This window comes from Rattus norvegicus, chromosome 3 (genome assembly GCF_021556685.1).
Source record: "Rattus norvegicus strain SHRSP/BbbUtx chromosome 3, alternate assembly SHRSP_T2T, whole genome shotgun sequence".
Classification (NCBI taxonomy): domain Eukaryota; kingdom Metazoa; phylum Chordata; class Mammalia; order Rodentia; family Muridae; genus Rattus; species Rattus norvegicus.
Genome location: NC_141536.1, coordinates 124,852,745 through 124,924,833, shown reverse-complemented (window position 1 = coordinate 124,924,833; position 72,089 = coordinate 124,852,745). Strand labels below are relative to the sequence as shown.

General features: G+C 37.6%; 1 long non-coding RNA gene across 2 annotated transcripts; it reads left to right on the top strand.

The window, feature by feature from the left end:
- The first annotated feature begins 15,957 nt into the window (after nt 1-15,957).
- LOC147995713 (uncharacterized) lies at nt 15,958-65,676 on the top strand. Of its 2 annotated transcripts, XR_015683834.1 has the most exons (4): nt 15,968-16,038; nt 51,586-51,645; nt 62,616-62,760; nt 63,546-65,676. It is a non-coding gene; the product is annotated as an uncharacterized LOC147995713 (long non-coding RNA). The 2 variants fall into 2 exon arrangements; XR_015683835.1 differs by lacking the exon at nt 51,586-51,645 and having other exon boundaries at nt 15,958-16,038.
- The last annotated feature ends 6,413 nt before the right edge of the window (nt 65,677-72,089 follow it).

The window sequence follows — 72,089 nt, the reverse complement described above, 5'->3', positions numbered from 1 at the left end:
GCTTTTTACGTTTTACATTTTCTTTGACAGTTGTGTCAATGTTTTCTATGGTATCTTCTGCTCCTGAGATTCTCTCTTCTATCTCTTATATTCTGTTGGTGATGCTTGCATCTATGACTCCCGATCTCTTTCCTAGGCTTTCTATCTCCAGGGTTGTTTCCCTTTGTGATTTCTTTATTGTTTCTATTTCCATTTTAGCTCCAGTAGGATTTTGTTCAATTCCTTCATCTGTGTGGTTGCATTTTCCTGTAATTCTTTAAGGGATTTTTGTGTTTCCTTTTAAAGGCTTCTGCCTGTTTACCTGTGTTGTCCTATATTTCTTTAAGGAAGTTATTTGTGTCCTTCTTAAAGTCCTCTAACATCATCATGACTTGTAATTTTAATTCAAAATCAATGCTTTTCCAGTGTGTTGGGGTAACCAAGGCTTGCTGTGGTGGGGGAACTGGATTCTGATGATTCCAAGTGGCCTTGGTTTCTGTTGCTTAGGTTCTTGACCTTGCTTCTTGCCATCCACTTATCTCTGGTGTTAGCTGATCTTGCTGTCTTTGACAGTGTCTTGACCCTCCTGTAACCTGTATGTCAGCATTCCTGGAGCCTGGCTTTCTACCAGCATGATCTGGGAACAGAGAGCTGTGTCACTTGTTCAGCTCCAGGTGCAGGTGGAAACTGGAAAGATCCTAACTTAGACTGCTCCTTGGTTCCTGTGTCCAGAGGGTTACAGGCAGGTTACTCCTGGGTCAGGAATGTGAGCAGAAACGGTGGTCCCACCTGTGTTCTCAGGATTGTCCCCACTTCTGAGAATCCAGCTCTTGCCCCACTGAGTCTGGGTACAGAGAGCTGTAGCACAGGGTCAGCTCCAGGTACAGGTAGAAACCTGAAGGATCCTATCCCAGAGTGCTCCTGGGTTCCTGTGTCCCGAGGGTTCCAGGCAGGTCTCTCAGAGCAGAACTGGTGGTCTTACCTGTGCTCTTAGGTGTGTCAGCACTCCTCTTCATCGACTTTCTAATTAAACAATTTTGTTTTAGAATTTCATACACAAGTACTGCATTTATAGTACTTCTACCCTTCTCTCTCCCCCTTTTGGCTTCTCCATTTTTCCCAAAGTCCATGACTTTTTCTCCTTTTATCTTTATTTATAATTGAAACACACACACACACACACACACACACACACACACACATACGCGTGCGCGCGCGTGCGCGGTATTGAATCCATTCAATATTATTGTATGTGAATATGTTTTGACCAGCTGGGGTTGTATTTTTACCAGGAGCTCTTTCCTGAAGAAAGCAGATCTTACTCTTTCAGAAGCCACTGACTGCTTGTAGTTCCTCATCCAGGGGTGGGAACACATAGATGCATGGAAAAATTTCCTGAACAGAACACCAATGGCTTATGCTCTAAGATCAAGAATCAACAAGTGGGACCTCATAAAATTGCAAAGCTTCTATAACACAAAGGACACTGTCAATGGGACAAAACGACAACAACAGAATGGGAAAAGATTTTTACCAATCCTACATCAGATAGAGGGCTAATTTTGAATATATACAAAGACCACAAGAAGTTAGATTCCTGAGAACCAAATAATCCTATTAAAAAATGGGGTACAGAGCTAAACAAGAATTCTCAACTGAAGAATATCAAATGGCTGCAAAGCACCTTAAGAAATGTTCAAAATACTTAGTCAACAGGGAAATGCAAATAAAAACAACACTGAAATTCCACCTCATACCAGTCAGAATGGCTAAGATAAAAAACTCAGGTGACAGCAGATACTGGTGAGGATGTGGCGAAAGAGGAACACTCCTCCACTGTTGGTGGGATTTCAAGCTGGTACAAAGACTCTGGAAATCAGTCTGGAGGTTCCTCAGAAAATTAGACATAGAACTACTTGAAGACCCAGCTATACCACTCCTGGGCATATACCCAAAATATGCTCCAATATATATAACAAAGACACATGCTCCACTATGTTCATAGCAGCTTTATTTATAATAGCCAGAAGCTGGAAAGAACCCAGATGTCCTTCAACAGAGGAATAAATACAGAAAATGTGGTACATTTACATAATCAAGTACTACTCAGCTATTAAAAACAATGACTACATGAAATTCTTAGGCAAATGGATGGAACTAAAAAATATCATCCTGAGTGAAGTAACCCAGTCACATGGTATGTACTCACTGATAAGTAGATATTAGCCCCAAAGCTTAGAATATCCAAGATAAAATTCACAGACCATATGAATGGTTTACTTGTTTATTCAAAAAGAAGACCAAAATGTGAATGCTTTAGTCTTTCTTAGAAGAGAGAACAAAATACAGGAGGAAATACAGGGACAAAGAGTAGAGCAGGGACTGAAGTAAAGATCATCCAGAGACTGCCCCACCTGGGGATCCATCCCATATGCAGCCACTAAACCCAGTCACTATTCTTGATCCCAAGAAGTGCTTGCTGACAGGGAATAGATATGGATGTCTCCTGAGAGGCTCTTCTGGAGCCTTACTGATCCAGATGAGGATACACGCACTAAACCATCGGACTGAGCATGAGGACCCCCGTGGAGGAGTTAGAGAAAGGGCTGAATGAGCTGAAAAGATGTTCAGTTCCATAGGAAGAACAACAATATCAATCAACCAGATACCCCAGAGCTTCTGGGCACTAAACACCAACCAAAGAGTACATATGGAGGGACCCAAGGCGCCAGTCACATATGTAGCAGAGGTTGGCATTGTCTGGAATCAGTAGAAGGAGCTCTTAGTCCTGTGATGTCTTGTTTCCCCAAAGTAGGGGAATGCCAGGGTGTTGAGTTTTGATTGGATGGGTGGGAATGGGAGCATCTTCATAGAAGCTGGGTGAGAGAGGATGGGAGAGGGGAAAAGGGGATAACATGTGAAATGTAAATACATAAAATATCTAATAAAATAAATAAATATAAAGCAGAATTGTTTTTTGTTTACCTAGCATGCCAATTTCTGACAATTAAATCACCAGCATCCAGGAGCGCCTCCTCACGTGTCTGGCCTTCTCATGCAAAGGTCACTGTTGTATACATTCTATTTTATCACACCTGAACTAGCCCATCTTTGGGTTGACATAAACAGCCCTGTGTAAATGTCTTTGGCCTTATACATGTTGAACATTTGTCTTGGACATGTTAGTAGAGAGGAGGCTAGGATAATAAAAGGCTTGAAGTCAGTTTTGGTTTATATTTGAAGAGTTTTCTAAAGTGTCTATTGAAATATCCACATTCACTAGGGAAACAGAACTTGCAATGGCATGGTAATCTTACCAAGTTTTTATTTTTATTTATTTGTTTATTCAATTTTTTTACACCAACAATGTTTGTTTATGACTGGAGAAATGAATAGCCTTCGAGAGCACTGGAGAGGTGATGTAGCCATCAAGAGCACTTACTGCTCTTCCAGAGGACCTGATTTCAGTTCCAAGTTCCCACATAACAGTTCATGATTATCAGCAACTCTAGTACCAGGATATCTGATACACTCTTCTGGCCTCTCTTGACATAGCACACACTTTGTACAAGGTATAAATGCAGGCAAACACCCATACACATAAAGAAAAATCTATGTATAATATATCTATTGCTTCTTTAAATGCTTAGAGACAGGATTTTGCTGTGTATCTCAGGCCAGCCTTTAACTTGTAATCCTCTTGGCTCTACTTCTCCAGTGGGGGGATTATGAAAATATACCTGACTCCCCTTTTCTGTCCCTTCCTGCCTTCTCCGTCCCTCACCCCCATTTCTGTGTTTGTAGAAAAGGCATTAGGAGCTCTCAGCACAATGCCCTCACTTTATCTATTCTTAGATGTCTAAAATGTTTTCTTTTGAAGGCACCCTAGCCAGCAATATAGGGCCTTCACTCATTTCAGCCCAGGAAGCTTCCTTCAGAAAGGGGGATAACTTTCAGGTGTTTTCCCTTGAAAGACAAGGTGTCTGAGGCTAGTGGTACACTAATGTTATACCACCATTTGGGAAACCAAGATGGAAAAATGATTTTGATGCTAGCCTAAGATGCATAGACAAGTCAAGGCCAGCTTAAGTATACAGAAGAGATCCTATCTCAGAAAAGGAAAAGACACAAGGTCCTTTTCTGAGGAAAAGAAAACTGTGTGTTCACATCTGTTTCTTCCTATTTCAGCTTTATTGTGCCATTCCAAAAATTGGTTATCCTGTTCTGCTTTTAAGAATTTGGAACAATGAAATGTAATTACCACACTTACAGAAACCCCATCTCCTCAATTAACTCCTCTATGACTGCTTTCTTTTTCTTATCCAATTGTAGGCCTTGGAAGAATAGGCTCGGTCTTCTTCCATTCTAAAACATATCTCTAGATTTTTAAGACAGACAATTAAAAAAAAGAGTTATCCAGTATTAACAAATCCTGGTAGGGCTAAGGCTATGGCTTACTCAGTCAAGTACCTGTTGTAAAAGTTTAAAGACTTAGGATCAGAGTCTCAGTGTCCAAATGAACAAACACAAGACAGCAACAACAACAACAACAGCAACAACAACAGCAACAACAAAGCTAGAAGCGATAGGACTCACCTGTATTGAGGGCATGGAGGCAGAAGGTTCTCCAGAGCTCATTGGCCTGTTATCTGGAGAAACTCCCTCAAATAATAAGGTAGACAGTGAAGAAGCTAACATGTTAACCTCTGTTCTCTACATTCTGATACACATATATGTATATGTGCGCGCACACACACACATACACTCACACACACATACACACACTTACAAATGCATACATGCACATATACTTGGACATGCACAAACACACACAGAGCCACGCACAGTGTTTTCTAGCATTAATAATGGTTACTCAGTAATGGTAGCACTCTTCCTATGATATTTTGTTGATTCAAATATTCAGGATTTAGTAACATGCAATCCACTTAAGTTCATTATACTTCAGTAAGAAAAAGACTGGCTCTTCTTTTCTTTTTCAGGAAAAGAGTAGATAAATTAATTCTAAAAGTGGAAAAGGTCTGTTTTTGAAGTGTGGTATTATAACTCCCTATAATATCATAATGTGTTAGTTATCACTCTTTAGGATGTCTTGGTGGCTTGATTTGACTAACAGAATATAAAAAAGAGATAGTGTACCAAACTTTTTCCAGAATCTATTTGCTGTATTTGAGCTCTGTCAACATGTACTACCACAGAGAATCTGGAGAACAGAGAACAAATAAAGGCGGAACACTGTTATAAACCACGGTGGTCTTAAGCAACAGACGACATCACAGTAAGGTCAGCAGAGCAGAGCTCAACCACAGCTGGCCACATATAGAAGAGTCTGCACATTCAGGTGCAGGTAATGGCTGAGGTGACTCTGTGACTCCTGAGAAACACTGGAAGGAAGTTGCTGAAGACACCATTCAGAATATTTGTACTGCTCTATAGTTTATTAGTATAGACTGAAGAGGCTACACAGAGCTATGGGAAGACTAGACCAACAGAAGTATTGCTCAAGTCTTTCTTTTTTCTTCAACTTTAATCTCTCCAAGAAAAATTCAGCTGGTTATAGTAACAGTTAATAGGTAGAAAAAGATAACAAATATTAATATTTTCTGTGATTTGATATTAACTTAGATTCATATTTGGTTCTAAGTTTCAGAACTTGCAAGTTGTTTTGGTGGGAATTATTTCTGCTTTCTTGTGTTCTGCTCAGGGAAATGGAGATGATGACAGCATTAACTTAGCAAGGCCAAGAGTCTAACCTCAGGCGAGGACTCAAGTTGCATTTTCCTGGTTCCATGATAAATCAGTTCTGTGACCTCGGCCAAGTACTTCAGCCTTTCAGAATCTTGTTTCCTGGGTTATAAATTGTCCATAATAATAATCTCTATGTCAGAACAGAGATCTGAGATGAAGTGAGATGAAGGATATGAAGTCCAAGGCTTGGTCTGATAAATGCTGTCCTTCATTTCACTTCCCATGACCATATATTTAAGGTAGAGTCTGGGTCAACCCCTTGACCTGTATCTCAACTCGAAACTGATAAACACAGGTCTAATTACACAGCCCCTTACTGTTGCTTTGGTCTAAGCAACACACTGATTCTACTCATAGAACGCCTGCCTGAGCTGCTTTTTGCCTTGTTGTTCTTGTTTCTCATTCAGGATTTAGTCTGTAAAGGAGTTGTGGGTAAAAATACACAATAAATCTGAACTCGCGTTTTGAACTCCCCCAAAAGAAAAAAATCTTTATGCGTGGATATGTAAAGTAAAGAAAGTTTCGAGGACATTTGGTACTGACTAATCTCTGACACTTTCTGGGTGATGGTTAGCACAAGAGTAGCCAGGCACAACAATGGGGTATTAAAGTTCTATACTGGAGAAAAGTAAACATATAGGATAGAATCCATTTCAGTTCATTGTTGGGATTTTTGGTCGAAATCAAAGTCAGAACAATGCAGTATAAAGACCACAAAGAATACCATGTTAAAACTGATCATTATTAATGTAACAGCCTTTTGACAGGAAACACTTATTAGAAGATGATGTAAAACCTTGACATACTTACATGTTTACTTACACAGAAGCAATACTATAATATACATGTTGTTGCCCTACGCTATGGGATCCATCACCTATAACACTAACTAGCATCCTCTGAGAACCTTTTATAGACAAGAATTGGCACTCGTTTCTTTTGAAGTCCTTACCACAACAGTGTTTGGTAGAAGACAAAGCTTTCCTGTTTTGTAGATGAGAAAACAGATAGACACAGATGTGGGAGCATGGCCAGGATCACAAAGACAGCAGTAGCTTTGAGACAGAGATGGGAGAAATCTGATGCAGTGCTAAGTTTTTGAAATCTCACTCCCCACTTCTTCTCTTTCTTTATCTCTCACTCCTCCCTCCCTCCCTCCCTCCCTCTCTCTCTCTCTCTCTCTCTCTCTCTCTCTCTCTCTCTCTCACACACACACACACACACACACACTGCACTGATATTTCATTTCAATTCCTGATTATTCCAATTTATTTAAGATTTAGTTTGAGGTTAGGGGATTAAGTTATAAGCATCTACTTTGTGAATACCTTGTAAGAGACTCAATTAATGGGAAAGATGCCTTAAATACATCACTATGTTCATTCCTTAAAATACTCTTAAGAAATTGATTAGAAGTTTACTTCATAACTACAAAAGAAAAATCTTAAGGGGTTGATTCATTTTCACAAAGCTCACATAGTCAGTGATGGCTGAACTGAAATTGGGACGCAATAGTGACTCAAATTGTTTGTTCTTTGAACTAAATCCCTTTGCCCACAAACACAGTTGTATAGTTATTTTCAGTGTTCTGACTGGTGTGTTATACCTGAGCTCATTAAACACGTAGAGAATGGCTTTCCCTGACTTCACATTTTCTCAGAAGCCATTTTTACCTTTTGCTTCCCTGCTTCTCTGTAAATTCCCCTTAAGTACTTTCTTGTTGAGTTTCAATTTGATTTGTTAAGATTCCTCTTCTCTTGCTAGAGGGAGAGTCAGTGATTTACATAGAAGGTTTAAGTGCATACTTTTGTTTTTTCAAGTTTCTGGATGCCTCCAAAAAAATTACTTCTGAAGATCTGAAGCCCAGAGAGGCAGGAACCATAAATACTTAAAATGGGAGTATATTGTTTTAGTTAAAATTTATGGAGTGATTCAGGACTCCAATTCAATTTTCATAAATTGACATCAGGAGGTCTGGATGGGAAGCTTGTCTTAAAATTACCCTTCTGTGGAAGACAAGTCTTTTCAAGATGTCCTTGTTTACTTGTTAGCAAGTTTGTGACTTCAGGCTCAACTAGAGCCAGGTCTCAAGCAGCCTTGTCCCTATTTTTATTACCATTTGATATCCCTGTAAGCAATTGTTGTGGAGTTTCATGTGTCACCACCTCTGATCTATGAACTACTCAGGACTGGAGAAGAAATTATCCGAGCTAAAGCTTTGTTCTCCCTCAGAAAGTTTTCTTCAACTGGCCTCATTCTCAATAAAATGTAGATGAACCTCAAACCAAGTTTTAGAATGCAAGTAGTTTCTCTTTATATTTACAGTGCCCATTTACCAGTCACTAGGTCAATCGGACAGTTAATACTATCTTCTCTATTTCATGTTTTTGGAGGATTTATCTCAACTATAAATAATTGAGAGTTCAATTAAAGTATCGCTGACGATTTTAGGAAAAAAGTCATATGTCTTTTCAAACAATTGCCCAGTGGCAGCATAGATTTCTCATAGGTGTGTCCTCTCAAAGACAGGGACTGTATACGTGGAGTTTGTTCTAACATGACAGCTCGAAACAGAGCAAGCTCGTAGGAAGCATTCAATGGATGTCTATTAAAAATTCCTCAAAAGCAATATGCAACCAGAGATAGAAATACCTTTGTCCAGAGACCACCCCTGTTATGTAGGATCTGTTATTGAGAGTGATGCTGAATGGCAGACTTCTTTCCTGAGAGGACATTCATAAGGTCTGCTGACAGTTTTCTTTGTTATAGTCATGGGAGAAGAAGTATACCAGTATCTAAGAAGTTGAAACCATGCTTCCGGTTAAGTGTTCTTTATCATAGTAGAAAACTCCACCACAGGGAATTACAATGGCTCCAATTGCTGATGAAACTGAGTTGATAAACCTTATTCAAAAATTCTGACAGTTCATCGGGGCTTAAAAGTTTTAAAACCTAGACATTCAGAAGGAAAGGAGGGTGTGCGCCAAATATTATCTATGTTCCTGTCTTAATAAGAGTTCTCGGAGAAGCAGTTGTAACCTGGGATACTGAGAATCCCAGAGAAAATGCAGTTTTTAATGTTGTTTGCTTATTTCTGTCTCACTCCCTTAGCTCGAGCTGCACTCCCACACACCCGGGCATAAATGCTCTTTAAGTATTCCATCCATAGAAAGAAGACAGCATTGAGGGCTTGGTAGGTCAAAGAAAGATTACTTCCAAAGTAGAAGTCAAGTGCTTTCATAATTCACTCAGAGATATGTCTAACAGGTCAGTAGATACCATAAGTCACCCTATTAAGTCTTAATACCCTATTAACCTTTTTATCTTTTACTTTAAATTAAAAATTTAAGAATTGTCTCCTAAGGTTTCTATGTCTTTCTTAAAATTGGATTATACAATTACTTGGTTTAATTTTTATGTATTTATCATGTTAGTATTTTTTTATGAAGATCAAAGTGAAACATGGTATGCTTTTATGTATCAATCAAATATTAGCCAGGGTAAATGCATCATATTGAACAACACTATTTAAATTCCTTTGATGGGAAAACAACTGGTAAGGCATTGAGACACTTGGTGCCATCTTCTAGCTGTCACATTTACTATGCAACTTCAAACACACTGTGGGATTCCTTGGCTTCTGTTCCTTCATCTGTGAAACAAGGATGCTGGATACTTGATCCACTCTCTTAGATTGTTATTTACTGAGTCATACAATTTCAAGTTGGTCCCGCTGAAAACAGTGAAAACAAAAATACTCATATTGATGTGTTGATATCTTTAAAGCATCGCTATAGGTATTCAACTTCGAAGTTCATCTTTCAGAAACATCTTGTTAGAAAGTAACTATGTGTCCATGCCACTGTTAGAGATTGAGGTAGGCTTTGACTTATGGCATCATAAAGTCTTGCTATTAAAATTCCTATTATTTAAGAACATGAACAATTGAAAGTATCAAAATCACCATGATCCAAGGTAAATATAGCTAAGAAATGGATAAAAACTTATATTTGCTCAGGACAGCACATTCTTGATACCTTCTCTTTCAGAAAGAGAATTTCAAAAAAGATTTCTTATAATTAGTAAGAAATCTGCCTACAGTTTTTTAAATGAAGCAGGTACATCGTCAATGGTTCTGCCATTGCAAGCAATAGAAACTAACCACTGTAACCATCACACACCAAGGTGAAGTCAAGGCATCTTTCCTGGATCCTATTCATGCCTTTCTACAGACTTCATATTTATTGAGGCAAGGAAGATATTTTGTAATAAATAGAATACAACAGAACAGAATAGAAATTGTTTCCCATATCATACTCTTCTCCCTTTATTTTTAATTGTAAATTTAAGAGTTGTCTCCTCTTTTGTTTTGTCTCCTCGTCTGTTTTCTCTTTTTGTTTTTCTTTTTCTTTTTTGGCTTGTAACCACTGAGTATATATCATTATAAGTATTTCAGTGTTTCTCTTTAGCTTTATCAAATAAATTCTCTAGGCAAAGCTTTCCTTACATGCCATGTGAATATACTTATGGAATACCAAGGAACAGAAGAATTTCTACCAACATCCAGCCCCAAACCAACACCCAGCATCAGACCAACATCCAGCACTTGACCAATATCCAGCACCAGATTGCCAAACACTTGATTGACAACTTTGGAAGTAGAACCTGCATCCTGCTCAAATCCTCTAGCTACCAGATTATTCCAAACATACAACAATGCCTATTATGTAGTTGGTAGACCTATTATGTAGTTTGTATCAATTAACATTTGTTAAATGGAACTGCAATAAATTGTATTGCTTTTTAAAAAATGGCTTGTTTTCTTGAGTCTCTGAATTCATCCTTTGACCTCATCCATTCTGTAGAGAAGATACAGAAGGGAGAACTAGACTGTGCAGCTTGTGTTGGACAAGAACCAGTTTCGTTCTGTTCTGAACATTTTCTGACATTTATTAAGGAGGGGAACATCTCAGCTCCTGTGTAGTTAGATGGTGCTTTCTTTTACTAGATAACAATCTTGACAGGCAATCCTGAAACCCACACTCATTGGAGAATTTTGGATTAAGGCTAGATAGAGTCCAATCTAGGACAGCACAGACTCAGCTCTAGGATTGATGATGATGAGGATGATGATGATGATGATGATGATATTGATGAGGAAGAAGAAGAAGAAGAAGAAGAAGAAGAAGAAGAAGAAGAAGAAGAAGAAGAAGAAGAAGAAGAAGAAGAAGAAGATGATGATTTAAACCTTCACTTAGAAGGCATATATAGTAAAATTTATTAGTTCAAGGATAGCCTGGGCTACATAAGCAGACATTATCTCACAAATTATATAAATAAATGAGTCACACAAACATCTTAGTCTCTGATAGAAAAAAACTTAGAAGGCTAAGGTAACTCTGAATGAGGGAAACTTCCTGAGAATTAATCAAAAATAACCTTTTTAAAGTAGAAATCAGGAGGCAAAAAGGGAGAGAGGAAAAGTGGAAAGGGAAGGACAAAGTGTGAAGGAGGAAGAGAGGGCAGAAGAAAAAGAAAGAAGGTCTTAAATCTGGTCATTGAATTTATTTTACTCACATTACCCAAGCGGAATGCTGATTGTTGGACCTCCCTGGTGATTACATCTGTGAAAAGCCTGCCCTCTTAGTATATTCTAACGTATCTGGGACAGCCAGTCCCATCACTACATAGTTTAGACTGCTTTTAATATGTTTTATTTAATTAAATTTATACTTTGGGTAGGAATTTATACTTTTTACAAAACGTACAGTTGTGTAAATAGAACTGTTTAATGTTCCTTCATAATAAATTATTTTAATGTTCTGTAGTAAAATATGTCCTATTCCCGGATTAAGTCCCAAGCAACCAAACCCATTCACAATTTACTTCATACAGTAAGCCAGTCTTGTATTCTCCACCTTAGTTACATTTATATAGTGTCAACAGCTATGATAAAATAAAATACCCCAAAATGGAATGTCTTAAAAGCTAGGAAGCACCTGCGGATCCCTACAGGGTCATTCTAGTCTCACATAATCTCATTGACATATTTGTGCTTGGCTAGAGATGTGACAGAATACTCCACTGATCTTGAATAAATTGGCTAGTATATTTGGTGATTAATTATACAGTGGTAAAGAATGGCTAAAGACTAAAAGAATTAAGTTGTCATAAATTTTGAAAAATATTTTCAATCCATAAGACAGCAAAGGGACTTGGCTTACTTCAAGGTTATATCTAACTTGTAAATGAGAGCATAGCAAAACCACTGAACTAGACCTCTCCGTGAGTATAAAGAAAGGTTGTTAGAGATCAAACTGCCAAGGCAGAAAGAAGAGCAAGACAGTGGTAAAGCAAGCAGATTTTATATGACAGTCAACAGGACAGGGTGATTGATCCAATATGGACTATTCAATGGATGATCTTGCTCAAGGTAATTGACATTCACAGGTAGATTAAAGGCATTTCCTGGAAACATAAATCCACCTTTAAGCCAATAACAATCCTTCCTTTACCTGGTCAAATTCCTTCCTTTCAGGACGTTATCATCACTATTGCTACTAAGGGGGAAGGGGCACTTTGAAACTAACCTAACTTTCACAGTAAACCAATGCAGAATTCTCTTATCTATTTCAAATTTATTTGATGATTAAAAAAAATAAGATTACCATCATGAGTATTCCTCTTAGATCTATACAACTGTACATTAAGGTCCCCCTGTGCTTCTAATTGGGAAAGGAAATCACTAAGTATCTTATACTTAAGAAGTACATGGCCTTGATCAAGGCAAATTTTGGAGAAAATTGGATATAGGGCTGGAGGGAAGGCTCATGTGCTAAGAACAGAACACTTTTTCTTCTTGTAGAGGACTTGGTCTCAATTCACAGCATTTACATGTCAGCTCTCAACAATATATAACTTCAGTTCAGGGAATCCAATATCCTCTTCAGACTTCCACAGGTACTGGGCACTTATGTGGTGTACAGACATACATTCAAAGCACTCATATACAAAAAGTAAATAAGTCTAAATGCTGTTTTAATATAAATAAAATTGGATTTACAGACTTAGGGAGGTGTTAAAAGTTCTTAACAGATTTTATCCAACTTTTTTTTTTTTTACAGATTTCTAGAGTTAGCTTTCAAAGATTTTTTTGATCATGGCAACATATTTGGCAGAGGTATCACCATTCAGGAGTGTTGATTCTGCGTACCAAGGCTTCCAGACACAGGATGTCTTATAAATACACACAAGTGAACTAAAACCTTTTTTAAAATGCTGTTGTGACCTGTCTTTAATATGGCTACCATCACAGAGAAGGGGACACATACAAAACCACAGTTCATAAGATCTTGATTTCCTCAAGTCTCCATTTTCTTATCTGTAAGATGAGAGGGTCAGACTGGATGAGGGTAAGGTCCCTTCTTGCTCTTCAGTTCTGTGATCCATTTTCCTAACAAGATTAAAAATTAAGAGTCATAAATAAAAATAAATATATCCAATTTCCTTTTCTTTCTACCCAAATAAAAATAAAATGTTAATAGATTACATCAAACTAATTACTTTTCATTTTTCCCTCTTATATTTTAATTAAACATCTACCTTTTAAATGTTCATTTTGTAGATGATACTAAGCCCGCATAACTACATATCTTCCCCCATATGAAATATAATCAGTCCAAGCTAAGATCCATAAATCATTTTCCTGAGGCTTCCTACTGCTGCATATTGGGTTGTAGGAATAAGGTAAGCCTCAACAACAATGTTTCAACCCCGGGAAGGACCCTTTATGGGAAAGTATGGCCCTGTCTTGTAAACAGTGACTTGAGGTGCCACCAAATTTACTTTTGTGCCAGCATATTCTCGTCTAGTGCTGAGTACCCCCTATCCTGTTTCTGGCAATTTCTCTAAATAAAATGTACTAAATTTTCTATTGATTTATGAATTTAGTATGAGGTATAATAAAACCAATACCTAATCCTCCACAGATTCAGTTTTATAGGACAGAAGTCAAACACATATGATCTTAAAGTATGAGGATACCCTCATCCCTCCTCTCTAGACCCATGAAGAATGTGCATCAGGCTACTGTGCAAAGACCACCTTACTTCTTCCTTTTTCTTTTTATTAATTATTTTATTTATATACCTCACAAATGTTGACCTTCACAGTCCTCCCTCACTAAGGTCAGACAAGGCAGTCCTCTGTACATATTTCTGGGGACTTTGGACCAGATCATGTATGCTTTTTGGTTGGTGGCTTAGTCTCTGGGAGCTCCCAGGGGTACAGGTTATTTGGTACTCTTGGTCTTCTTATGGGGTGGCCATTCCCTTCCATTTTTTACTTAAGTGGACCAGAGATGCAAAATAAATAGGAAAAAAAGCACCTCTGATTTTTAAATTAGATCTGGAATACCATTAAACCAAATCATACTTGGACATGCTTTCTAGAGGTTGGAAGTGTGTGACGGTAGATGATAGGGAGTAGAAAGCCAGGATACATACGTAAACAAAAGTTTTCCTCTGGAATGTACTTATTAAACCTTTAACATTTTTGTCCTCTCATGTTCCCCTGAGACCATCTGTGTGGAGGGAGGAGGTAATTATCAAGGAAGATATGAAAACTAGCCCTGCCTGAGCATGGCTTCTCAGGTTTGAGAGGGGTGCCAACAACAGAGATGCCATTCTTTGTGAAACATAAGATGTAGTTGGTGGAAGACACAAAGCCATAGAGAGAAGGAATTGTCAGCAGCTCTACAGGTGATGTCTGGAACACCAGGCAGAGCTAAGAAACAGCAACAACACAGCCTAGGAGGAGGAGCACTCGAAACTTCTGTATGGCCCAATGATTGAAGACCAGACCACATTATCCCCATGAAGCACAGACAGAGCCCTTAATCCAAGAGTCTGCTAGCCAAGACCCATATTCAAATGGCGCCTCAGAGACTTGGTATCTGCTTTGATACAGGGAGGTAATTTTGGCATCTGCAAGGCTATCTTGTCACAAACAGAATGAAGATAATACTGCCTACCATCTAGGTTTGTGATGGTCAAATCTGACTCACAAAATCAAGATAAATCTGTGATTTTAAGACTTTTGAACTTAGCTGTCAGAAGGTTGACACTTCAGAAACAGTTTCTCTGTTTGATGACTTGGGGAGTTCTAAAATTATCTAACCCAAAAGTCCACCGCAATAATTTTCTGCCAAGAGTGCAGCCGTTCAATGTCTCTGATTTCACTAAAATTTTCGTCTTCAGTTTCTACATTTTTGCTTCCAATGTGTTAGGTTTATTTCTTCGAAATCTTCATATTAGAGAAAGGTAAACCTGGAGGGAGGAAGAAAAGGAAAAGAAAACTACTAAAGAAAATAACACCAACTCTTCTTAGGCAAATTTCACTTTCTCAGGAAGGATTTATAAGTAAACTAATGCAAGCAGTAATGTTGTTTACTGGTCGGTGAGGAAGCTGTTTCCTATAAGGAAGTAACAAAAACCAGAGTGGGAACAGGAAACCAAAGAGAGGAAGCAGTTTACGAGCCCCTAGAAAAACACACACACATGGAAGTTAATGGAAAGATAGGAAGAAAGGAAGTCCAGTGTGACTCGGGATCCAAATCCTGACTTGCATCATCACCCTGGCACTTACGTCACTCTCTTATTTCTGTGTTCTTGTTGGGATCTTTAAAGATAAGATTCCGACACTTAATCTTGTCCACTGGACTCTGGGTTAATGAAACAACCCATGTGCATTTGAATCCTGCAAAGAATGAAATCAACAGCAACTCCGAGAAACACGCAAGGAAGAAAAACTCCAAGGACTTATTAGAGATTTTACAAGCCAAAGCTACCCCACCTCCCCCCCACACACACTTTTCTTCTTTTCCCTTTTGCACGATCAAGAGTCAATCCAGAGCAAGAAGCAGAATCCGGGGTTCACACATACATTTATTTAGTTAGCAAGACATTCCTATTTTTATAGCTTAACGTTCTTAACTTTCTTGTTAGCAAATGTTAACAAGGTTTAAAATGAATCAAGTGAGCTGTGGCATGTAAGAAATTTTGGCTTATCCTGGTCCTTTCTTTTTTTATACCTTTGTTCAATGAAAATGTCCTACTGACAGGCAGAGCGTCTGGGCAAGTTTATAGATAGTGTTCCCACCTCAGGGCCACAAGGTCATGGATTCATTCCTGATTCTATTTAAAAAACACTCCACAATGGTTAGTTTGTGTGTGCTTTTATGAGCGGGAGCTGTTTTATAAGATTCAGGATCTTAAAGACACTCTAAGGAATCTTGTGAGTACATGAGGCTATGAATTGGGGTGCTTGTTGTAATGTTGGGGAGCTTCAGGAGTCATGGGTAAGAACTGACTATAACAATTCTCAGACACCGTGTCTACATAAGAGCCAAAAGCAGTTTGTTTTCATGGTGGTCATCAAAAGTACTTGAAAGGCATTTCAACCTGTCCCGGCATCAGTTTGCCAGTGGTCATAAAACAAAACAAGGCAGAGGGAAGAAAAAGAAAGGAAAAAGAAAAGAGCAGACCTCACTTGATCCAGAAAGACGCTTTATAAGTATATTAGTCAATGCAGACCTTCCTTCTTGGGTAGCACATAAACATGGTTTCTGAGAATTTGTTCCTAGTATTTCTGAAGCCCCAGGAGAATTGGAAGAAAAAAGCCGTCAGCACTTTAGAAGTAGACACAGGCCACTCCTCCGCGAACAGCCGAATCAGAAGGCTTCAATGTAGTGTTTATCTATTTTTTTGAAAAATAGAAATCCCTATGTGCGCATGCATGTTGCATGCGTGTGTGTGTGTGTGTGTGTGTGTGTGTGTGTGTGTGTGTGTGTGTGTTTCAAGAACTTTCAGGCATTGGATTATTCTTTCTGAGTCTTTTCATCAAACCTTTTCACAGATAACAATTTAAATCAACACATTTGTCACCATGAACTTCAGAAGGAAGTGACAATTTAAAGCATAGATAGCACTTATCTTTTTTTTATATATAAATGATGTAGCCATAAGATTCTCTCTTAACTAAGGCTATTATACAGTCTATTGTATGAATGTCTTTCCTGAAAGTGTGCCATGGTTGTCCAGATCTCTCCTACTTCTGTGGAAGAAACCTTTCCCTCCGCATGAAAGTCTCTACAGTATGTGGTGTCCCACTCTCGCCTTTAATATGAATAGTAATCTCTCAGTATCATCAGGATATTGATTGGTTCCACAGCCATTCATAGATATCAAACTCTGTGCATGATCAAGTTTCTTTTATAAATTATTGTAGTGTCTATCTAGAACCAATGCACAGCATCTCATATACCTTAATCTCTTGATTAGATAACACATAACTTTATATAAATTTGTACAAATAGTTACCCTGCATTGTTTAGAAAGTAATAACAAGGAAAATCCACATGCATTTGGTAAAGATATATACTGCCACAGAATTTTTAACGTATTCATTTCATTGTATGTATGTATGTGTTTTGTGTGCATGTGTGTATGTGTACCACGTGAGTACTCGGTCCTCAAAAAGTCAGAAGAACGCATAAGATTCTCCTATAACTGGAATTGCAGATGGATGTGAACCACCACTGTATGGTTGCTGGAGACCTAATCTAGCCCATTGGAAAGAACAAGATTTTTAATTCCCAAGTTATCTCCCCAGTCCTGAGACACAGTACTGTTTTAAAAATATCATCTGTTGTACTTGGACTTGTTAAATCCAAGTGTACATAACACATGAACCTAAAAAAATCTAACTCTAAATTGAGTCCCTTCTCTCTCTCTCTCTCTCTCTCTCTCTCTCTCTCTCTCTCTCTCTCTCTCTGTGTGTGTGTGTGTGTGTGTGTGTGTGTGTGTGTGTCCACAAAGACGATAATCTAAGAACCTTTATTTCACTTTCCTTTTAACTTGTTCACCTAATCCACTTCTCTATGTCTCAGCACTATTACAAAGCCATTTCTAGCTTTGCAGCTCATCCCACTGAACACAAAAAGGTAATCGGTATTTCTGCTTTTAGAACTAAGTTTTCAAATATGCCTATAAAAAGACATGCCACATGTTCATTAAATGCTCTCAGGAGCCCATTATTCATGAATCCAATTTCTTGTCATGCATAACATGTTCCTCATGGAATGACATCAACAAAAATGACTCCTTAACTTCAGTGCCTGTTTGCAAGTCTCCAACATGACTCTAACTTTACAGGGCTATATGTCAAAGATAGGAATTAGTCAGTTTGGGCAAATCTCATTCAGAAAGATCAGAGAGACAAATGTGTCCTACAGGCCAGGAAAACAGTAAGATTCACTATTAGATTAATCTACACAGAATCAGCTGATAAATTCTCAGTGCCGTTATGTGTAACTAAGGGGGTAGCTAATGGTGACATTGCCTCTTACTTGCTGAGAGTCTCAGAGTTTATGAAGCATTCTTTTTAACCAATTTGATAGGAATCTCAGAGATAAGCAGCTATTGCAAAGCCTTTGCAGATAAGGATTCAGGTTACTTTGGTCAAGTGTGTTTCTTGAGTTTTCACAGCTGTAACATAGATTTTTTTTAAAAAAATCATAATTCTAATTAAATGTCTAAAAAATGTTGCTATCTAAAATGACTTCAATGATCTAATAGGATCATAGTGAAACATTAAGCATGAAGAGGTAGTTTGATATGTATCAGAAGTTCATAAGGGTTTTTTTTGAAACACAAACATCTGTCTCTGCCATTCTTCCCCTGAATTTGGAAGCATGGCTTAGTAGGAGTGTAGAGAGTATTTCCCATCCAATTCTAGTAAGAACATTTTTGAAGAAAAGCATTCACCTGGCATTTCTCGTCTGACCTAGAAACACTGTCAATGATGAATTTTACTATCTGCTGTGCTGATGAAGCAAGTGCTTGAATAAAAGTAACAATAAACAATTTCAACTTGTAGGTGATTGATATAAAAGGGGCATGATAGTTTGGGAGCAAGAGAGGTTTGGTTCACCATCGACATGGAAATGAAAACCTGATACAGGGATCTACAGTTCAGTAACTCGCACTTTACTTTTGAATATCATAGCCATATGGATTTGTATGCTCATTTCAGACCTGAGAGTAAAAAGTGAATGTTGTGATAGGCATGGCAATATCAAAGTTTTTTGTTGGCCCTTCCTTCAATAAGCAGAGTTTCTATTTACTCCTTAAATATAAGCTGGTTCTTATAATCCCTTATTTCATTGCATGAAAATGTGTTGGTTTGCCAACTGAGGATATAGCCATTCAAAAGGTTTTACACTTCTATTTCTTTACTTAGACCCTAACTAATTGCCATGTGGGCAAGCCTGGGCTAGATAGCTGAAAACTGACATGCCTCAAAAAAGGCAAGGAAGGCTATTTAACCTAAGGTTATCCATGAATAACAAGCAACTTTGATCAGAGGCAGGAAGCTAAGATCCAGAAGGTCAGAATACTTAGGAATTCTACACCAAAGAGATTCAGATAAAGAAAATAGAGGACACTTTCAGCCATTTTTGCAAAATAGATTAGACCTATTATCTTGGTCTGTTATGCAAATGTAACAAGTAAATATAGATCAAATCTTTAGAGCTAACGATGTGTTGTTTCTAAAATTTTAAGTGGTTTCCATAATATTTGGAAGGCTTCATTAATCAGCACACTCACTCCTCTTGGGAAAGAATATTGATAGTATTTACACATCAACGAGCTCTTCCATCATCACTCACAGGGACTCAAAGACATTCAAATGCAATTAAACTACAAAATAAAGGTCAACAGATCCCTTGCCATCCTTCTTTCCTGAACATTTTTTTTGGCAAAGCCACTTCTGAGACCATGCCAAAAGCTAAGTACATGATGTCTCTTCTCCTCAGACTGTGACTGGAAATTTCAATGGTAAAGATGACTCACACCATACAGACCTGGAAGGATTCCTTTACTGTTTTTCAATCCATTGTCTCAAAGCTGGATGACACAGACCATAAAACCCACCAGAAATATAAGTAATGGGCAATGTGCAAGGGCATTTCCAAGTCTTCAGGGAGAGTTCAATCAATGCTTCTCACATCTGGAGTTGTTTCTATCTCTTGGGACTCATAAAATTTCTATCTTGAGGACACACGGTAAGGTCTTCTTATTCTTTGAGAACAAGAGCCCGCTTGCTTCCTCCATGGCGATAAGTCACTTTATTGGATTCGGGTATCTAAAGGAAACAGCTCTGGGTTGTAGAGTCCTTTTAGGGAGTCAATGGTCCTATATAGAACCCTGATCCTGAGATGTGGGTTTAGCAGATAGTCTTGAAGCATTTTCTATGCAATCCGTTTTAACAATTAAAGACAGCACTTTCTGGTTTTCACTTTATTGTTGGGACAAGACGTATTTATATAGTTGAAAATGCTTGCAAGATTTACACAGCATGATCTATGACTAAAAGAATCAGTTGTGAATATATTATATCACTCCAAGGGAAAAGCAGTACAGACATTGAGATAAAATTCGTGCCAATATTAATGGGATCTGATAGTTGACAAGTCCAAGAAGGCATGATGGTCTCAGTACAAATTTGGATGAAGACAGCTCAATATAAAGAGAAAAGAATGAACTGGGTGTGGTGGCCCAAAGCTATAAATCTGAAATTCTATAGACGTGGGCAGGAGGATTGTAATTTTGAAGCTAAAATGGACTACATAGTGAGAAACTATACAAAAATCCTCAAAGGTAGTGAAATAAAAAGGAAATCACTTCTTTGTAGTTTCAACCTAATGATTAAAGTACAGTCTGCTATGTGGAGAAGGTTCATTAGCACACAGTTCTCAAAGTAGTTCAGAGACAACATATAGTATACCATGCTGGCAGTTCTTATGTCAACTTGACACAAGCTAGAGTTGTCTGAAAGGAGGGTATCTCAATTGAGAAAATGCCTCCATAAGATCAAGTTGTAAGGTATTTTCCTAGTTAGTGATTGATAGAAGAGTGTATAGTCCACTGTGGGTGGTGCCATCCCTAGGCTGGTGGTCCTGGGTTCTATAACAGAACATATAGGGCACACATATAAGGCTGGTAAGTAGTAAACCCCCTATACTCTGGCCCCTGCAACAGCTCCTGCCTTCAGGTGCCTGCTCTGTTTGAATTCCTCTCCTGACTTCCTTTGATGTTGGACAACAATATGGAAGTGTAAGCCAAATAACCTTTTCCTTTCCAACTTACTTTTTGGTCATGTTATTTTGTTACAGCAACAGAAACCCTAACTTAAAACAACACTATCATTCTTGTGCATTCACAATATATCGTGACATATTAAAGATATAGTATGCATTTAGCTTTAGCACAAATACTTTCAATATGCATAAAACGAGTCACCTTTTGTTTTACCTTTTAATCAATTAAAACATTTAGACAGGTCAAGTAGCTTTAGATACATCCACATACTCTGAGATGAGGCAGATGATGATAACACATCTTTAGAGATTGTTGTTTCAGAGATATGATGGTCTGATACATTTGGAGATGACAGGAGGAAGAGTCAGGTGGCTTCCATATCATCGGACTTCTAGTTACAAGGTATTTGAATCTAAAGGAATCTGAACAATGTGTTAAAAACAAACCTCAATAAGATGGTCTAAAAGGCATCACTCCTAAGGTTCAAGTACAGTCTTAAAAGGTCACACAGCTGTGGATGCAGGTCAGTAACTAAGGCACTAGAACTGGCAGTAGTTCTAGAAAGTTCCAAAAAGCCTTGAGATGTAGACATTTCTTCTCAAAACCCCCATTTTCCACTTTCCTATTAATGGTCTCTTTGCTGCTCTAACCGTCTATGTCTTTCTTCAGCATAGGTATCCAAAATCTACCTTTTTGGACTCAAAGTCATGGCACATTAATCTTTGCATTCTACTACTCCACACTCAGTCCTCCTCTAAGTCCTTTACCTTCTCCTCCTGACTTGTCAGGACTCTTCTAGATAGAGGCTGCTCTCCTTGAGTTTCTGAATACTGAAAAAGAAAGGTGAAAAAGAATGGGACATTTATTAGTCATGCAACTGGACAGATTTGCAGTTGGCGGTTTGGCTTTTGGCTGGAATTCTGCCACCTTATCTCATTTTGATTATAAGCTTTATATAAGATTTACATACAGCTTTTTAAAACATAAAAAAACGTCCTTGAGAGATGAAGAATTCAAAAGGTGTGACCCATAGTTACAGGATTGATTCCAGAATAACAAAAGGCTGTGATCTTTAAGAGTTAAACAGCTCCACCTTCCTCCTCCTTTCCCTTTTCAGTCCTTAGCCTTTATTTACTTTCCCCTTTCACCTAATCTTTTAATAGTGTATACCAGGATAACGTAACCTTCTTTGATGCTAGCTAAAATACTTTTGTCACGATTTAGTTCACACCATCTGGACCTTTATTTCTGGAGCAAAAATTAGACTGTATCTGATAGTATGTATCTCTTAATTCATATTAAGGGATATGAACAGCAGGAATAACTGCAGTGTGGAAGCAAATGTTATTCTTAACTTCACTTTTCATTTTGTAAAAATGTTAAAATATTTCATAGTTAAGACCATATTCCATCTGATTTCTCCCTGACTCATCACTATGAATGAGCAAAGGGCTCATTAAGACTCTGAGGTTTGGATTCAAATTTCTGCTGCCAATAAAATGGCAGCAGTTATTCTATGAGAACTGTCGAAACTGATATGGAAAGCGTTTTAGTGTAAGAGTAAAAAGAGTGGTAGGCAAAGGAATGGTTTTAGTCAGATGGCTTAAATTTTACCTGCAACCAAATGTAAACGTGTTGCTGGGGACCTCCCATTGTTTCTTTCTTTTTTTTCTCCAGAACTTTACATGTTTTTTTTTCCTTTTCATTGGGATCCCTTTTCTTTTCCTCATGCACAAACACCTATATGAAACACGCCTTCACTGAAGCTCATGCCTTTTCTTCTTTAAATCCTCCCAAGAGCCCCGATGACCAACTCTGCAGAAGTGAGGAAATGCTGGGGTCTGGATGGGTTCTGGAAGCATCTTCTTCCAAAGACTTGGACCTGCCCTTTTACCTGCAACCTATAGCACCACAGAAAGATGTGATCCCTTGCACCAGAGCCCTAAAGCAAGTGTTTACTATGCTCGCAATTCACAGACGCAAGTAAATCTTAAGCCTGTTTAGTTAATCTTGACCTGTTTCTAAGGCATGTGGGATAGAGTACAGGTCTTGTTAGGCTCTAGAGAACATTTTGCCCAGTAGGAACTAGGATTCTGGGCTTTGGGTTGATGATTAGGGAATAGCAAATCAGATATAATCCTTCCATGGACCTTTTCCCAAGGTTGCCTCCTGGGCAACTGCCCACGTTGACGGGTGTGAATAAGCTTTCCTAGGTAGAAAGAGATTAGCTGAATCTCATTGCTTTTGTTTGTATCTTCTCTCAAAATTTTCCATCACAACAAGGCAGCCTAGGGGAATTAATCATAATATTGCTTCTGAATTCTTGTCTGTATTAGAGGAAATATTTACCTTAAGCACCCAATGGCCTTCCCAGTAAAACATACTGGTAGGGTCTCCTGCATACCAAAGCTGTTGGTTTACCTCCCATTAGCATCCAGGTGGATTGAGCTGTGTTTACAAACTCTGGTTGAGTCTCTGATATCCTGGAATCTGCATTTTAACTGCTAATCCAATGTAAAACACAGACACAGACACAGACACAGACACAGAAACAGTCTCACACACACACACACACACACACACACACACACACACGCACACACACAGAGAGAGAGAGAGAGAGAGAGTAGAGAGAGAGAGAGAGGAAGAGAGAGAGAGAGAAGAGAGAGAGAGAAGAGAGAGAGCTAACTAAGTTTAGCTCCCTTGTTTTAATATTTGCTTTGTCATCATTCAATATTTTCCAAAAGTCTGTGTAGCTCCCAGTTCTGAGCGCTCTATATCACCCTTGCTTTAGAGCCAAAATCATATCTCATGATATATTTAGAATTTGCTTTCTTGCTTTCTTAGACCTTGAAATTGAAGTACATGTGCCTCTTTGAAAAGAGATTGTTGTCAAATTCTAACAAAAGGGACATAACTGGGTGAAACAAACTCATGTTTCTCATGAGTCTTGCAGAGTCCTAACTCTTCCCCCTTGGATTTTCCTTCAGGCCTTTGGTGTCCTTTGTGTCTCTGCCCACCACTGAACAATGTTCTTGAGAGAACATTAACAGCCAATCATCCCCAACTGTAACTGGATTTAGCACACTGTGTTATCTCACCATTGGTCCTTACCGAAAGGTGAAATACATGTCTGGAAATCTTTATTTGGTGTTGAGAAGAGGAAGGAGTTGTGTAGGAGAGTAAGGGTTCCATAAAATCTGGCTGAGCGAATGAGTGAATCTTGTGGATGGAGACCAGATGTGTCCCCTTTGAAATAGATAAGAGATAAAATCAAGGGGAAGCGTCTTCCCCTTTGTGTCCCAACATTATTCATTTAGGCCCCATCTAATCTTTATGAGCTTGGGCTATGGACTTGTTTGTTTTGTCAATTCAATACAAACCTAGATGTATTTGGAAAGAAGGAATCTTAATTGAGAAGCTACCTAATTAAGTTGGCCTACAGGAAACTCTGTGGGGTATTATCTAGATTATTGCTTGACTTGGAGAACCCACTTCACCATGGGCAATAGCATTCCTGAGCAGTTGGTTCCGGGTTGTCTAAGGAAGCAGGCTGAGTAAGGCAGAGGGAATGAGTCAGGAGACATCATTACTCCACTTATTCTGCTTCAGTTTCTCTCCCCAAGTTTCAGCCCTTACTTTCTTCAGTGACAGAATGATAAGATATATAACTGAGAGTTATAAGAGAAATAAACCCTTTTGTCCCTATGTTGCTTTTGGTAATAGTGCATTATCATAGCAATGAAACTAACAAAGACGGGCAAATAGAAAAAAATAAAGCAACACGGGGACGGGCTGGGGAGATGGCTTGGGGGCTAACAATACTTGTTGGCCTCCCAGATGATCCAAGTACAACTCTCAGCACTCACATGGTAGCTCACAAGGTTCTGTGACACCAGTTTCAGTAGATGTGAAATTCTTTCTGACCTCCATAGGCACCAGGCATGCATGTGGTAGAGAGATATTAATCCAGGCAAAGCAAACATACACTTAAAATTAAAAAGAAAATAATTAAAACAAGTTCAAAAGCTAACATTTTTTTCAAGCAATACCACAGAAGCAATTACAAAACAAAGTCATCAACTGCTTAGGCTCTTGGTTTCTCTCTAAACCTTTTGATTTAATATTTACAATAGCTCTTTCAGACATATAAGCAAATATGTAAACCATTTATCTGTCTAGCATATGGCCCAGGAGTTTAAGTGGCCACCATGTTAACTTAAAAATTGGAGCTCAGATCCCCTAGAACACCTTAAAAATCCTGGAGAGATGTGGCAGCTCAGCTGTCACTGGAGCTTTGAGAGACAGAGACAGAACTCACAGGCAAAGCTGGTTAGCAAAACTAGCCTTGTTGGCACTCTTTGGATGTGCTTTGGATCTTGATTCAATGAGTAGAGTGAGTTAGACAGTTTCCTGACATCAACCTTGAGCCCTCAGAGAGATGGCATCATATGTGCCTGTGCTCTTCCTATACACAGGCAAAATGTGTACACAGTTCTATGTATTAAAGTTACACTCAAGTACACACACGGATCCGCATACAAGGGAAGTGGGGAGGGGGACCCTGCTCGTCGTATTAATCTTGGGATTTAGAAACCAGGGTGGAAATCTACAGAGGCTGAGTCAGAGCTCAGTTCTACCCATTCACAGAGCATTGCTTTCTCTACATTGTGAAGGTTGACCCTATATAAATTAATTACTTAAGAAAATCAAATTGTATTTAGAAAAGGAAAACACAGTCTTTCTCGTCAAAGAAACGTGTAAAATCTGGAAAGTAGAATTAACAGCTGGGAAAAACTGAACAGAAGGTTTTCTCTGCCCATTAACTTCACTTAGAGCCACTTGTCCTAAGTGGAGCTCAGTCTGTCACACAGTACACTTCTTCCCATCATCAATTCCACATCCATATACCAAGAGGCAAGGGAATGCTGGTGAAAGCAATTGTTTCAATATCACAATCCCTGTCAATCTCACTCCTCAACCTGCCTCTTTAGCATAGCGCTGATGAGGTTTCTATTCTGGGACAGAGCACTTCTTTGAAAAAATATCAAGCTATAAAACACAGGAGATAAATTTGAGTTAGTCACAACCCAAGTTAGGTATAGCTGAATGAAGGTGTACAATAGTGCTCCTCCACATCCCTGCATTCTCCAAGTTGGGTCTCTTCCACATCTGCATCCCAAGGTGCTGGGCTCTTACTGTCATTCCTGAGCTATAAGCTATATGATGCCTGTCTACTCATCCAGAAAGATGAGTGAAATGTTCAGTGTCGAAAGTAGTGATTGACTGGGTCCTGTTAATACACAGTAAGCTCACACCATCCTATTTGCAGACACAGAGGTCATTCAGAGTTACTGACAGCCGTTGCGGTGTTTAAAACCTCACTCCCTAAGTGTGATAAAAAGTTCACTTATAATTAGCACCTTTCAGACCCTTCGTTTCCTTCTCTGTTCCCCAGCACGCCTTTTTAAATTTTTTTCCCATATACTTAGATCACAAGTAGTTTATTGTTTCTGGGTCTGGGTGGCCTTGCATCCCTAAGAAAAACGTTATAACATTTTCCTGCCTCCTTTTTGCATAACTTAAACAAGAAGAGTGGTGGGTCTTTGTTCCTGAAGTGTTAGCTGATGGTGAAAACAAACAGTATTGTTGGACATGTGCATTCTGTTTTAGAAACTAGAAACAAACTGCAGGACCTAAGCCAGTATCTCAGATTACACCACTAAAAGAGATTTTTGTTTATTTTGTTTGTTTGTTTCTTTACATTTTTTTTCTCTTTTCCCACAAGGGGACATTAGCACAGAGTGCCCTAGTGAGTATCCATGTGAACTAGAAATGGAAGTGACTTACATCTACTCCTATGTGGGCATCGGCTTCAGGCCAGGTACACAGCACAGTTGGGCACACCCCAGAACAAAGAGTTAGAAAATGCAAATGTTTGGCTAAGGAAACAGAAGCAATGTTTGCCAAGACTGAACTGCAGGAGTTCTGCTTGAGCATGCATTTGAGGAAGTGAAAAGACTGAGGAAGGGATTTCTGTGACTCCTCCTGACAATGGGCTGGCTAGTTCCCCACTGGCAGATGGTGTCCGGGTGTTCCTCCCAAAGAGACACTGTGGAACAGCTGTGAGTAACTCTGGATGCTCACTGTGCCTGCAAATAAGATCTGTGACTGACAACTCAGTCTAGGTACTAAGCTATCTAACCAAATGTGGGGCATTTAACCAGGATTGAGTTATTTACCATGGCATAAAGTTTACCTGTAAAACAGAAGCTTAAAATATTTAGAAGGGCACATCTATGTTCCTGTCTCTGGGCCTAAAGTCATATGAAGGCTCAACCATGGAAAAAAAACTGCTTTCATAATCAATCAGTAATCATGGCAGGTCAGATATCATTTTTGTTAGTTGTTAAAAGTTAACTCCTTGACCCTTGACTCATTGGTCTAGGTGTAGAGGTGCTTTGCTTTGCTTCTCCTAATCCAAGGAATTGTAGAATTGTATATATTCTCTCTCTCTCTCTCTCTCTCTCTCTCTCTCTCTCTCTCTCTCTCTCTCTTCTCTGGCTCAGATACTTGCACCTAAGGTAACAGAATACACTGTCTTTTAACACTGAAAAAGCCAACCCAGGGTTTATGTGATCCTTTCTTTATGAAGAAACAAATCCGAGGCACAACCAAGAGATGGGTATTACACAGTGCATGAACTTCAAAAGGCAAGGAATATTATTGCTGCTCATGTTGGATGATTAGCACAGGTATTCCATTTTAAGTAGATGCTACAGATCCCTCTTCTTTCACTATAAAGGTTATAACATGTGGCAAGGCAGTTGTTTGAAAAAGAAACTTAAGATCGATCACTACAGACTGTGATCTATTAGGTCTATCCTACTAGGAGGTTGTAATAGACTGACATTGGTGGCTGTGAGGGCATACAAAATTAGGCATGGATAGGTGAGCTAGAATCTTTCTAACTTAACCTCCAGGGAGACTGGACATAGATTTCCTATTTCAATGATCTGTGGAATGCACTTGGTCATAAGGTACTCCCCTGGTAATCTTTGGCAGCTAAATGATGGAAACCACATGACTTAATGGTGTCAGAGTAAGATGGAGTCACATCTAGAAAGACTTTATGTCACTTATATCACACCTAGACTACATCTTTTACACATCCCAGTGAGAGGTCAGTTTTGTACATGGGTGACTCGGTAGTTCCATGAGTCATTTTATGTTCTTGCCTATATTATAGAAAAGTGGCAAGTATTTCCACAAGGTTCATAAGAATTGGATTTGATATCATGGTAGGATATAGAATATAGGCATCTGTAACTAATTAAACTTCCTGATTTTATGGACAAAGGCAATAGTTCAGAGCAGGGAATAAAGTAATCAATTCACTGTTGGGCATCCTATATGTTCCTGCTCCCAGCAGGATTCCAGAAACTTGAATGGCGGAGAAGGAAGGAGTTGGAAGGCCTTAACTCTCTGTTGTAGTCCTATGAAAATGAAAGGGGTAGAAAGCCAGAATATTTTTTGCCTTAAAATGACCCTTTAAGGCTGTGAGCTTATATCATTTGTAATTCCACTTTGTGAAGCCAGACAAAAGTGCAAGGAGTATTCATGTAGAGGTGTTCCTGTTAAAGACAGCTGAACACTGGTCAACAGAATCAGTTTCTGTCTTCCCACCCCATCAAGGAAATCTGTTAGCAGGAGTGGACTTCTGTGCTGATGACTGTAGAGTCTTGCTGATGGGGTGGCTGTTAGGAATGGTTAGTACGAAACTGTTGGAGGCAATATTAAAAAAAAAAAAAAACCTTGTAGAGCTAACCCAGCTCAATCACAGTATGGTAATATGGTAACTCTAGTTCTAATTCACACCTTCTGTATATAGGTGTTTAATATTTGGCTAACTGAAAACTTTTGATACATTTCTTTAATTTGGAAAATACAAAAAATTGATTACATTACATTATGATTAGCAAGGAAGACATACCATGGCAGGAGGGAGTCTAAGAGAATTTCTGAGATGAGGTAGAAAAATAAAAAGTGCTGAGAAGAAAATTAAATGGTGGTTGTTAAAGAACTGACATTTTTCCATGGAGGTATGCTGTGCTCTTTGTATGGCTTCAGGGATTTGATCTGATTTGGGCATGATGCAATGAAGAAAAGACAGACAAAAAGACACCCAGACACAGAAAATCTGGAATTGGGTGACCTGGGTCTCTTACAGAATGGCCACAGCACCTCAGCAGCTTAGCGTGTTCATTACGTATAGTAGAACAGAGGTGGGGTTACTGCATATAACTGAAAAGGGACACAAGATTAGGAGCAGTCTCTAAAGGGACGCTGTCTTCAGACTGAAAGCTTCAGGGGAGAAAGCTTTGATGGACAGCTTTTGCACTTACTATCAACATTCAACTTGGACTACGAGAGAAGGCTTCGGTATTTTCCCATGGATCTGAAGTTTTGGGTCCTTGATATGCTGTTCCCATACAGAGTTAGAACATGGCTAGAGATTTTCTAGGTACAAAACATAGTATAGGAAAGTCAGATGTGTTGGGATGTATGTACAATCTCAACCTTTGGAGAACAGAGACAGCAGAATTATATATTTGTGGTCAACCTTGGCACCTAAGGAGCTCTGTTCTAAGTTGAGCTACACAGAGAGACTCTACTTAAAATCAAAAGATGAAGAAGAGAGGGCTTCAATACAAGTTTCTTAAAAGGAGCCCATTGTAGAAATTTGAATATAGAAATATAGTACAGTACAGGGATACTGTACATGGATAATCCTCTTCTTTACAGTTCTGACGCTCAGAGCCAGTTCTTCCAGTGAGTGGGCAGTGCAGTTGGGTGTCTCCATCCGTCTTAGTTTAAACAAAACCAAGATCTCCTCTCCAGCTGCTTTCTATAAAGCAGGTCCTCGCTTGTCCATCACTGTATTTACAGAACTAAGCATCTCTTATTAGAATACAAAGTTTATGGCTTGAAGAATATTTCTTTCAAATTCGTTGAAAAATGTGTTGGTTTCCAGTAGAAAGCCAAACTAAATTGTTATTGACTTTAATTCTAGACTTAACAAAAAAAATGACATTATGGCTACTAAAATTGTTATTTTAATTAATCACATTAGCATGCCTTTGTTTCTGAAGGGTAGTGGCAAAAACTTCCATTGTATTTTAAGAAGCACTGTACTATAGACCTAAAAAAATTGTAAAAAAAGAATCCTAAAAACAATGTTATTTATATAGTCTTACCTATATAGTCACCCACTGTTACAAACTATAAAGTATATGTATAGCTTGAAAGCATGTCAAAACTTTGGCTTACGAACAGAGATAAATTTGAAATACTTCTCCTGCAATCAAAATGTGTTCAGAAATTCTTTCGTGACGCAGGATGAGTTTGAAGCAATTTCTTCTGTCACTTATAGCCAGCATAAGGGTGTGAAAGAAAACAGGACATGATGAAAAGGATAGAATCTTTAACATAAAGGAATAGAACAGCCTGTAGTAGGGGGACTTGGGCTTGAAGGAAAGAGTCTCCAAGTCCTGGAGTCCTGAATTCTATGGTAGTTTTCTTCCTCCTATGGTCACAACACTTACTTGACACTGGCCATATCCTTTAGTTGTCTAGCTGTTATTAGGTTATTCCTTACAGCTTACAAAAACTTTGCAACATTTTAAGAGAGGCAAACAAGTAAAATGTATTGTTTTACTTTTGGGGAAGAAATGTACATTTTAAAAGACAGAATTCATGTATAAATTAGAATATGGAAAAGCTGTATCTTTTAGTCTTTTGTGCTGTGGGTATATGTTCATATGTGGTGTACGCATGTGTGTACTCATGACTGGTATGTGTATGGGCTCATGTGTGGTGTGTGTGTGTATGTTTTTTGAAACAGTTTTATGGAACAGCATTCTTAATTAAGTACATATCATGGGATTGTTTCATGCTTTTGTACAACATCATAAAACTTTTTTCATACATTTATTAAATTGAATTTACGAGTTAACAAATATGAGTTTATTGTAATACTCTCAATAATTCAACTGTTTCTAATTTACTCTGACAATTAAAAACACTCCAGTGAGTGTCTTTACAAGTTTTTGAAAATAGTACGAGGAAGTAAGTGAAGAAAAGGAGATATAGGTATAAAAACTATATCCTAGCCAGATCACTATGAAAATTGGAATTTCAGCTAACCAGGTATAGAAAACTTGGGAGTGTTCTAGAACTAGTTTATTAAGAATCTAATAATATTTAAATTATTGAGTAAATTTAAATCATAGGATTAGAAACCTCTTTCTTATCTGCAACTGACAGGGATAAGGAGGTGGTGGGCATCTATAGGAGATGACCTGGGATAATGGAGGCACCCAAGAATCAATGGAGCTGACTTTAGCTGTGACTCATTATATTGGAGATATAGACCCTGAAGAGGTCACCTCCTATAGCCAGAAAGGAACTCAGTGGAGCAATAGAGACACCAAGTCACCCACAAAATGTTCAGCCCCAAATTTATTCTGTCTACAAGAAATGCAGTCACAGGGGAATGGAGCAGAGACTGAGGGAATCTCCAATCAACACCTGGCCCAACTTGAGACCCAATTCGTGGGCAAACACCAATTCCTAACACTATTGATAATACTCTGTTGTACTTGCAACAGAAGCATGCTGTCTTCTGAGAAACTCTAACCAGCAGCTGACTCAGACTGATAGACACACCTACAACCAAACAGTGGGTGGAGTTTGGTGACTCTTATCAAGAATAGGAGGAAGGATTCAGGATCAGAAGGCTTAGGGACTCCATAGGAAGAGCAACAGAATCAACTAACCTCGACCCTTGGGGCTCTCAGGGTTTGAACCACACAAAGAATATACAAGGACTGGAGCTAGGCCTCACTGCCCCTATGCAGCAGATGTGCAGTGTGGTATTCATGTGAGTTCCAAACAACTGTAATGGGATATGTTCTAGCTAGGTGGCCTTTGCTGACCTAAGTGGGAGAGGCAGCACCTAGCCTCTCAGAGACTTGAAACGTCAGTGTGTGTATGGGGCGGGGCGTGGGTGGGGAGGGGGATAGTCAAATCCAATTTAAAGAGAAATTTTAAATTTCTCTTTAAAATTTTAGTGTTTATAATTTGAACCGTCAGATGCTTCTACTTAGAAAATGGACCTTAAAATATTTAAAGAACAGGCTTTGCCATATCTTGCTCTCCTTACTAATATTAAGTTCCTAGTATAAGATATTTCAAGTAAAGAAGATGTCAATCTCTAGAAAATTCTTAATAGGCAACAGTCAGTACTCTTTCACCACCAGATTTTCCTGATTAGACTAAGGCACTTCCGTACATAAACATGATCTACATGCCCTATAATTCTGATTTACTTCCTGTTCTCTGGCCTGAAGATATGTCCTGATCCTGTTAAGAAATTAAAACCACATGAAATTCCAGAATAAAAGTGCATAGATGCTTAGGGTATGTTTAACACAGTGTGCAAAAATATCTCTGAAAAAACCAAAATTTTATTGTAGCCTTCTCCCTACATACATCTGAAGTGTTTCTCCTATCTAAGTCTGCCTATGTAGAGAACTCTTGTATGCTTGCATTTTGTTTTTGTTTTCTTCCATTTTCTTTTCCAACTGTGCTACATGGCAGGGTTTCCTGAAAAAGCATAATTTACTAAATTCTGCATTCCATAAAGGAGGGCCAAAGAAGCTTTGCAAAGGGAGTAGATATGGTGTAAGGAGTATTGTGATTATTAGTATATGCTTGGTCATGGAGCAGAGCCACTAGATAGCTTCTAGCTTCCTTTTAGTGGATATGGGTAGAATTCATTATCAAACAGAAGACATCACATGTGGTTTAACCATCTCCTTCATCCGTCTTCTTACACACACTTTTGTAAGGTATCTGGTGGTGAAAGGCACGCTGGTTTCCCCTGGAAGACCTTTTAAAATTGATTTTATTTAAATGTGGTTTGACAACTGTTTACATGTGTTCATGCATTCAGGGTATTCTCACAAACGGTACCCAAGTCTTTAAAGCTCCAAAGTCTTTTGACTTACCTTTCTGGATGTAAGTTCTTCCTTTTAACCTCCATGTCATAGGCACAACTGACCAAACCTCACAACTTCTGTGGCCCCTAGCTTGAGAAGCCTTTTCTTCTGCCATGAGAACACAAGGACACTCTGCTCTCCTTGTCCGCTTTGTAATAGAGCATTGCAGTGGTCTGCTCTGACCATGTGGAACTATAGAAGTTCATTTTTATTTTATTTTTTTTCAGCCATCCATGTATGAAAGTATAGACTGCTTAATCTAAATATGTTAAATAAAAGTTCTTTTATCTATTGTAATTGTTGTTAAAAAGAAGATTGAGCAGATCCAAAACATTGGCAAGAGGACTGAGATAAGAAAATACTTATGTGCATTAATTATCTTACATTCTTCATATATTAATGATCTAAAAGAAAAAAATAGTTAAGAAATTGCCCTGTATAAAAAGATATTAAGCTGCATATAATTTAATTTCATTGCACGGAGCTGAGTGGAAAACCATTCTGAGAATTGAGCTATAAAACACAATTTGAAATTGATAGCACATAGTCGGACCATATTAGACAATGGTATTATTATAAAATTCATTGGATTTGATATTTGCTTGTTGGTTACAAAGAAAATCCACATATTATCAGAGAGATATTCACAGTGAAGTATGTAGGAAATTATTTTTTCTGAAACTTAATTATCAAAGGTTTTAGAAAATTTAATAGTTTCAAGTCCAAATATATAAATTCACATTCATGAATATATAACATATGTATACAGTGAGATAAAAATTAGTACACTATCCATTCAGGAATGAGCATAATAGCCTGGAGATTTTATTTTAGGTTTTTTTTGTTTTTGTTTTGGCAATAAAGGAAATAAAACACAAGGCACCATAAATGCTAGGCAAGAATTCTCCCACTGAGCCAAATACTCATGAGCCATATACCCATAAGCCATATACCCATTTCTTTCTGACTTTTGTTTTCTGTTTGTGTGCTTGCTTTGGTAAAGCTTTGATTAATTTGACTTTCATTTTTAAAATAAAGAATTTCAAATTCAAAGAGGATAGTGTTTACTGTTCTTAATAACTTTCTTCCTTGAAGGGTATGAGGAGAGTGGGAGGAGATAGCCATGTTCTCCACTGTGAGTGCCATCAGGAGGCATCTTCTATGCTTCTTTGCACAGTGTCCATGAACAGAGGAGGGTTCTCTGGATAAGGGCTTAGGATCAGAGACTTCTTAGGATTTGACACTTCAAATCTTGATTTCTCTCAGTAGACAACCAACCGTGTCTTCATATGGTATCTCCAACTGTTAGGGAACCATACCACAGTTTCTGATTTCCAAAGACGTTGCAGCTATTCAGTTTATACTATGTATTTCACATGAAGATGTATCATTTTACAAAAAATAATAATCAACAAAGACTAAAAGAATTTTTGAAGCATGTCACAAGTCGGTATTAAAACCCTCTTCTCTGAATGTTTTACTGAGGATTAAGAGAGCAATTTCAACCTAGTAATCTCTTGAAACTAAAAGATTATAGTTACAGTCTTTATATCTCCTTCTTTAATATTTTCTTTTTTTCTTTTTGTATCACCTGAGATTGTTTCAACCATTAATCTCCTTTTAACTGTGGCGATTTATTGACTTAGTTGTCTGTGACTGCATTATAGAATAATAGTAAAGAATCCCCTATATATGTACTTCTTGTTACCATACAGAGTAGATTGGGTTATAACCCCAGTGCTATAGAAATATTAAACAATAATTAAAGGAACATAACTAAGAGGGGAGGTGTTGGGGAGAGATCCAGAAGGAATCGAAGGGATAGTGGGGGTGAATAAGATTGACATACATTGTATACATAAATGAAATTCTCAAAGAATACATAGTAAATTTAAAATTCAAATATCAAAAATTTAATACGTATATCAACTTTCACACACACACACACACACACACACACATATGCCAATTTTTGTGACTCTCAGTTGGAAGTTTAGGTTGATTTAGCTAACTTCCTTCCATATACAAAGAATCAAGTCCAAAGACTTTGAAGAAATACTAAGCCATTTTATAAGGATTACTCCTGTGTGAGTTTTTTAATATTTGAAATTGAAGGTTTTTCCTAAGATGGTGTTGATTTTGTTGTTATTGCCAAAAAATAAATTAGTAAAGCATGCACAAGCATAAAATTCTGTCTTGCCATCCAAGCATGAAAATCCATTATCATGACCTGACTCTGTGGTGTTGTGCATTTCTTTCCTTCAGAATGAAATATTCCCTAAATAAAGGAATGGGAGGTGCCCCAAAGCTCTCTAGGAAGTTACATGACTCACATTAGCAAGGAGAGAGAAGACTTTTCCACATAGCTGTCTAGAGGTGTGCAGGGAATCCCACTGTAGTGGCGTTCTTCTGTGAATTCTTGCCAATTCTGCAGTGGTGGATATTTGGTAGTACGACTGCCCGAGACATTTATGTTCCTACTGCATCTATCTTCTTGTTAGTGGCCTCAATAAGCTAAATGATTTACCAAGCCAGACTTGTGTTGAGTCATTCTTCAATCTGTCATCAATGCTCTTTCTGAGTTGAATAGAAATTGGTTCATATCTCCACGGGGTGGGGGTGGCAGGTAACTTAATACAATCAGAGCTCAAACAGGTAGTCACAGGATCAAAGACAGGTTTGGGAGAAGCAGTTGTGTCACCCTTGCTATAGGCAATGAGACATGCAAATAAGATTATTACAGCAAAAGTTGAGAACTATCAGGTACAATTTCAATACGGTTCCATTTCCTCATATACCATGGGACGATGAACCACTTGCTATTGACAGTTTTGTGCTTCTCCTCAGGTGATAAGACATGTAACTGAAGCTTGATCCATTTGAAGGTAGCATACACTTAACTGAACCCCAAGATGACTGCCTTCTTTTCTGTGGTATGTGGTGTCAAGTTTTCTTGATGAATGTGATCCACCACATTAGGATAAAAAGGTACTATGAAAATGACCAATGGTCCAGGGAATATATCACAATTTCTGAAACCCCTCATGAGATGCAATAGTAAGTAGGCTCAATGAACTTGCTGGCATAAGCAAGTAATGACAATAGAAAAAAATCTGTCCTTAAACTTGTTTCTGATATGCCAGAAAATGTGGGCAGGAAAAAGATGAAATGAATGCATTGATTGATCACATTTTAGAGCTGGTAGGCCAAAGAGAAAGACTATCACACTTTTCTGTCCTGGGTTACTAGTAATGTCTTCTTTGCATACTGAATCATGAATTATCGCTTCCTGTGCATTCAAGATTATATATGTGAGGGTGCTATCTATCTATCTATCTATCTATCTATCTATCTATCTATCTATCTATCTATCTATCATCAAACAAGTTTATCTTCTTCCTCATTGCCAAGTTTTCCTATAAGTCTCAATTTTTGGATCATAAAGGGCTCATTATCACACATCAAATTTATGTTTTCCCCAAACAGGAAGTGACAGGGCCAAAGACAGGGTCAAAGAGCAGCTTCCCCACACTTTCCCCTCAGATCCACTCGCCCTTCTATTTCCCACCAGAAAAGAAATGGCTTCCAAGAAACAACAACCAAAACAAGACAAAAGCCCTCATTTCAAGGCTGGACAATGGTACCCAATAAAAATGAGTTCCAAGAGCAGGCAAAAATTTTAGCTTCCACTGCTAGGAGTCCCACACTAACATCAATCTGACAGCCATAATATACAGGTAGAGGACCTAGTACAGGCTCGTGCAAGCTCTTTGTTTGCTCAGTGTCTGTGATCTCACACGGACCCTGCTCAGTTATGTTATAAAAGCAGAGAAGCTATGTGATATGAACTACATGTGCCTTCTTGAGACAAAGTCCGCATAATCTGAGGTAGTATGAAGAAAACTAGTCCTTTACACAATCCACTGGGAACACTTGGTTGTTGTGGACCCAAATTCTCATTAATATCCGACATTACAAGAAAGCATAGGAAGCTAGGAAGGGGCAAAGTGATGTTTTGTGTTAGTTTACCAGACTGGATAGGATTGTATTAATAGGAATGCTTTTAAAAAACAAGAAGGAGGAGGAGGAGGAGGAGGAAGAGGAGGAGGAGGAGGAGGAGGAGGAGGAGGAGGAGGAGGAGGAGGAGGAGGAGGAGGAGGAGGAGGAGGAGAAGGAGGAGAAGGAGGAGAAGGAGGAGAAGGAGAAGTTAATTCAGCAGAAATTTTGGTACTGGTCTAAGGACTTTGCTGATACCCCATGATGAGACATGAGTTAAGAGAGGCCTTGATGGATCTGAATTGTTTAGAAAGGCATGTATATTTGGTTAATAAGTTATCAAATCATTCACAATTAAATGAAGAACAAATTAACAGCAAACCAAAACAAGAGAAAAGCAGATAAGGAGTCCTGTTAAGCTTACACAAAAGCAAATGTGTTGAGGGTTATGCTGAGTCAGAGTTCTTGGGAGAATGGTTGGTAAGAGCCCAATCTTAATGTTTGTGAACATCTGGGAGATTTTATGTCCTCTACAGCAGTTCACAAAAGGCTTCAGATAAGAAATAAATGACAATGGTTCAAGTAGGGAGTTATGCCTGGTATATTACTCACAGTAAAAGGTATAATGGAGTGACAGTTGTATCAAGTCCCTTTTGTTAACCAGATGTGGAGAGATGCCAACCATGGTTAGAATCCAGAAATCTGCTCATAAAGCATTGTAGAACATGACAGTATTCTTTCTTGGCTTTGAGTTGGCTCAAACAGTACAAGCCCATACTACAAAGCTTGTCCTGGGTGGAGATATGTGTGGTGGCCCTAGGGAGGGAGGTAAGTAGTTCAAGATAAAAACTTACCAAGGCTTACATTAACAGAGAATGACTGAAGATTACACAGCTAAATAAGGTGATGTTCCCATCCTCACTATTGTAGCAAGCATTGCTATTCTGACAAAGCAATTGTTACAAAAAACGGAATGCTTTTATGGTGTACTGGATCTTACATTTTAGTATTGCATTCACCACTGCATAGTGAAGTAGCTGCCAGTTATTTTTAATGGACATTAGTGGAACTTCAGAGACATTGTCCACCCATAGTCCCTGTGGAAGATCTCTGTCAACTTTTTATTTCATTGCATAATTCTTTGTGCCTGATAAAGATCTATAAACTTATCTGGAAGATGATTAAAAACAGTTTTTAATAATTTTACATGTGAAAGGCATCCAACGTGGATGAAAAGGCTGTAAGACAGTGGGATGGGAAATCCCAATAACATGGGATACCAAATGAGTTCTTAGCCTGTAAGACTTCTAAAACCCTACAAACAACAAATGTTTTTGCCATTGCTATGGGTTAAATAGTGGATGGTAAAACTAATTTTGAAGATTCCATACACTTTTGTGTGGCATGAATAGCAGAGAAATTATGTTGGTACTGATGTGGGAGTCCACTTCTTGCTAGTTGGTTTTTATGGTTTTGATAGGTGCTAGGTGGTCTGCTTAGAAAACATTATTCTAGATAATTCTTCTCGGGTATGGGACTTGTCTTTTATGCTATCGATATTTCAGGAAGCCTGGTGATGTGACAGTGGCACTAATGTTAATGTTAATGGATATAAGCCGTTGTTTTCTGTTGGATTTAAAGCCTACATCACAGAAGAGGACTGATAGTTTGTATTATAAAACCTCTATGGAGGTAAGTCATAAGCCTAAGTGGTAAGGCTTTATTAAATAACTAAGGTGTGCTGATCAAATGGCCTTCTAAACTTTTCTGTTTTCACATGTTGATGACTCCTCTTATCAGTCTTAACTGTGAAGGAATTTATTTTCATTTTTTTGGCATTGAACACTGCTGCCATGGGAACCACAATCAGCCAAAGAGCTGAGAATAAATGGGTGTTGCCTTGGTGTAGCAGCCTAATTCAGAGCCATAAATGGAAGGAAATAGAAATCTGATTTATGTCTATCAAACTTCCCTCAAAGAGAATACAGCAATATTTCTGCCGGTTCTTGTTTTCTTAATCCTGAAAAGTAAGCAGGTAGAGACAACTTAATTAAGCATTATATCACAAAGTGACTTGGGAAAATTAGCAAAGAAGATAACAACTTCAGGATGTAAGCAGCATAGCTCATTTTAAGTTCATAAACAATAGATACAATGGAAAGTTGGAAAACTTCCTTACAAATTCACTTGTTTTCTTGTGATGAACTGTATCTGGGTCAAAATTTTTGACTCTTGGAGTATATCAAAATGCCTAGGGTAGAAATTTTGTAGAAACACTTTCCAAATATGCCAATGTATTAGTTGGAGTTATCTAGAAAAACAGAACCAACCAACAGAAGTTTAAATGACTAATAGTGTATAGAAATACAATACTAGGTCGTGTGATTACAGAACACAGAAGTACCATAGTCTATGAAATGAAAGTTAAGATCAAGGAAAATTGGTGGAATAATTCAACTTACATTCACAGATAAGAGACTAAGTGGAGCTGATTCTCTAAGTTCCATCTAAAGGGAAACAGAAGGCAGACAAGGTGTGTAGCTGCTCAAAAGCAACAAAGGAAAGAGTCCATCCCTCCTTTCAACCAACTGAACTTTGGTTCAGTTGAGACCCTCAAAGGATTAGATGATGACCACCGTCACTGGGGAGAACTTCTACAGAGTGGAGTCATTCAAATGCTATCTCCACCCTGAAATATCTTCATAGATAAGCATAGAAATAACATTTCACACACACACATTTATATATACATATACATATGTACATATATATAATAAATTTAAATGAAGCAAGATTAAACTGCCTAGCTAATAAGCTAGATACCTAAAATTAACTGCCAGACTTAGGTTTGCTGATTTAATTTTTGCAATAACTAGAATAAGCCATATGTGTTTCTTAGGGTTAGGCAATTTTTGCTACTTCTTTAAATATGATCCATGGGACAATAGCATACAATCTATATATATTATAAGTTTTGAATGGAAAGAAAAAACCTAAATACATCCCAGTCCAATACACATAAATTCTCCCATATTCTCAAATCACATTAATTAAATAAAAAATGAACTACAAACAGTTTCATAGGAGCAAAAGCAGAATCCTTCATTGTTCTCACCTCAGAATGCATGGATGACTTTGGAATCAAAAATATAGATAGTTAGAATAAATATACATCGATGATTTTTATTAGTTCAATTTAATTATACAATGAATAGGTTTCATTATAGAAGTTTCTTCAGTGTACTAATACACTTTGAAATATTCAGCCATCATATTAATTTTCTTACACCCCATCCTTCTCTCCTATAGCTCCTTCCACATCCTAGCAACAATTTTAATTGTATGCGTTCATACTATATTGCAAAAGCTAACCAATGTCTTATCCTTCTTTGCATTTATATGTCTTTCTCTGTCACTTTGCAGGACTTGCTCACATGGACAGGGCGAACTGTACTATATTTTGGCCACAATTTCCTTCGTGATTTTTTTCTGGTTGATGAGCACCAATTTGGAAATATTATGTATATATTATATAATCCAAATTACAGTAGTCAAACTTACTCCTAATTTTAACTTAGTGGTAGGTCTATGCCTAGAGCCTGGAATACTATCCAAAATCCTTGTCCTTATTTTCCTATCCGATCTTCTAAACGCAACCAACAAACAAGGAAGACTATAAATATACATTCTACTTCTGAGCAATTGCTAATATATGCCTTTTGCTCTTCTTTTGTTTTACCCCAGAGCTTCCCATAATATACATTTCAATTGCAAGGGTCTTAGCAGAAAATTTTGAAACATTTTTATATCTGCATACTTATATACAAACCTCACAATTTTCCAATCCCAGGGACAAATATTTAGTAGTCTTTCTAAAAGACAACGGAAAGTCTAAATGAACAGAAAGGGAGAAAGAAAATAATGCTAAAATTAATATTCTTATTGCCCAGAACATGTAGGTCATTGTGGTGCAGCAAATTTGCAATACTCTACAATATTGACATAGAAATCACCATTGTATACAAATGAATGTCAAAGACTTCTAAGTTGTTTGATGATACAAATATGTACAAGACAACCTTCGATTAAAGATGCATGGCATAAAACTGGGAATAATCATATGACTCAATAATTAAAAGGGGACAAAAAAACTCAATTCTGCAGGTTCTTTTAGCTCCTTTGTGGGTCTCAGTGAAATCTCACAGATAGAGTTGGCAACAGTCCCAGCCTTTAGCTTGGGGCCTGTGTAAGAAACGATGCGACACCCAAGATCATGTCAGGTGGACCATTAAGTAGGATAATTAAGGTACTAAATGGTAGAATGGCCCCCAAAGCCCTACTCTTCCAAGGAGGCTACAGCGGCTATGCAATCTATGTAGCAAACACATTTCAAAGGGACTTTCCAGACATGCAATAGGAGACCGAAAGATATTGGATGGAAAATCAAGAGACCAAGTTTTCAGTCTGGCTCTGTTGCAAGCTCTTGTGTGTGGTTCTTGGCAAGTTGCATAACTTTCCCTACATCACTTTCCTTGTCTGGAAAGAGGAGGATGCTGATAAGAACAAGAAAGATGAGGTTTTTCTGGTGCGTGGACTGACTTTGCGTAAGCAAATGGGGAGAAAGTGATGGTGATGGTGTTACTGTTGCCACGCCCTCTAGATGAGTTTTAATTGTACGCCTCTGCATGTGGAAAGTATTCTGTTAATTGTTTCTAATAGTGTAGATACTCGAGCAAGCTTTAAAGTTCAGCACTTCTCGAGGTATTCTCCAAGAAGACCTAAGTGAGTTCGAAATTATAGAAGGCGTGCCTTTTTCTGTGCTGTTGGGTTGTGGGATGAAAAGAAAGTCAATGATTGTCTCTTTGCCTCCTCTGTGCTTACTGCCTCTGTTTGCACACTGTGATGACGTACTGAAGAGCTGGGTTATGGATCAGAAATCCCCAACAACCTGAACTCCCTCCCAACAAGAAGGACCAAAAGCCCCTGTTTGTTCTCCTACATTTCCAGATAGAAAAGACTGTGTGTATTTTAAAAGTGACGAGTTGTGATGGGGCCCCTGCTTTAATAGGGTCCTCAGTGACTCTGGTGTCAAACAGTAGCCTTGAACACCACTCTTGGGAGAAGAAAAAGCTGAAAGGTCAATGCCCAGTCATGTCCAGGGTAATATGTCAGCTCATAATTCTTTAGAATCTCCTGCCAGTAACAGCTGCAGCTTGCAAACCTCTGAACCCGAGAAGGCTTAATGCCTTCTACTCTGTCCTGATGGGAAAAAGTGTAACTTGAGCTACTCACCCTCAGCCTCCAGAGGAGCCCATTTAACAAGAGGGGCCTGGACCTGCCAGGTATCGAAGAAGAAATGAAAAGTCTCAGCAGCCAGTGGCATTTCATCTTAAAGCAGCTTGGGCTGGTCTCTTTGCAACCTCCCTCGCTCTGCCCCTGGCATTGGGTGTGCTGCCTGTCCCCATTAGCTTGTCATTAGTGCCATTAATGAAAATCCGGTTTTACGTGCTGAAAAGTGATCTGGAGCAGTCTCGAGGAAGTGCTATAAAGGCTGCCCCCACTGTTAGCAGCAGCCTTTGGCCCACCTGCAGACTTGCCAGGGCTTTAAAAGGTCTCTCTTCCTGCGTGGAAGGGCATGCACCAAGTGTAAGCAGTACAATAAACAGCACTAATAGTTTCATTCTGGGGCTGTGAAAGCCTTCCACAGCCATCCTATAAAGTCAATGCACTCGGACGAAGAAGTGAGATGTTAAGGTTTTGTGGTTTGAGAAAATTGGTCATTAAGCCAAAATTCAGGTATGCTATGCCAGACCCAAGGGTCGCGAACAGTCTTCTGTGGCATTTTCCTTATGAGAAATTAAAGATGTTAATTTAAAGAAATTGCCTGATTAGTGATCAAAGTGTAAATTAAGTAATTTTTTGCTATTCAATATCAAGGAAAGAAGATGCCAATGCGAACTTTTATTAGTAATTCAAACTCAATCTAGAATTACAGAAATTAGAAACATAAGAGTGAGAAAAAAGTGACTGCTTTACAAACCATGGTACTTCTGGGTGGAAATAAAGAAATATAGGAAAGGAGGGATTTCCTAAGTATTTCTACTTATCTGTACTTTGTGTGTGAGCTACTCCCCCAGCCCCCGCCCTACACGCCCTGACTCCTGTGCAGGAAAGCCTACAGACAAACTGGTAGTGTTATTTCGGGAGGTTGTAGAAAGCTAAGGATATGGGGCCAAACATAAGAAGTTGGGTGGACCATTGTGGCTGTTTCAAGTCTGCCCCTCGCTGTCTCCCTCTGTGGCTGCCTTATATGAGGTCAGAAACAGCCACTTGTAACAACCCCTGAGAAATCATGAGCCCAAATAACTTCTTCCTTTATCCTAATTTGGTCAGATACTATATCATAATAATGGCAAAAGGAGCTTGATAGTACAAAGCCACACAAGTTGGTAGACCAACCCCTCTGTAAAAGGTATGTGCTTTAAGACTGTGACTGTGTTTGCTGAGAGAGAAAGAATTGGTATTCAGTGGAGAGGAGTCCCCTAATTGATTATGTAATGCCAAGTGTTCAGTTATGAAATCATGTGCATATAAGCAACACCAAATGAACTCAACGGGCTCTATTTTTGTGTGTATGTGTATATCTGTATGTGTATGTGTGTATGTGAAACAATAATAATAAAAATAAAAGAGGCCATGAATTTGAGAGGGCATAAAGGGATGATACACAGGAAGGGGTGGAGAGTGAGGATACAGGAGAAACGATGTAATTATGTTTTACCCTAAAATTTTTTAAATACTGTTCCTATGACACTGAAGAGAAAATGTAGCATATGTATGAGGGAGTCATTAAAAAAATTAAACTCTCAGAAATAAGGAGGAGGCGTCTTGTGCTGTGTTGCTGCAGTGTGTTATTATGGGTTAACGGAATGCCTGGGACAGGAAACTAGAAAGCAAAATTGACCAACTGAATGGAGAAGGATGAAAAGATGAAAGGGTGCTTCATGTAAACTCTCGGGACCTGCACCCTGACTTGAGTCATTAGTGCCATTCAGTGTCTGTTCCCCTCTCACCTCCCCGCACATCACTCACTAGTCAAGTTCTATGGTAATTCTTCTTAACAATCAAATTCCATTTCTATTCCTTTCCAGCCCTAGCTAGAATAGCTTGTTGGGGTTTTAAAAGTATTAAGCTACAGTGAATACACTGCTTTAATGGGGTCATCTGTTGTCTCTGTGTCAAGCAATAGTCATTAATCCATAAAATTATATAAAAACCATCATAATTTACTTCTTCTCATTTAAGTTCTGTTAAAATAAAGCTTTGGTTTGCACAGCAGATTTGGGTTTTCATTTTTCTCATAAGTAATACGCATGAAATTTGATGCCAGTCAGTAGGTACCCTACATTGTCTAAGTGCTGTACCGTCAGCTAACAGTAAAATAAATATAAAAACTCAGTTACATGTTTAGATTATTTCTATTTAAACACACAATTATATAACATTCAAACGCTTTTTCTGAAAATGTGTAATTTCATCATATATATCATGAAATAATTTAAAATATACAATTATATCATTTATTTATTTATTTATTTATTCATTTATTTATTTATTGAGAGAGTATCTGTAAACCTGGCTGTCCTGTTATTTGCTATGAAGACCAAATTGGCCTTGAATTCACAAAGTCCCATCTGCCTCTGGGCTACAAGTGTTGAAGTTAAAAGCATACACTACCAGGCCTGACACTACTATATTATATTTCAGTTTAGATGCATCCACTCAAAATCTAGTCCTTTAATTTAAAAATGAGCATTACATATTTTATTATATAGTATTTGAAGTGTGTATGTTTCAGAGCTAATACATACATTACTTTAAATATTTGTAATGTAAGTCTTGTAAATATTTGTAAATATTTCCTGTCATAAGAACACTCTTTATGTGACTAGGAATAATTTTAAGAATCTAAAGAGATATATCATATTATGGGACATCAGTTATTAAGAATGTTCCATCCTAGGGCTGGGGATTTAGCTCAGTGGTAGAGCGCTTACCTAGGAAGCGCAAGGCCCTGAGTTCGGTCCCCAGCTCCGAAAAAAAGAAACAACAACAAAAAAAAAGAATGTTCCATCCTTGAAAATGTCTATGAGAGTAGCTGTAAGCCAAGCATTTTGGCTTCCTAGGTATTTTGTGCCTTTAAGCCACAGATAAAGCCCATAAGCATGTCTATTTTAGAATATTGCCATGATGATTGATGATTAATCAAACCACTGCAACCATTGTATGAGGTGTTATTTTCTATAAAGATATTAAGTAAGTATTTCTAATTGTATCCCTGGAGTGTTTGTAGAGAAATAGGAATGGAATTGTTAGGTTAAATGTGTATAAATCTAGGGCAAATTTACTGAGATATTATTTTGTGTGTAGTATATGTAATACATATAGGATAGATGATAGATAGATAGATAGATAGATAGATAGATAGATAGATAGACAGATAGATAGATAGAAAGAAAGATAGATAGGAGTCTTACTTCTGTAACTAGAGGACTGTGAGGTATAACTTTCACCTTCCCAATTGGTAGCTATGAGCATAATAAGCCTATTGAAACCTTAAGTTTATTTTCATTGTAAAATCAGATAATGATAACATCTAATAAATTTGAGATGTTTAATTAATTGGGTATAAGAGATCTTAATAAGAAACACTCAACTATATCTTACATATTCATTATTAAGTTATATGGATATGCATGAAAGTAGATATTAATGGATAAGTTGATATTAATGTAGATTTGACCATACTTCCTCTATTGATTATTGAAAGAGTATTGAACATTTAAATCTAAAAGAATATAAAAATTCATGGTAGTGGATCTATAAGGTACTCTCAAAGAATGAAAATCATATAAATCATAAAAAAATGTTGAATTACTTATCCACCATTAAATGATATGCCAAGTTCTTATTTAAAGACTCTCCATAGTGTGTAAATATACCATTATGCTCTGCCTGGATGCTATTACCAAATTGAAACCCATTACATTTCAAGTCATCCAATTCTAGTTTCTTTAGTAAGCCTCATTTTGAAACAGATTAATTCACATCATCTCCAAATCAGCCTACCTCTCGATTTCTCCTTTCTGTGCCAGTTCCACCCTGCTGCAGTTCCAAGTCTATCCCTATTCCCTGTCATTGGCACCCCTTCACCTTGCTGTCCCTTTTCAGAAGGCATAGCAATCCCATGCAGTACCTGCACCCGAATATTTTGCAAAGAGCAGTGCTGTGTACTCCTCCGGCACCTTCTGCGTGTAGTTGAAGAGCCTCCTCTCCCTCAAATGTTGGGAATTGGTAAGAACAGAGTGACGGAGTGATTCCATTTTGCCTAAGGAGCAGTGGTCAGTCAGCTCTGCAGATGCCTTTAGGACCATCAACATAGGGTTAGACTTAGGGGAAGTACCAGAACTCCCAGAGAGACCAGCCTCAAAACCTGTAGAAACCAGTACAGTCTTACCAACAGATTTTCCTCTTCATTGGTCATTCATATTTAAAGGGTATTGGAGATGACATTGAACCAAGTGTAAGGCTATTCTGTTCTGAGTGAATGATTTCCTATCAGTGTTGACTATGAATTAAAATGTTTATTTTTAATTTCATTTTACATACTATGAGGTTAATATTTTTAATCTCAATTGTAGGGCTACTCATTTTTAACGGTCTATAAATTTATCACTTTAACAGAGAGAGATACACCTATTGGAACCACTTATGTGAGTGTGACTCCTTCTCCAAAATCTTCTTTCCTATTATCTATGAAAAATTCTACAATTTAATGAAATATAATAAAAATGTTTCTTGATATTTTTCAATATGTACATAACATGGAATAAAAGCAAAATGTAGTACTCAGTACTTAGTGATTTAAATTTTTTAAAATTCTCAAGAAAGCTTCTAAGAGATGACTACAGAGGAATGAGAGCCGTCGCTATGCTCGGGTGACTGCTTTCTGCTATAGGTGGCTCTGGACGTTATTGTAAAATCCTTAAGGAAACCTTAAGCACATGAAACATATAGCCTGAATGTCTCAGAGCAAAGCATGACACTCCTCATGAGGTAAAATAAGCGAGGCATTAACAGGATAATAAAGGCAAAGTAGTTAGAGCAGACTGTGAAAGGAAAAGTCTCCCCCACATTTCAATTCAATTTCAAAACTTCCACATGATAGAGAATACTGAGGGAGTAGATTTGGGACATTCATGAAAAGAGAAAGTGGAGAAGGAATAAATAAGTCAGTATAACAGAGTGCTGTCATTGAAATCTAAAAATAAAGAAGCACACCTGGATACTTGTATACTGAATCAAAATTTTGTTAATTCATGAATTTAATCATATAGAATTTCTTTTAAAATATAACATTATTTATATCTTATTAATGAAAAAAATGAATCCACAGTGCAAGAAGCAACAGTGTAGAAAATGATGGACTCTAAGGACAGAGTGCGCTTGCTCTCACCCTTGTACCAAATGGTAAACCCGTCAGGCTTCAGGGGATGGTTCTAAAGCTGTGGCCACAGAGACAGAAGCGGAGTGCCAGGAAACAAACCCAAAAGATAGGAGTGTGGGAAAGAAGAGATTGTGACAGAAGTGAGAGGAGATAAACGAGGCTGAGTGAAAGTGAGCAGGATGCCCGACAAGCCCCTCTGAACTTGTCAACCAATTTAGCTTTTCAAAGCAATAGAAAATATGGAAATAATTCTATACTCCATATTCCAGACTCTGAAGAAGTTGATAAAATACTTGAAGGTGAAAGAAACATCTGCTGAAGGAGACCACATTGCTGTTTGGTGGTCACTAAACACACTGACTGTGGAATCAGGAGAGATGTCCACATCAGGATATGTAATTCTAAACTTCAATTTTCATTTCCACAAAGTAAGAATGAGATTTTTTTTCCTTAAGTGAATCAGACAGATTTTTACAGACCAAGTAAGTAGAAGAATGGCTAACATAGTGTGAACAATAAAACTTTGGGTGTTATATTTGCTAATACAGACAAAGGCGAAACATAATTTTTAAAAATCTTATTTGGGGTTTATGGAGATAGATTGACGATACCATTTCCTTTTTGGAAAGGAAATCTATGCCTAAGGAGATATATTGTAATGATATTACATTTATCATAGGAGTGCACGGTAGGCTTAAAATTAAAAAGTCAAGTAAGAACATTTACACTGGTGATAGAGTAATGGACACTTATACTAATTAATAAAGAAATACATTTAAATGAAAATTCTGTACTTACAGTTAAAAAGAAAATCTGCTAGATTTTTATAAAAAACTAATGAACAATAAATATACTTAACAAAAATTATTGGCTTCCTTCTTAGCATCTGGAACAAGACAAATATTCACTGCCAGGCTAGAGATTGTACTCATTTTAACAAGACAAGAAAAATAAGTATGGAAAAGCAGTTTGCACGGTGTTCTCTGGTAGATATATGCATATCACAGCTCCTGCATCTGTGGCTCAGGAGACATTAAGGAAGATGGGGTGGAAAGATTGTAAGAGTCACAATATTAGGGCTGTCCTATGAGACAGTGTCTCCTGGAGACTGCTGCATAATCAAGACCAGGACACTAGCAATATCAATGGACATCGATGTGTTAATATGGAAGGGAAAAATTTTGCAGAGTATCACCACTAGATGAAGAACTACAACCATTGACTCCCAAGAGCTTATCCATCACCCTGGGATGAATAAGCTCCCTTAGTAGTTGGCCAACAGAGAGAGGACAGCCTTGAAACCATATATACACCAACTCAGCAGATTTCATTTACATGTCTTTGTGCACAAACACACATAACCAAAGACTATACATTGGTGATTTGGGAGCATAGAAGAGGACCTAGTGAGGGTAGCTGGGGAGGGCCAGAAGAAGAAAAGCGAGTTGGTGAGAGTGATGTAATTCTACTTCAATTAAAAAAAAAGTATCTGTCACCTTACCCGAATGATGACAGTTTTATAAATTGTAATACAGAAATCCTCCTTTACTATGTTTCACTTTCTGATGCTTCCAATACCTGTAGGCATAGTCTGAAAAAAATCACAGGGAAATTCTACAAATAAACAGTTTTCATACTTGGTTTTAGTTTATCAACATATCTTATCTTCTAGAACACTTTTCCATATGGGTTAGCTGATGTTTTTAGACACTCTATAATATTGTATTGTATAAGTATAGAGCAAGCTACACCTTATCTGCTGGGAATAGATTTTGAGATCCCCAGGAGATGTCTGAAACCCTATAATTTCATGTTTCTCCATCTTGCTATGTATTCACCAAGCCCTGTGCTCTAACAGTTGTAGTTTGAGTTGCATCAAAAAAACAAACACGACTTCCCTTTTCCTTCCTAACAAGTATAAGGAAAGAAGGAGAGGTTTTTCCCATGGATATTAGCAGTACCAGTTTGGGATTATTTTCTTCCCTATGCACTCCCTATGTACTTCTTTCTTATGGACTCTCGTGGTTTCAGTTAAAGGAAGCTCCCTATAGATTCTCTGCTGCATAGAGATGCAGGATTCTAACAAAAGCAGTGACTTCTTAACAGTCAGCAAGCTGCACACTTAACGTTGTGTATTCTTTTCTGTATATGTGTTCAGTCTGAGAGAGAGAGCAGTGGCTGAGTGTTCTAATTCATGCCTGTAATTTTAGGGGCTTGAAGGCTAAGGCAGCTGGGGTTCCATAGCTAGGTCCAGGCCAGACTGAGTGACATGTACAACTCTATCAGAACATAGAAACAACAACAACAACACAACACAACACAACACAACACACACACACACACAAGCACACTATGTTTAAAATGCCATCTCAACAAATGTGGAGAATCCGAGTGCTCCTGAAGAAAAATAAAATTTGGTCCATATCTCCCACATTGGACAACAGTCTATTCAAAGTGAATAAAACTACTTCATATAAAATCAGAAACACTAAAACCGTCCCCCCAAAAAATCCATAAGCACTTCAAGATATGGCTACAGGTAACACATTTCCAAATAAAACCCCAACTGTACAGCATATAGCCTTGGAGATTGATACATGGGACCAAATGAAGTTGAAAAGCCTACACACAGCAAAAGAAACATCAATGGATGGGCTCCCGAATGAGAGAAACATCTTTTTCAGAAATGCTTCAAACCAAGGTTAGTTTTAAAAGTATAGAGAAGACTGCAAATGTTAAATGCATAAAAATACAAAATTGCCAGCTAAACGGGCAGTGATCAGACTGGACAATTCTCAACTGAAGAATATAATTCTGTCCTTTTACTTTTAAATTCCGTGACTTTATTTTTCTTAACAGCTGAATAGAATTCTATTATTATACCTGTCATATTTTCAGTGATACCAGTACAACATTTATTAGATGACTTTTAATTAGATCATGCATATGTATATATTCAGTAATAATTATTATAGAATAAGATGTGAATTTGACAGGAAGATTTGGGGAGAGAACACTAGAAGGATTTGGAATGTGGATATGATAAAAATGTATTGTGCTCTGGTATGAAATTCCCAAAACAAAAAGTTTAATAAATATTACCTTTTTAAAAATCATTTTTTTCTCTCATACAATACATCCCAACTGCTGCATCTCCTTTCTCCACTTCTCCTAGTCCTCCCTACACACTAACCTTCTCTTCCCTCAGATCTGCCTCTCTCCCTGTCTCCCCCAGAAAAGAGCAAGCCGCTAGGGACAGCAGATGAACACAGCACAAGAGAAAATGAGACAAGGCACATGCCATCACATCAAGGCTGGGTGAGGCAACCCAGTAGAAGTAAAAGGGTCCCTCCCAAAAGTAGGCAAAAGAGTCAGAGACACATCTGCTCCTACTATCCAGAGTCACCTCAAAACATGAAACTGACAACCATAAAATATATGGAGGACCCAGCACAGACCCATGCTGTCTCTATGTGCCCTGCTTAGTTGATTCTTGACTCTGCCATAGTTCATACCACACTTGACTTCCAATACATATTGTTAAGACATTTTATTTTTGTGTATGAGAGTTTTGCCTGCATATAGGTATATGCATCATGTGTGTGCCTAGTTTCTTCAGAGCCACAAACAGGTATTAAATCCCCTGGGACTGGGGTTACATAAAATTGTGAATGAATGAGTGTGTGTGTGTGTGTGTGTGTGTGTGTGTGTGTGTGTGCGCGCGCCCGCGCACGCGCGTGCCGGGACTGAACTCAAATCTAATACAAATATTTAAAAGTTTATGATAACATAAACAAATAAGTAAATGAGAAATCCAGAAAAATCTGTCCAGAAAATTTCAATTTATTTATGTAACTACTCTGCCTTTAGGGAGAAACCTAACATCCAGACTTTAAGTGACAGTGTTGAATAAGGACTAGGGAGTACCTTCCCCAGAGTACTAGAACTGGGAAGGAGAAATAAACAGACTATTTCTGGTGGAGCACTACCTTAGGTGGGTCAGCAGAATTAACATCAGTGGTGACATGACATGTTGAAAGCACATACTTTGGATGTGAGGTAATGAGAAAATGACATTTTATCTCTGTTCTTTTTCCCAACCCTATGATCTCAGTCTAATAATGACAAATGTTCATGCAACTCTACCTCAGAAGGACTTCTCAAAATTTGCAAGGTGAGCAAACATTAGGGAGGACTGAAAAATTTTCACAACCTAAAAGACTCATGTAAGGTCAGATCTTAGGACAGAAGTAAAACATCAGTTAAGATGGTGAGAGCAAACCAAAGTAGGGAATTCACTTGATAGTACAGGATCACTTTTGTTTCATTAGTTGGATCAAATGTATAATACTCAAGATATTCACAGTGAGAGAATCTGGGTATGGTGTTCATGAGAACTATATTTGCACATTTGAAAATTTGAAAATTCATAAATTTTCTGTAAATTTAAAACATAAAACATTTATCATTTTATTAATAAATAATTTTATCATATATAAAATATTAAATACAATATATAATTTATTATGTAATAGATTATATTATGGAAATTAACACAATATTATATAATATAGTTTGATAATATATAGCACATCATGTATTGTAAAAATGAACATATGTTATATAATGTATAATGTTATTAAAATATTAATAACAATATAAAACAAAATAAAGTTTTAAAAAGCATAGATTCATACAAATTAAGGAAACTTTGTGAAATCTCAATAATCATTAAGTGTTGAAAACATATTGTTATCTTGCAGTAGATGTTTCTGGCTTACATGGTCTCATCCTGTGCCTTCCAAACTGATAAAATATGATAACAGCAGAAACCTTGTATATGGGTATTCTTAGTCAATGCTTTTAGCTCTATTTTTCAGTTCTATAAAGCTATTTTGAAATAGAACTTATTTTAGTCTATTAATAGCATCAAGGATAAATGTACTTTTTTAATTACTAGATTTTGTAGATGTATCAATTGGGATTGGGCTCCATGCAATCACTTGTTTTTCCCATTTTGATTAGTTGTAGATTTCTGTGAGGAGAAAATGTTTCCTTGATGAGGGGTGAGCCTTATACTTATCTGTGGGTATGAGGATAAGTATCTAAAATGCAGTGAGAATTATGCTGTCTTAGTAACGTAGTAATTAAGTTCTCCAAGATTTATGACCTTACTAGATCCTATTAGCTGGCCAATACCACATTCGATTTCCCTCGTGTTTAGCATGCCTTAAGTACAGTTAGAGAGCTGTTGGTTCCACCAAGCTCTGGGTGTCACTCTTCTACCCTTAGGGATATTGTGCCCTGAAGATTGTTGTTTTAGTTCATAGAAATCATAGCTGAGTAGGACTATTGGGAGCTTCCTTCTCTTAGAAGCGTCCATGGTATTTCCTAGTGAGGTGAAAGCTATTCCACAAGGAGGAATATCCAGGTTCAAACCGGATTGAATCCTCTGTCTCAAGAATTCAAAGTGCATGGTGTCTTCTGAGAAAGGGACTTGCCTTTAACCCCTGAGAAGAAAGCAAGGGAAACAAACAGAAATGTTTTTTTGGGGAGGCTTTTGTACAACTCTCGCCAAAAATTCAAAAGGGGGACATATCATGCCCGATGTTGGAGCTTTTGTTAGATAACCTCTGGCTTTTGTGGGAAACAGTTCAGATGGGGAATTTTCATTTAGATAATATATGTACATATACACATAAACTTACACGCATTATATGTAATTTTAGGTACATGGTAGACTCATTATGACATTTTCAGATATCCAATGTTATGTTAGACTGCTCCCACTTTATGTACCAGTCTCCTTCTCTCTCTCTAAAGTCTCCCTTTCCTATATCCTTCTTCAAGTGCCCTGACCACTGCTAGTCCCCTCTCTGTGGCTGCTCCATGCCCCCCTTTGCTTTCCTTGTGTCTGCAGCTAGTCCAGGCTATATGCTCACATCTGAAGACTTGGGCTAGGAATCATAAATAAGGCAGAGCATGTGATGTTTATCTGTCTGGGTCTGAGTTTCCTCACTCAATATGATTTTCTAGTTTCTCCCATTTAACTTCAAATGTCATTATTTCATCTTTCCTTACATTTTATAGTGACTACATACCACATTTTGATTACTGGCCAGTTGAAGAACATCCCATTTACTAGCTATTTTGAACAGGGATAAGCACAAGTTTCATTTCAATGAAATGGAATGAATTTCATTTCATGTATGGCTTTTGACCATGAGCCAAGGAGTGATGTAGCTGAATCATATGGGATATTTACTTTTAGCTTTTGGGGGTTCTGTACACTGATTTCCAGAGTGCACAGAACACTTTACAGAACTATAAACAGTGCACGAATTCCCCATTTCCCCATATCTCTATCCACTGCATTTGCTGTTGATTGTTTTTGTTTTTTTGATCTTTGTCATTCTGATAGAGAGATAATATGAAATCTCAAGGTTGTTTAGATTTGAATATCCCTAACTGCTGGTGGGAATTAATTTTTTAAGGACATTTCTTGGACATTTTATTTCTTCTTAATAATTTCCTATTCAGATGTGTTGCCGCTTTTATTTACTTTGTAGAGAATTTTCTTTTCTTTTAATTATTTATTTATTTTACTTCATATAGTGTATAGTTCATTTGAAAACAAAGACCTATATCTTACTACGACCATCGAAATAAGATATTTCTTCCATTATTAGGCTGGTTAGGACAGGATTTGTTTAGGTCAAGTTTTCAGTCTGGATATCTAGATGTTAGTAATATGTATAATGAAATAATATTTACTATGGGTCCACATGGGCACCCCTTATAGGATTCTACAGCTAAGAAAAGACAGTAGAAACAAAAGAAAACAGTTAGTTGTATGGATTTTACATTCTAATCTATAAGGACATACAGGTATTGAGAAAGTTAACTTAAAATGCATTTACTATGGAATACTAATTTAATTTTGTAGGAAGTCTTTCATTGGGATGTGTTTTATGTTTTTCTCATGATATCACTGGCCATGTGGGTTTGGAGAGGAAGATCAAAGATCATAGAACTTCAGTATACTTGCTGTCATAATATCAAGAGTACATGTTATCATTGATATTAATCTTTATGCCCTATCTGAGATAGTGTTTGTCAAGAGTCTACATTGTCAATTTACTTTCATAGTTAAGGAATGAAACACTATATTCCAACCCCTTGTGGGTGGGATACCCACATAAATAATTTGAATTTATTTGGCATTAGAGATTTCTCAGTTCTCGTCTATTTTTATAATTTATAGATGATATAAATCATCTATTAATATCACCATGGAGCCACAAATATTTATTTTTTTATTTTGGTTACAATTTTTCCCTTCATTATCTACCATGTTGCTTGAATTATTCTAGCTTTGGCTATTGAGTGCCCTTTTAATTGACTCTTGTCTCAGGACATATTCTATCTACTGTGGGCTAGTAAAAAAAATTCACTGTCTCTTAATACTTTAAAATGATATATTATTTTCTGTTCTTGATAAAAATCCATAATTTCTTAATCTTTTCAAGGTTATAATTTAATTACATAGTTTCTTCCTTACACTTCTTCCTTGTAAGTTTTCTCAAACACTCTCCCTGCCATTTTTCAAATTCCTGGCCATTTTTTAAAACATTGTTATTATATGGGTGTATGCATATATATTCTTAAATATAACCTGTTCAGTTACATATGTTATTATAGATAGATAATTTCTATAAATATTTTCAATGTAATCATCTATGTTTATATAGACAAAGGTTTTGTTTATGTGTATATATGTGTGCCATGAGAACAACTGGTGCTCATGGAGTCTAGAGATGATATTGAATATCCTGGAACTGAAGTCACAGATAATCGTGTACCACATTGTAGATGTAGGGAAACACATCCTCTCCTAAAGCAGCTATTACTCTTAACCACGGGGCCATTTCCCCAGCTCCTGGTCTATATTTTCCTTTAATTTAAATATTAGTCCTGAGGTCTACAACTCTAATCCATTATCTCATTGTGCCTTTCAGTTTTATATTGTCACAGATAAATTAATACAGAAGCAATTTAAGTGAGGAAGGATTTTTTCTAGGTAATAATTTCAGAGTATATCAATCTACCAAGTCAGGGAAGGAAAGATAGTGGGAGTTGATTGGTCTATATCAATAGCAGTCTAAGATGGCAGGTCACAACTTGGTGACAGACAAGAAGCAAGTAGGGACTAGAAGTAGGGTCAGGTTATAATCATAAAGACCCATTCTTAGTAACAAGTCTCCATCAGCCGGGCTTCTTGACATAAATCTCCTGCAATTTCTCAAAATAGTGACACCAGTAGGATCAAGGATTCAGACACAGGACCCTGTTGGGGACATTCACACCCAAACCATAAGACACATGGAGCCTTTCTCTTTCTCTGTGATTTCACCAACAAGAAGCTTGGTTTTCATCATTTCCCAAATATTTATCTAATTGTCCAACAGCCATGAGTGTGCATAGCTTTTCAGCTGGGGCCATATTGATTTCCAAGGGCTGTGCAGAGCTGGCCCTGACCTGATTGGCTGCAGCTCTCTAGAGAGTTGGTCTTGTACCTCAGCCAGTCAGCACAGTAGAGCTGACTCTGGTGGTGTGGAAATAGGTGAGCTGTCCCTGAAGGAATGTGAACAGGAGAACTGAACCTGCCCCTTGCGTGTAGCAGCATTGAGGGAACTGGCTGGGATAATGCTACAGAGCTTGCTCTGGCGGTGTAGTGCAGGAGAGCTGGCAGGCTGACCAATTCAGCTAATACCCAGGCCCAGATTCAGGTCTTTGAGTTGCCCATCCCAATGGCTAACTCCATCTATGAACTGCTGGGGCACATGGAGGGGATGGTTCTACAGAATTAAAGCTGCAAGAGCTCTATGGCATAGGACAATAGCAGGATAGCCAAGAAGAGTCCAAGTAAGGATCCAGTACTGATAGTGGAGTCAGTCTTTACAGTCCAATGACACATTGAAATGATTATTAGCAAGTAAATATGTTTGGATAAAAGGACATACAGTGTGACACACTGACACATTGCAGCTTCCATGGTGAGATTGTTTTTGTTTTGTTTAATTTTGTTTATTCCTTTCTTCCTCCCTTTCTTTAGTTTTCTTCTGGAGATAAGATTGCAAGGGCAGAGACCGGGTATGAAGAGACAGGGGATGTGTAGGATTGGAACACATGATGTGAAGTTCATGAAGAATCAATAAAAAGTTTTAAAAAAAGAATTTGCTAGGCATCCTGACAAGTTTTGTCAACTTGACAAAAGGTATATTTATCAGAGAGCAAGGAATTTCAATTGAGAAAACGCCTACACAAGACTCTTTCATACACAACCCTATAGGACATCTTCTTAATTAGTGACTGATAGACTGAAGATGGAGGGTCCAGCCCGTTTTTGGTGATGCTGTCCCTGAGCAAGTGGTCCTGAGTTCGATAAGTAAGCAGACTGAGCAAGACACGATAAGAGAGCCAGTACGGAACACTCCTCCACGACCTCTCTATCAGCACCCGTTTCCACTTCCCACCGTGTTTGAATTCCAGTCTTGACTTTACTTGATGATGAACAGGGATATGGAAGTGTGAGCTAAATAAACCCTTTCCTCCCCAAGTTAATCTGGGTATGGTACTTCATCACAATAACAGTAGCTACAACTAGGACAGTACGTGAAATTAACCACCAATGTTAATGCCCACAAGCTCAGCACTCAGGAGCCTGAAGCAGTACTACCATAATTTAGAGGCCCAAAGTACAATTCATTTAATTTCATTAGACGGATCTTATTGTATGTGTATGATAAGGATGTATGTTAATTCCTCCTTAGACTTTCTAAAGTTTCAGGAATTACCACATCTTTTAAAAAATATTAGTGATGTGTATGCAGGTAGGGGGCATTAGAAGTTAAGTGTACATGCATATGGATGATAAGGGCTGATGGGTGAGAGCACAGTGGGTAAAAGAGCCTGCCACTAAGCCAGGCCACTTGAGTTCTATTTGAGAACCTGATGATAAAGAGTAAAAACTAATGCATTCCTACTGGTTGTCCTCTGTCATCCAAGGCAATCATATACATATACATATAAGCATGTGTATATATTACATAAATAAATAAATGTAATAAATTAAAAGCAGATGTTCCATCTGCATCCAAACACTTTAGGAAGGAAGTATATTTTCATATAAATTTAGTGCAGCTACTCAATTATTTTTAAGGAGTAGGCATTATTACATATTCAATTATAACTGTGACTGAAAATGACTGATGCTTATTTTAAGGGAGATTATGAATATTTTTACTTTAGAGTAGAGAAGACATTCACTGATCCTCTCACATCAAGCAGGTTTAAAGGAATAGGGGGACAGAAATCTCTTTCACCATTACACTATGATTCAACATATTGATTGCATACTCAACACATTGATCCGTGAGTAGGGATTTCTGAACTATGAAGACCCACGTGGAGTATGTATAAGTGTTTGGATGGGGTGACACTTTAGTCTAGCTGATGTTTGCCTTTTGGTGTTTGACCAGCTTCTCAGAAGTCCCCAAGCAAACAATCTAGAGTTAATGTTCTAGGTCTACTTATAAATCCAAGATTCTCATACATTATTAATTGTATCCGAGTCAACAGGTTCCTTATAAAACATTTCAGGCCACATCCAACAGACTGATTTATAAGATTAAGAGCAAACTATTGTTTAATTGTTTCATGATCCACTATGAGATTGTCTGTCTACAGCATTTCTTTGGGAAACATGGTTTTAGGATCATGCCTCCGTCTTCAATGGGCAAGTGAACCATGTGGAGATCTTAACGATAGGGTCTGGAAAGCCTGCGAATCTGGCTGTGCTGAAAATTCCATGTGGTCCTGTGCACTTCTGGTCCGAATGTCAAACTTTGAGCAAGATTACTTAAGACATTGTTTTCCACATTCACATGCTTTATTTATCTGAACCCCAAATATTAATCATATGAAACACAGTTGTCAAGATTCTAGCCTCATTATTTTTTATAGATATGAGATCTAAAAAACATGGAGTATTCCTAATTCAGAGACTTTGAAATGTGTCTAGTTGCTACCCAAAAGCATGAAGAAGGGAGACGTGCTTCCTCTTCATTTGGTCATTAAACTTCAATTGGAAAAAAGATGAGAAATGCAAAGGTCCTTTCTATAAATACCTCCCTAGGTGCCTCTATAAGGTAGGTCACAGATGAAACTTCCTATCAGAAAATCGTGGTTTTCCTCAACCTTGACTACTGAACAGAGCTATACACATGGTTGTATAATTATCAACACTGTCTCTATCCACTAAGTTGTCTGATCTTATTTTCCTGGGTGATGGGTTTCCAGGTGTTGAACTCGTGGAAGCTCCCATGGGAAATGGGTATTGGAACTGAAATATCTAGTTGCTAGAAAGTGTTGTCTGAAATCATTATGGAGAAAGAAAATCTACCTCATTATTTATTAATTGTTCCTGGACCTTTGCACTTATAATCATTTCAGGACAGTTTGTGACTTCCAAAAGCGATCTGTCAAAATTGTGTGTTCCAGTATTGTATCACATAGACACAAATTTGCATCCATTTAAATGTAGGCAAAATTTAATAAAATAAGTCAACCACTATCTACAGAAAGTTTGATGGAATTTGTGTTATTTGTGTAACTACTAGTGTGAATTCTATTGCATAATATCTCACTTTTTAAACATTATCTGTTATGATATTTGTCTAGAAAAATACTATACTGGATGTAGTCTAATACAGAGGACATAATTGAGTTCAAGACTTAGTCCTAATCACTTGACCAATGAATACTAAACATGGTAACAACTACTTAAAATACAGCAGGACCATGAATATGTCAGTATCATCTTTCTGAGTCTCTTCTAGCACCTCATCTTCATTAATGCCAAAGCTCTTGTTGTAGTTTTACAATCCAGGAGTTTATGCTGACCTTTGAAGCCATTATTTCCTAATTATCGTCCTTCACATTCAAATCCAGCAAGCCCATTTTATGTTCTCTTTCACATTTGCAGAATGCACATTTTATATTAATTTCCATAGCTTAAGTGCCATATGTGATCATTTGTCCTCTGCTTAGTCTTTTAAATCAGTCTACTTGAACTACATCTATTTTGCTTCCTTCTCATCTTATCTTAGAGGCATTCTTAGGGAACTCTAAGTCTCTTATAATAAGGACAAATATGACCAAATGATCTTGTGATTTAGCGGTGTCTCTGAGTTATCCTTGTCTTTGTTTCAGCCACGTTGACTTCAACTCGAGCTCTAGCATATCTCTTCTCTTCTATAACAATTTATTGCATGAAACATCAATCAATGGGTACATCTTCTAGTACCCATTCTTCCTGCACATTCCAAGCTCATCAGAACATTCTTAGGAGGATCTTTCCCTTCCAACATTATTAGGGAAGTTACTCAAGTTATAGATAGTATCAAGTATCAGAGCTATATTTAAAACAGTTGCATTTTGAAACTTATTTGTGATGGTTTCATTAATGTGCATACATCTTCAGAGAGGACACATTTTAAGACAGGAGTCATGTTTTTTTCTTGAACATAAAGTTCCTTACTTAGCACTGATCATAACATAGTTGATTCAAAAGAGAAAAGCTGATGTGGAGGTGGAAGGATGAATATAAGGAGTAAGTTAAAGAAGAAAGGTAGGAGAAATGGACATGGAGATGGGAAAAGGGAAGGAAGGGAGAAAGGAAAGGAAAGAAAGAAGGGAGGGAAGAAGGAAGAAAGAAAATCCAAAAGCTGGGTTTATTTTTTAAAGATGCCAGGTAACAAAGTATTTGTATGTTTTTTCTAGACAAAAGAAAAAGGAGATAGTACAAAGGAGAGTTTGGAGAAAGGAAAGGGATCGGGGGAATGATACAATTATATTACAATCTTAAAATCAGAAAGTGAAGCAGAAATTTCATGGATAGCGAATATCTTCCAACCTCCCCCTTACTGACCTACCTACCTTAGCTAGTTCCCACTTCCTAGTTTCTGTAACCTCCCCAAATGATACAACCAAATAAGGAAAAATGTCCAATAATTACTCTATGAGGGAAATTTTATATTTAATCTCATTTCATGAATGTATATTTTCATGATAAATATCTCATTTTCCTCATTCATTTATTGATTGATAACTCATTTTGTGATATATATATATATATATATATATATATATATATATATCACAGTGACCAGCAAGTAATCTGAAGATCCTTAATAAGATCCTTAATGTTCTGATTTCATTCCCCATGAGTATGTTCCCAGTTATGGGATTGTTGAATTAAATAGTATTTTTCGTTTTTTAATGACACTTCATAATGACATATAGAATCATTTAAAAGCTAAAAATAGGGCGTTGGGGATTTAGCTCAGTGGTAGAGCACTTGCCTAACAAGCTCAAGGCCCTGGGTTTGGTCCTCAGCTCAAAAAAAAAAAAAAAAAAACCAAAAGCAAAAGCTAAAAATACTATATTAATGTCTCCCAACTAGCTAGTTTCATGCTAACCCTCCTTTTACAAAAGAATTTTCCCTTCAACATATATTGTCAATATTTTTAATTGTCTTTTAAATAATATCTTTTCAAACTAGCTGCCCACAAGCAATCTTATCTTAAATTGGAAAAGGCTGAAAGTATTTTTTCTAAGATCTGAAGCAAGTCAAGACTATGATTTTCACTTATTTTCTTTGGGATAGAAGAATTATCTACTACACATTTGAAAGAAAGGGAGCATGAAGATTAGAAAGAGAAAAGTCAAATGTTCTATGTTTACAGATGTCATGACCATTTAAAAATGAAAATATCATCAAAATGACAAACAGAAGATGACATTCAGAAAATGGTTCTGGAGAGATCATGAAGCCCATGCAGACCACTGATAATAGACAACATGAAAACAAATATCTCTGTCTTTCACTCTGAATAAAACTCAATACAAAATGGACGTGGATCAATGGCTAAGTATACTGTTCTTTCAGAGGACCCAAGTTCAGTTCCCGGAATCAATGACTGCTGGCTAACAATTGCCTATACCTCTAGTTCCAGGATATTCAGTGTCACCTCTCGACCTTCGAGGGCACTGAGCACACTTATGCATGATTTTACACAGACATAGGCACATAAACGTAAATTAAATCCTAATGAAATAATTATGTTAAAAGTAGAACTGATAGATGTTTAAAATGAAACTAAAGCAGTACAATCTAAAATTCAAGTGCAAATCAAAACTTTGAAATCTAACAGTCTTTTAGTTTTTTTAACGACAAAGCAAATCATATTTTAAAAAGTTCAGAAGCATTTATTCTCTAATATAAAAGCGAAATTTTCCTTAGATCCTGAGGTCTGCAATAATGGGTAGACAACTGATTTGGGTATTAGAGTGAGATAAATAATTTGTCTAATTTGCATTTTGCTTTGTTTTAAGGTGGTTCATATAAAGGTAACATCATTCCTTTCACTCAGAACTCCAAATTCACTGTATGGAAACTACTTAATTTAGTAGAGTAAATGAACAGAAAAAGATAAAATCATCTAAATTTTTAAAAATCTAAATGTCTTACTTTAAAAATTGAAATATATTTATAAATCAGAAGCATCCAAGGAAATCTAATTAGACACAAAATTGAATTTCTCAAAGGTTGTATGCCCCAATCTTCTTCTAAGGAGATGGGATTCCTTGCAGATTCATAGTCATATAATTTACATTGCTATTATTTTTACATTAAAGTCCTTTGTCCATTTTCTATTGATTTTTATTCAGGAAAAAGACACAGATCTGACATCCCCCTGTCTACTCTCACTTTCATTCTTCTGCATCTGCTTCATGGTCTCTCCAGAACCACTTACAACTAAATGTTGTTTCCTATTTATCATTTCCTCAGCCTTTTGATAATATTTTCATTTTAAAACAGTCATGGCATCTGTAAACGTGGAATGTTTGATTGAGCTCCTGCTAAGTCTTCTATCCCACAGAGAAGTGAAAGTAGCAATCTTGACTTCTTCCGTATCTTAGAAAAAACACTATGCATTCCTTCTGAGGTCGGAGTCAAGTTGGACATCTATGACAGAGGTAATATTGCTAAAAGGTTAACTGGTAACTGTTTTTTTTAAGTGTGTTAGAATGTGGACTAGACCATTGTGATGTCCAGAGCCATGATGCACCGAGCCCCATGCCTGGGTCTGCCTCCTACTTTACCTGGGATCTGGTTTCATTATTCATGGCCCATGTTACTACTGATGCCATGTGAATGTTCATGGTAAGTGCTTCAGCCTGAATCCTTGTTGATATCTATAGGCTTTATTACCACAGGAGGCCAGGTTGATGTGAGTGGCCTACACTGACAACTGAAGCCTTGTTGAAGTTTTGGGCCAGTGCTGCTCTTGTGGGTTGTGATCATGTCTGGCTCCTGCAGTGGTAGATAGAGAGCCATGCTAATGACTGTGGTCTGTACTACCACAGGATATCATGCTGAAGTCCATGGCACATGTGCTGCTGGAGATCGTATGGATGTCCATGGTATACACTATGGCCACAAAACATGCATAAGTTCATGATCCAGGATTTCACTGACTATAAAGAACAAAGAAGCTACTTTTGACAGAGTAGTGATTTCTTCAGACTCACAGTTGAGAAAGAGGGACATAGAAGTCTTTTGTGACAACACAAAACCACCCCCCAAAGGAACAGCCAAGATAAAATGTCATCTAAGAGAACTCTGTAATATTGCGATAAGGGTGCTGATGTATATCTCTCCATAATTGATAGCTTCTGGCAGGGGTACAAGTGGGGAAGAATTCAGTTTTCTATGAGGCGCTGGTAACCCAGAGTTTTAGCTTCAATGACTATATGGCCAACAAGAATTAGACTTGTTCTCTTCATCCTCCTCCTTTTCTCCTCTACCTCTTCTTCTTTTGTGTTTTCCTGTGAGGGCATTCCAAGGGTAGGGGTGACAAATGTGGGGGGACCGGGAGGTGAGTGCATGCTCAAGGTTCATAATGTGAAATTCCCAATTAAGCAATAAAAATATTCTTTTAAATTTAGAAAGAAGAAGAAGAAGAAGAAGAAGAAGAAGAAGAAGAAGAAGAAGAAGAAGAAGAAGAAGAAGAAGAAGAAAGAGGAGGAGGAAGAGGAAGAAGAGGAGGAGGAGAAGGAGAAGGAGAAGGAGAAGGAGAAGGAGAAGGAGAAGGAGAAGGAGAAGGAGAAGACAAGAACAAAACCAGAATCAGCAGAATCTGGCCTAGAATATCATTCTGGACTCAGTAGTAACTTCAAATCATATAATGTCAGTAAACTTTTTAGAGTCAAATTCAGTTGTTTGGGTTCTGTTTAGGATCCAGTATCCTGTATTAAGATTTCAAAATTCTGTGTTTCTAACAAATTTCCAGGTAACCTTACTATTTCCGGCTCATATCATACATGTTCCACACTCCCCATAGGCAGCACATCAAAGATCCTTTTGAAAATAAGATAAAGGGACTGACCAATACTCTTAACTAGCTAGCCAAGTCATCGCAATCAGTGAAAAACTGATGATGTTCATACTACATAGCTCACTGTGATGTGTCCCTTCCCCCTGGGGTATTCCTCTTTAGACTTATGCCCAGTGTTACCATGACCACGTCATCACAGCACACTCACTGACCAGCTGTGTGAAGTCTCAGCCTAAGATGATGGGATAACGAAAGGCAATGTGGTACCCTGTTCATGGCTGAGGTATCACTGTAAGCTTCTCAATTCATATAGGCTTCTAACTGTATCAGTCAATCAAGTGGTGGCAGTGACACCCCTGTAACTTTTTAAAGTCTCTGCAGTGTCCTTTTGATTCTCTTAGAATATTTTCCTTGGAATTCTCCATAGAATATACTTATCCCATTAAAGATATCTCCTAAGATCCCCAGTGCCAACACGAAGCACAGAGCTCTGCATTACTCATCCATACTCTATAATTAACACCAATGCCCAAGAAAGCCTTGAGTGCTCAATTCTCTTGCCTTGGTTTTCTATTAGGATTATGGGTTCACACTACCATGCCAACATTGTAGTATATTTATTCCTTATACATATGTGTTCATGTTAGTGTTTAATTATAAATGAGGTACACTAAGAGTCAACAATAACTAATAATAGAAAGGAATTACTGTAACATTATTATGTGAATATATTCTCTTTCTCAAACTACTTTATTGCAGTTAAAGAACACTTCACAGCACAAGTTTTACAACATATTTAGCATTATCGATATAGGTATGTAATCCCAGAACTCACGAGGCTGAAGCAGCAAGGTTAAAATTTTAAAGCCAACTGAGATTGCAGAGTAATTTCAAGGTCTAGGCTCCGTGAGAGACTCTCAAAAGTAATTGCCACATCATTATTCTTACGCTCCAGGACCATTCCTAAATAAAAAGATTATTCAAACATCAGCACTGTTGATGAACAGTTCATCTGATTAGGAAGATGCCTAACTGACAGGCAGGTACTGTAAATAGCATGGTCCTATTAGACAAAGGAACGCGACACAACCAGAGGAACTTTGGAGAAGAAGGGTTTCCATCATACTATGTAGATCAAGGTGCACTTGGAAGCTTCTGGATTTTAATTTCAGAATTTTTTCAAATTAGTTGATTGTAACTGAATCTGGACTGGAAAAGTATCGATATGGATTAACTCTCTCTTAGAACCAACCTGCCATAGGAAATGAAGAAGCCAATATAGAGATTTTAAGAGAAAAGCTCAGTTCCTTTTCATGGCACTACATAGACAGTTGGTTGTGCCAGAATGAAGATGAATATCTCATTCCCAGCCACTATCTGTCAGAAACTCACTGAAATTGACCAAAATACCAAAAATATGGAAATATCTCCCATGCTTATGAATCAGTATGATTAATACAGCAGGAAAGGTTGCACTACAAAAGCAGTCTGCAGATTAGGGCAGTTCCCATCAATAGTCCAACACTGTGTTTTCCAGAAACTGAAAGGACAATTGCTATCTTCCCAAGGATATACCCACATAACACAAACATAAAAAGAAACAAACACACACAAGTATACAAAGACACAACACACAACACACACACACACACACACACACACACACCAATCAAACAATAGCAACAATGACAATAACAAACAGGACAGCTAAAACAATCCTGAATAAAAACAGTACTGCTGGACTCATCACTATCCCATGTTTATATGTGTGCTACAGAGATGTAGGAATAAAAAAGACTTGTATTTGGCATAAAAACACCCACATTGGTCAGTGGAATTGAATTGAAGACATGGACATTGATCTATACATCTATGGATATTTGTTTGGTTTCTTTGTTTTTACACACACACACACACACACACACACACACACACACACACACAAATACACAAAAGGTAGCACCTTCACCAAATGGTGCTGGTCAAACTAGATGGCTCTATGTAGAAAAATGCAAATTGATCCATGACTATCATGCTCAAAACTTAACTACAAATGGATCAGATACCTGAATATAAAGTGAGATATTCTGAATCTGATAGAAAGAAAATGTGGGGAATATGAGGCTTGAACTCATTGCCAAAGGAAAGAACTATCTAAACATTGCACCAGTAGCATAGGTAGGCACTTATAACAAGGGTTAATAAAGGGTCTGTCATGTCTTTGTAGCAAAGTACATAATCATTCAGGAAGGGTGGCAGACTACACAATGGGAATAGAGCTTTAGCAGCTATGGGTCTAATATCGAGTATCTAAAATATTCAAACAACAACAAGGATCCAATTAAACATCAAGAAAACAAATAACTCAATTTTTAGAAATAGGTACAGAACTGAGAATGTCCTCAAAAGATGAGACTCAAATGGTTGAAAAACACTTAAAGAAATGTTTAACATCCACAGCCATCGGTGAAATGAAAATTAACACTACTTTAAAATTTTCTTTTGCACTTGTCAGAATGGCCAAGTTCAATAAAACAAATGATTACACATGTCAGAAATGATTCTGCAAAAGGGAGCACTTATTCATGACTACTGGACATGGAAACTGTAAGAATCGGTGTCATGGTTCCTCAGAAACCATGGGAATAAATTTACCTCAAGATACAACTATACCATTCCTGGCATAGCCACGTGGGATTCTATATCCACAAATATTTGCACATTTACGTTCAGTCCTGCTTCATTCAAATAATCAGAAAAGGTGTCTGCTTTTCTTGCCTAAGAGAACAGCTCAGTTCTTTTTCAGTCTACTGATTCTTGTTCATGGTACCGAAAAGCACCATGAGGAGGAAAATAATCAATAACCTAGCTACAAAATTTTCCACCTAAAATGGTGACGTGCTTGCAATATATACTGTGCAATACTGGCACAGATTTATTGGATTAGTCAACTACTTTCTGATTGTACTTACAACATAAACTTTACACTGCTGAAGTGAACAGAAGCCAGAGTCTAGATAGGCTATGTATCTAGGGGAAAACTAAATGCTATTATGTTGTTAAAGAAACATAGCAATAAAATTATTCTTAATGACACTTATTCTACTATATGCATAGATCAGTGTCTCAGTAGCCATCATCATAGAAGCATCTTCTCGCAGTATATAGGAACTAATACAGACCCCACAAATAGAAAACATTCTGAGTGAAAGGGTATAGTGCACTCAGTCCTAAATGGGATAACTTCATCAAAGTCATCCACATTAAGGCTCAAGTATCTATGTAAGAGAGGAGGCAGAAAGATTGTAAGAACCAAAGGTGATTCTACTGGATGATATTGTATCTTCCAGACACAACATGACTGATACACATATGACCTCATAAACTGTGGGACCATACAGGACTTATACAGTTTCCAGACAAAGTCCCAGAACTGAAAGTGGGAAATGTTCATAAATTCTCTTAAGCAGGAAGCTGTTTGAAATTGATACCACTGGCAAAGGAAATGTTAGTTTTCTTCAATGAAGACTCATTGGGTATAGCAACCAGACTCAGAAAGTTAGCCAGCACAAAATGAACTTGAAACTATTTTTTTGCAGAGTTTGTATCATTTTTCTCTGTTTGGGTTGTTTTTATCCTCAATGGTCTTTTGCTTTTTTATTTTTGTTTGCTTTTTCTTTTTGTTTTCCTGTTTGGAAGGGCCAAGTGTATGTTTCTTGCTTTGTTTGTTTATTTCTTTTTTAGATAAATAGAAAGTGAAATGACATAAAGTTGGGTGGGTAGGGAGGCAAGGATGATCTGGGAGGAATTAAAGAAAAATGTGATAAAATATATTGTATAAAATTATCTTAAATAAAACAATATTATAGAGGAGCACAATAATTAAACCTTCAGAAGAAGAGTAAGGCTCAGCTTAGCTCAGTATTGATGTAATCTCATCTGAGCTATAGACATGTTCAAAAAGAAAGTTCCATATGATTCTAGATGCAACTCACATGGGGCTACATCTTCCTCAGATATTTGTCCTCTTACCTGAAGGCCAGAGAACAAAACTGAGACAGAAAGTCCTAATCATGCTTGCTTACTGCCTAAAGTCTTGATGAATTGGGTCCCATAACATAATGAAAGGTCTATGGTTTTATGTAACTAAACATGGGACTATTTGCTACCGAGCCGTAGCTAGAACAAAGAGGTTTGCTGGGAGATAGTACTTGGAGACATTTTTTTCATGGATCTCTCACATTTCTTGAATAGTGTGATCAAAGTCACTAAGTGCCCTAGGTTCTAGCTGTGCTCATAAAGAACTGACTCAGATGAGAGCTGCACCTCCCTCTAGAGCAAATGGGAAGTATGATTACAGTTCTATAGTGGTTTGAATAAGTATGACCCTCCCCCCTCCCCAGACTCATGTGCTTGAATGCTTGGCCAGTACAGGAGTGGCACTATTAGGAGGTATGGCCTTGTTGGAGTGCTTCATGGTGGAGGCTGTCTTTGAGGTCTCATATGTTCAAGCCACACCCAGTGGAGCAGCTCTCCTTGCTGCCTGAGGAACGAGATGTAGAACTCTCAGCCCCTTCTTCAGCAACAGGTCAGTCTGAATGCTGCCATGCTTCTTACCATGACGATAGTGGACTGAATCTCTCAAACTGTAAGCCAGACCCAATTAAATGTTTTTCTTTATAAAGGTGATTTGGTCCTGATGTCTCTTTACAGCAATAAAACTCTAAGAAAGACAAGTCCTAAGGGAAAATGATGGTATATTTGGAACAAAAGCAAGACACAGATACTACCATTATATATATTTGAATTCCCTAGGAATAGACTTTTGATTTTCAAAAACTATTTTATGTAGAGATATTTATCAGACCTTGTAGCATCATCCTAAGGACAAGAATAACCAGCAGATGCTCATGCTGCTTCCCATGTCATACATCTCTAAACAAATCTTATATCTCCTGCCAGCAACATGCCAACCTGTAGTATGCCATCATGAAAAACAAAACAAAACAAAAATGAAAAATAAAAAACGAGTCTTGAAAGCATATGGATTTAAAAATAGACCTGAGTCTAAAATCCTGTTCTTGCAGCCAAATCTGTATGACTTGGGTTAAGCTACTCAATCTTTCTGAATCATCTTCATCATTTACAAAGTAGGATATATATAATGCATATATACATATATACATATACTCTAAAATAAGCATATATATATATTTTCTACAAATACAACATTATGTATAAGGTAGCTAGAAAAGGGCTTGCTGTGTTCATGAAACTGGAGTCTTGTCAGTGACAATCCCCCCTGGATTTCCCATAATTCCCATGTCAACCCCTTCTGTTCATCTATGTGTTTCCTATTTCCTATTTAATGAGCAATAGACTTTGTCCTCAGTTTTATGGAGACTGTTATTTAGAGGCTATTTATTCAAGCTATTTTTATATTATAATATCATTTGTTCTGATTTGAGTCTTGGAAAAATGTCACCATTAGATTGGTTTGTTCCTTTCTAAGATCTTAGTAAAAGTGAAGCATCATGATTCTCCTAGAGTTACTCTTTTAAATCTTTTCAGTACCTTTTAATGGAGAGCTACCAGTTGTTTAAAGAAAATCCGTGAATTGGTTAGCTTTATTTACTCTAACCAGTGGAAGATACATTAAAAAAGATTAAAAGCAAATGTAAGTACCTGAAATGGTCTAGAAGAAAAGCAGTTTTAGATATACTAATCCCTCATGACATGTTTTCGTGTAATAATATGTTTTTCTTCTTCTTCAACTAATGCTGCTGTAGCTGTGAGCCAACATGCTCACATACTTTATTTTTTAAATTCATCACTCAAGCTTGAAAGTAGATGTCATCAATAAATATTCAAGAGTAACTGGCAGAACCAGGACTCTCTCAGACAAAAATCACCCCTGACATATGACTTCCTGAATCCGAGGGAGTAAGACTGACTCAAAAACAACTAAGTCTGGATTAGCACATAAGCCTACTGTACAAGAGAAAATCTCATGCCGCAATGCTACAGCTTCAGTGGGAAGCCACAGGGGAAATGCTCGCCAAAATAGCATCTTTAGATTCTTGTCTTGAAACAAAGCAGTATATTCTGATATTTTGGGGTGAGTATCTCTAAGGAATTTAAATAGACAAGAACATAGAACAGCCAAGTTATAATAAACATTATATGATATAAGCTCATATAATAGCCCAAATTAATAGCTAGAGGGCCAACACACATACCTCAACTTTAAGTCAACAAAAACAACCCTGTAGATCTGTATTGTTCTCATAGCATGTGTGTGTGTGTGTGTGTGTGTGTGTGTGTGTGTGTGTGTGTGTGTGTGTCTGAGTCTGTGTTAGTGCATGCATGTACATACATGCATGTAAACCCCTGCGTATTGGGGTGATTGTAGCAAGTTATCAATAGTTGACTTCCATTTTTGGCACCCAAATTCTATACCAGTTTGAAGATCACACAGAAAAATTTTCAGATGTGGTAACTACTTGTGTGTCTTCCTTTCTTCCACAGACTCTGGTTCAGTAATTCCAAGATGGGACCAGGATATTCACTGTCTGACAAACTCCTAGGTGGTGCTGCGCATTGAATATGAGTATATAAAAATGAATTCAGGATTCAGAGACACCCTTCGGGTCTCTTGAGTCTGCATGCCATCCAGAGGTTCCAGACTTGGGGGAACTCACTGCTGCCCAGATCTGTGGCCTTGGAAGCATCCCAGATTACCTTGATTGGTTTTTCACATATGTAAGGTCAACAATGTATAGATTACTAAATGCTGGTCATGATGGTGACTCCTGAAATTGCATAGTGTATCTCTTCCTCTCAGAAGGTCTAGTATGGGCTGTTTCCGCGTGGTGGCTGTGGCAAATTTTAAGAGAAAATAAAGCAGCATACTAGATCTCTTGAAGTCTGGTTTAGAGCAATTCTGAACACTCTATTGACAGAAACAAGTGACAGCATAGTCAAGATTTAAGGTCAGGGCAAACGGAGTTGTCATTTTGTGGGAAGAGTTTTGGAGACTCGGAGTGCAAAGGATTTGACTTAGGGAGGTCATGAACCTATCACAGCCTCTAAGGTAGAGGCCCCCAGGTCCTCTCCTGTCGTTCTAGATTTACCAGAAACACCAGTGATTGCAACTGAACAGGAAGGTGATTTTACTGGAAGGTGATGTGTAAATCAAAGTTTCATAGAGTTTGCTTTTAAACACCTGAAATCTGAAAATCCACAAATACATGAAGGAAAAAGGAGCGGGGGCACCGATAATTAGTAGTTGGTTTCACTTGACGACAGGCCATGAATTCTCTGTGGGAAACTTGGAACCCTGAAAACAATAACATACCACCAAATGGAGCAAAAGAGACACCATGCAAAAAATTAAAACCTAGAAAATTAAAGAAAAGTCAGTATGAATGCATAGTGTTAAATTAGAGGACACTTTGTCCTTGGTTCCCTGTTTCCTGTAGCTGAAACCATTTAAAGAGGTTTGCAGTAGGAGACCTGAAAAGAACTCCCTTTGTCCAAATTGTCATGAAGCTAAGCTCTGTTTCCATGCCCTCTGGACTACTGCTGCTCTCTTTTGCAGTTATAATGCCATGTTCCCACCAGTACTAGGAGTTCTTTCATTACTAGGAGACCTGTGGGTAAGAAGTTTGACATGACTGTTCCTGGAGAATATTCCTTCTGCTACATAGGAGAGCAAATCATATATGACTTCAAAGGTTCTTCTTTATACAATAATGAACATTGGACGCACTCACTTTACTGGACACATACCATTCATAATTATTAATCATATTTAACAGAATTTGAAACGTTTACGAATCAAATGTGTTTCTTTTAAATCTCCCCAGTCTCAAAGCCAACATGCAATGCAAAACAGAGTTCAAAACAGGTGGATTTGTAAACCCTGGAGAGAGAGAGAGAGTTGCTGTTGGGGGCGGCAGTTTCTTCCGGTTGGAGGGTACCAGTCTCAGCAGCTGGAACGAACCAAAGATTCTCTCCCGAGAAGGAAGCAAGTTTGTTCCTTCCCAAAGGCTTTGTTTATGTAACTCTCTAATTATAGTATCACCAAATCACAAGGATTTTGCCATGGGAAAATGTAAAGTCATTAAGCAACTTAAATACCACCCCACCCTCT